Here is a 72,089-nt window from a genome sequence, read left to right as displayed (position 1 = left end):
ACTGTCAAGAAGCATTTCAGTTCTGAGCAAAGCTAAACAAATTCTGGACCACAAATCACTCCACATTCTCTACTGTTCACTGATTTCACCATATCTACAATACTGTGCAGAGGTTTGGGGCAATACTTATAAATGTACAATACAATCTCTATCCATACTACAGAAAAGAGCCATAAGAATAATTCATAATACTGGGTATAGAGACCACACAAATTCACTATTCTTAAAATCAAAAACATTAAAATTCACTGATCTGGTTCATTTCCAAACAGCAGAAATCATGTACAAAGCAAAAAACAATCTACTTCCTGGCAACATTCAAAAATTGTTTTTTTACAGAGTTGGGGGTTATAATCTGAGGGGGGAGTTCAATTTAAAACATCAGCGGGCACGAACAACATTAAAAAGTTTTTGTCTTTCAGTTTGTGGAGTGAGGTTGTGGAACAGACTGGGTGTGGGACTCAAGCAATGTCCAAGCATGATCCAGTTTAAAAAGCGGTTCAAACATATGGTTTTCACAAGGTACAGGGAGGAAGAAGGGCTTTAACAACGGGTGTTTTCATGAATTATAAATGACTTATGTATTTGTTTATTTAATCTATTCATTTTCTATTTTCTTTGTTTGTAAATATGTATTATTAGATATGTATATTTGGGGAGTTAGATTATTACTTGAGTAGTGGAGAAGGGGTAGGTTTAAATAAGCATATGCTTCATCCTACTCCTTTTCGGACATGTTGGGTTCACATTATTACTTTTTATACTGACTATTGTTATTGTTGTTTTCACTATTCTCATTGGATTTGTTTTTTGTTTTTGTTTTTTCAGTTCACTTTGTTGTGTTACCCGCACATGTTCGAAATAAACTATCTAAACTAAACTAAAAACCCCCTTGAGCTCCTCATGGTGGATCCTCAAACGGGCTAGAATCCCGAAGGTCTCCAACCCTTCTTTGAATCTGTAAAATCAATGAGATAATAGATCAGAGAAAATATAAGGTGATAGAATATCCAAGTCTGTTGCTCTGAAGCCTGTTCTACAAGGAATCCTTTCAATTAATATAAATTTAGATTATTTTGGAACACATGATAACTTTTCACTCCAACACAAAGGTCTCAGTCCATTAAATAGTCAATTCCCAGCTCCACTTACTGATTGAGAGCAGTCAAAATACGGCCCTCTGTGAGGAAGTTGAGGGCTGCCCCCAGCAGCTCATCCCTATGCGGGAGGCTCCGCACAAAGGAGAAGGAGCCCATGAGGGAGAGCTCGTCTGTGGCCTCCTCCATAGCCTCCCTGGCACCTTCCACATGTGTGGCATCTGCAATCTAATATCATACATTAGGAACAATAATCATTATTTGGGATTTCTAAGCACTTAAAAAGTGCATTGACATATGTGTATGACATAAATCATACATTGAAATTCAACATCAGTACACTATAGAGCACACCACACAGTATCTTGACGCAAAAACACTTCTCCAAAAAGTGGTTTCAATTAACATTAACCATTTACTTGCCTTTTGGAGCTTGGTCCTCAAATTGTAATCTGTCACCTCTTCCCAAGTGGCAGGAAGAGGGGACAGATTACAAACCTGTCTGTAGAGGCGCTGCGATAGGAATCTCGGAGAGACCTGCCCCTGCACCAGGCAGAGGGCAATCATCTTCCCCACCAGCCTGTACTGTCCTTTCTGCAATGCTGTGATAAGGGGAAAAGCACAAGGTTATTAAAGTTTGTTGCTCATTTTAAATGCATGTTAAAAACTAAAAACTTAAATGCATGCAACGCCCAATACCATAAATTAAATTCAAAGCTTAACAACACTGTTCAGGGCCAGGGTTTTGTTGCCCTCAGGACCTTCAAATATAAAGAAGTTCTGTATTTGGTGGATGAGGAGGGTACAGAACTCTCTGGTCGGTCCCCCCTCATCCACTGCTCCTTCTGCCACCCCATCGCCATCCACAAACACCACATCCAATCTTGTGTAGGGGTCAAAACTGGACCTGTTGAAGGCCCTAGTGGCACATTGTAACTCCTCCCCCCTTAGAGCGTTCACCCGGCTTCCCTGGCCCATCTTCAGCACAAGGTCCTGCAGTGGCAGAAGGATGTCCTTCACATCCAGAGGTCTGGAAAAATAAAGAATAACGATTCAGGTTTTAATAAAATCCATATCACCAGATATGCCTTACAGCAGTGTTTCTCAGACCACTCCTGGAGTACCACTTATCCTGTTAGTCATTTTAGCTATCCCTGATTATCAGCTGTGTAGATGCAGGGAGAGTTCGGATCGTGTCATGGTTTTTGAGTCACGGGTCGGATCATTTTCGGATCAACAACAGCAAATAAGATAACAAGACAAATGTGACTTTAAGTAGAATCTTCAAATGTGTAAAAACAAAATAAAGTGAAACATTTGGTAAAATTCCTGCTTCCTTTAAGCATAGTCAATATTATTATTATTTTTAATCTGAGGCATTATTCCTTCGTTTTAACATGGATAGTAAATAATCCCTAACCCTGGATTTAAAACTTTAAACTCAGGATATCTGCATTGCCTGGGGAGAGTTTAGAGTCACACTCTCCAAAGGCAATGCAGACATCCTCATCTTCTTTTTTTGCATCAAGTATGGTAGCGAAATACAGTTTCTGTCGGGTTTTATTTGGCATTTTGTAAATCCATTGATTTCGGTTGGAAGACTCGTCGCTCATTGCAAGGGGGATTGATTGTAGTAATTTCGCTCGGTTCTATCAGTGGAGGGCAAAACTGTGCAAGTTGCAAAATGTATAATTTGGTAGTGCTGATCCTTTTAATAAAGAAGAGCGTTACCAGATGTGTCAGTTGCTTAGCTATACCACTTTTCCTATTAAATAAACAATTTAAATTTTTTTCCCTGCTTGGATAAGCTTTGCTTAAGCAACAGGGCAAGATGCAGTTATTTTGATACTGTCACAAGTTTAAAGATAATTTCAGTTTATTCTTAAATTATGGAGGGAAAAATTGGGATTCTGACGGGGCACCAGACTCTAAGTTATTAATGGGAAACACGGTTCACTACTCACAGACTACTGGCAGATGGGATAGGGCTGGCAGGTGGAGAAGGGCTGGAAGGTTGAGAAGGGCTGGCAGGTGGAGAAGGGCTGGGAGGTGGAGAAGGGCTGGGAGGTGGAGAAGGGCTGGGAGGTGGAGAAGGGCTGGCAGGTGGAGAAGGGCTGGGAGGTGGAGAAGGGCTGGGAGGTAGAGAAGGGCTGGGCAGGGTGTGCAGGGTTTCTGGGCCGGCAGGTTGGGGTTGGCCAGCAGGTGGCAGAGGTACCTGAAAAGTAAAGACCATCAGTATTCTTTACCTATGCAGATATTCTGTACTGGCTCGGTCTAAATAAAGCCCTATTACAAAAGCTAACAACTTCAGGCCACTGGCTGGCTGAAGATGAGCCTGGGATCTTAGATGGTAACCCTGAAAAAGTAGTTTCTCAATGAACAGACGACAGACTTGGAATTAATGTTTTCAAAAAAATTCTTGCTAGTGCAAGAGTGGTTATCTTTTCCACATTTGCTCTTCCTTCTTAGACACCTACAAACCTTGAATGAGTACTCAGTCAAAGTATTCACTTATATTGTGAAAATAACCGTTTTGAAACAGTTTATAACATGAATACTGTCAACATAGACCGGTGCATTTAGATGGTGCCGGACCTCATTGGTTGAGGGAATGGCAGCCGCAGCACCCTGTAAAATAAGTTGTTAATGCCAGGTACAGTGGTCGATGTTTATTTTATTTGACCTGTTGTGCTTATTTGTTAATGTTCATCTACCTTTGGTCGGATGTACAGGTTGGACCGGCCCATCATGCCACGTCCCCGAAGGTCTCTCGGGCAGACATCGACCAGTACGACAAATCTACGGCCAATGAGCCTGCAGAGGTCGAAGGCCTCTGGTATATACGGCACTTTATCCCTGAGGGCCTGCAGGAACTCCTCGCGGGACATTGTGTCCTGCAGTACCACTGTGCAGGTGACTAAGATTTCTAAAAAAACATGAGAACAATTATTAAGTAGTAGTAGTACTATACTCAGTGGCTACTTTCTTTGGTAGAATATAATTGTACACGTGTACAATAATGAAATCATCAAACAAACATCCCCTTTTCTTTTAAGGGAAAGTCTTCTTCAACCCCTGCTCACCTTGTGTACAGCGGTACACCGCAATGTCCTGCTTAAGGACAGAGACCTTTATCATGAGCTGTGTCCTCCGTGGTCTTCTCCTCCTGCTGCTTCGTGTGGGTCCTGCCCCTTCCTCCCTTCGAAACAGTGCAAACCTAGGAAAGTGTTAATTTTAATAACAAATAATTTTTTTTGCCTCTAACTGTCCGTCCACACCAGAAGCTAATTGAGCGACCAAATCGCCGGAACTCATTCACTTTCTATGGGCAAGAGCGACCAAAGCGACCAAAGCGACCAACGCTACCAGCGGCCAAAGTTGAGCGACCAGAGCGTCAAAAAGAAGTTGAAAACTTTTTAACTTTATGCAAATGACTATTATTCGCTTCAGCGGCCAAACACTGACAGCCAATCGGAATGTAGACGCTCTTCGCTTGCGTGGATCCCAGGGAACATCGGCAGGCACTTTGGTTCCTACCTACCTTTATTCACTCACTGAACAAAATGTCGGCTGAAGTATTAATCGCGGCTGTAACTGGGCACCCGGTGTTGTACGAACCCACCCTTTTTCAGTTCAGAGATCGAAACGCCATAGTGGTTTGGATATCAAGTGATGATAAGCGGGAGTATTTATAGGCTACATCTAGAACGTTCGTATTTAAGCGGGACTCATTTTAATTTGCTCTACATGCCACCAATCTAACCAACCAATCGCGTGTAGCATGCTTTAAACAAAACCAAAAAAGTTTTTGAAATCGTCACATAAACAAACTAATCGACAAGACGAGGGATAAATGACAAGGGATATATCTCTTGTCTTTTATCCCTCTATTCCCCACTATTCACGGAGCCATGAGGTGAATAATTGTTAAAGGTCCCATGACATGAAAATCTCAATTTATGAGGTTTTCTAACATAAATATGAGTTCCCCTAGCCTGCCTATGGTCCCCCAGTTGCTAAAACTTGCGTTTGGTGTAAAACGAGCACTAGCTGTTCTGCTCGCCTTTGAAAAAACGGAGGCTCAAGCGCGCTGATTTGGAAATCTGTGCTCATGACGTCATGAGGAATCTCAGCTCCTCCCCTTACTCTGCCTGGCCCGCCCAGAGACGTTGGCCCGCCAATGAGACTCGACCGTGCGAGCGCCACATGTGTGTGTGTGTGTGTGTGTGAATACACACACTGTAACGCAAGTGTTTCTTGTCGGTTCTTTGACGTGTCTTGTATTTCCACAACGAGACTGTCGTGGGGGTTATCTAAGCCATGGTTGAGAAGGAATTGGGGGAAAGGAACTTTGGTTTGACTCGCTGAAGTACATGAACTGCGACATGCCGCCGGTTGCCGCGAGGCACCATCGCCCGGCAGCGGGCAGCCGGCCGCAGGCAGCGCGCGGTTCAGTCGACTTCAGGTTGATGTGAAAGTGGAAGAACCAGAGACGTCGCAGAACCCGACAAAGTCGTTTGTGATTCATAATATCGTCTGGAGGCGCACACAATATGTTATATGATATAGATATCTATGTATTATATGATATTATTTAGATATAGAGCTCCAGGACTGTAACGCAAGTGACTCGAGACACGAGACTCGTATTGGGGGTTATCTCAGCCAAGGTTGAGAATGAATTGGGGGGAAGGAACTTTGGCTTTGACTCCCTCAAGAACATGAACCACGACAAGGAGGAGAAAGGGATCTTTACCGGGCAGCGCTTATGCACCTCCGCCTCCGGCGGTGGTCCCTCAGCGGGGCTCAAGCGGGAGACATTCGCCGCCAACAATCCCTTTCTCCTCCATGTCGTGGTTCATGTTCTTGAGGGAGTCAAAGCCAAAGTTCCTTCCCCCCAATTCATTCTCAACCTTGGCTGAGATAACCCCCAATACGAGTCTCGTGTCTCGAGTCACTTGCGTTACAGTCCTGGAGCTCTATATCTAAATAATATCATATACATAGATATCTATATCATATAACATATTGTGTGCGCCTCCAGACGATATTATGAATCACAAACGACTTTGTCGGGTTCTGCGACGTCTCTGGTTCTTCCACTTTCACATCAACCTGAAGTCGACTGAACCGCGCGCTGCCTGCTGCCGGCTGCCCGCTGCCGGGCGATGGTGCCTCGCGGCAACCGGCGGCATGTCGCAGTTCATGTACTTCAGCGAGTCAAATCAAAGTTCCTTTCCCCCAATTCCTTCTCAACCATGGCTCAGATAACCCCCACGACAGTCTCGTTGTGGAAATACAAGACACGTCAAAGAACCGACAAGAAACACTTGCGTTACAGTGTGTGTGTTCACATTGATGTGGACGTTGAAGAACCAGGAACGTCGGAGAACCCAACGCGGTCGTTTGAGATTCATAATATCGGCTCACACAGCTTTTGGCCGTGATAATATATATTATATGATATAGATATCTGTGTAGGCTATATGATAATATTTAGATATAGAGCTCCAGGACTCCCGTGTGTTCTAGAATATTTACAGAACACGGCAAAAGGCTGTGTGCGGCTCGCCATTGCGATACATCCACTGTAAACAGAGCGCATGGTGGCTGCAAGCTGCTCAGGGCCACACCCCCACCCTCCTCCTTGACACGCCCACCGAAACAGCGCATTTGGGGGAAGCTCAATGTGCGACTGGCTCGGAGTGGCTGTAACTCTGCACCACGGCTGAATTTAGGGAACGTCTTTGAATCCTGTGTTAGTTGCCCACTAATACCTATATTAAAGAATACATAAAATAGCATGTCATGGGACCTTTAATTAAATAGTCTAGATCAGCCGTTCTCAATCTGTGGTACGCGTACCACTGGTGGTACGCGAGCGCCCTCTAGTGGTACGCGGAGTATGAACGATTTTTTGAAGCAATTTTTTGAAGATGAAGCAACCGTTAAAAAAATGTTTTGCATGTACCCATCATATGCAATGATCTTAAACCTGCATTGACTAACTGCTGTGACGATGAGTAGGGGAAGCAAAAATTTTACAAAATCGTCCTGTGACGAGACGTTGAAGTCTGCCTTCAGAGGCCAGACATTTCTGGACTTTTGGATGCAGCGACGCAGCGAATATCCTGCGCTTTCAGACAAGGCTGTGCGCTTTCTCATTCCATTTGCGACCAGGCTTCTCTTGGTCGCAAATGGTCGCAAATAAGAGCGATGACTACTGTCATGTCATCGCTCTTATTTTATCCCCAAAAACGCAGCTGATCGGACGCATCACACGATTCGGAGGCATGCTTCACATTTAAGGATTTTAGAAACTGATTCTTATTCTTTTTTTTCAAAAATGCATTCGGAAGAGAAGGGAGACTAGCGTTGCTCACGGGTTGGAATGAAAGGGAGAAAAGGGGACAGAGTTGCCTCCGGAAGCGATGTCGGAGATGCAGAGACTGCTTCACGCTACCAGTGTCTGTTTCGTACGGTGTGGAATTTGAGCTTGTGGAGGCACTATTGCGCAAGTACGCCTGCGTGCTTGCGCAATAGCATGCTGCCCGAGAATGAAGTATCGCTGTCAAATCTGTCCTTGGGAAAAGTAACGTTGCTTGCGCCGAATTGAAAAAGGAAACCGCTATAATGAAATAGCGGTAATATTTCCACATTAATTTATAAAATAACAGGGGATGGGAAGGGGAGATGGCTGTTTCAGAAGGGGGATGATTTTGATCATTTTAATTCCAAAGGGGGATGCCATCCCCCCTCATCTCGTGTGCTGGAAGCAGGTTGGATACTGAACCAAGTCTGAGGCTAAAGCTAACCTCAATCGACCCAGACATGTACCCCTCTCACTAAGCATGATAGGCCTAATTTTCAATGTGTGCCCGAGTACATTCTCCTTCAAACCTAAACATAGTTTATATTCTGACCTTATGGCACTTACTGCAGTATTTTTTAATACTGAATACATTGTTTTTCTATGATACACTTGTTCTTACTCATGATAGTTTGATTACAGTGTTTTCGCAGTACACATGATTTCTCTCTTTGCTGTGCATGATTGCTTATAACAGGATTGTTTGACTCCAGTATTTAAATATTCATGTTCAATTCTTTGAATGTTTTGATGCAGTAAAATTTACCTCACATGATTGGTTGACTGCAGTTGTTAAAATTAATATTCAGTGCTGTGAATGCTTTAATGCAGTATACTTGTTAATAACCTCACTAGATTGACTGGTATGTTATATGCCAGATGATATCCCCATTTGCTGGGTAGCCCTATTGAAGCAGTTGTTCAATTGTTAGTATTATCCCGTTGCAAGTGTTTAAATACAATACATGAGTTATAGACATGTAGCAGGATAGAGGTGCTATCCATGTTAGTCACGGTTAAGTACCACTAGTGGCCGTCATGATGTGGGTGCTACATATTGGTGGTGGTTAGTGAGGTCCCCACTTCACTTTAGGCGTCTTTGAGTGTTATTAATTATTATTATTCTTCATGTTTAACCTCTGTTTTCCTTTTATTCCTAGTCTGTTTTACATAGTTTTGAATGATGACTATATGCTCTGTAAGGTGACCTTGGGTGTCTTGAAAGGTGCATCTAAATTAAATGTATTATTATTATTTATTATTATAAAAGCAGCCATCCTCCACCTGCCTCTTTTTTTTTGCGCTCCTGTCACTTGCGCGTCACTTCCGGGCCAAAAGGTAGTCTGGTCCGATAGGGCGACTATTTGTTGCTGCTTCAGGGTTTTCGTGCGAGCTATGGTGTAAACGCTGATGACGGCCGGAGTCCTCTCTCACTCCCTCCTCCTGTGTGAACGCGAGTGTGTGTGTGTGTGTGTGTATGCCAGTGTTTGGTCGTAAACAGGACCAACTGCAATCAGCTCATTGGGGTCGCTGCTGCTTTGCCAGGCTGATCTTGCCTTCCCACGCTACTCTGCTTTGCCAGGCTGATCTTGCCTTCCCACGCTACTCTGCATTGCTGGCTGATATTGCCTTTCCACGCTACTCCGCTTCACTGCTGCTTCCGCCGCGTTGTTTACTTCACGTGCTTTGCTCCGGCTGGCACCTCGTGCCTACTGCCGCCTGTCGCTGCGGCGCACCCCCCCCCCCCCCGAGTAGTTCTACCAAGGGTGCTCATCCAGTGTGCCTTTTAACCGGGGTTTCCCCCCATCCGTGTGTGCATGAGTGTTGATGTGTGTTCTAATTATTTGAATGATTTGTTTTCTTTTGGTTTGATTACTTATCTAGTTCTGCGTTTATCAACTATTTTGTGTGTATTGTTTTTCTTTTGGTTTGATTACTGATTTAGTTCTGCGTTTATCTCAACTATTTTGTGTGTATTGTTTGTTTTCTTTTGATTTGATTACTTATTTAGTTTTGCGTTTATCTCAACTATTTTGTGTGTATTGTTTGTTTTCGTTTGGTTGCATGGTGAAGATTTTGCATTGAAAAGGAAAAGTTATTTAATAAATTGTATTTTTCTATAACATTTGAACTACGTCTCATGCCTTCTAAACGAGTGGACTTACCTGTGTGCTTTGCACTTTACATAAATTCCCTGAGGTGAAATTCCCAGGGTGGCGTTGTCGGTTCCTTTTTCTTATTTCTTAGTTAGATCTTTTAGTTTATTTTCCTTTCGCCCACCACCTTGCCACACTTGGCGTTGTCGGCAGGATCACTTTTTTTTCGAACGGCTGAGACGTGTGTTCCTTTGTATACATATTTGTTTGATTTTCTTTTTATTTTATTTTTTGTGTTGCTCGCTGTATTTGGTGCGATCTAAATTTTGTTTTTGTGCGTGCAGATTGGGGCGATCAGAGACAAAGCAGCAGTGGCCCCTCGTGGATCTTCGTGAGGGAGTTCTCCCTCACTATAGGTTTGACTTTCGTGGTGCTTTTGCATCATCGTAGCTACTAGTAGTGTAGTGAGTTTGTAGTAATCATGGAGGAGGAAACTCAGGAACTTAGAGAGCTGATTGCACAGTTAAAAGCAGATAATGAGCGGTTGCGACAGGGACAGGCTGGCTCAAGTGCTCTACCGTCTACCTCTTCAGCAGTACCTGCTGCCTCTCCTACTTCTGTTCCCTCTGTAGCAGAGAGACTAATTTTTGTGCCTAGAGATAGGAAGTGTACCATCTTTAGGGGAAGGACAGGCGTAGGATTGAGTGAGTGGGTGGAGGAGGTGCAGGCGAGTGTGAGGGCTCGACATCTGTCCCGGTCTGACCAGGCGTTTTTTTTTGTTCGACCACCTAGAGGGAGAGGCCAAGGAGGAGATAAAGTATCGCTCTGCCTCTGAGAGAGAGGACCCCGCTAGAATACTTGCCATTTTAGACGAGCTGTATGGGTGCTCAGAGTCGTATGTTGCAGTGCAGCAAGCTTTCTTTTCCAGAGGTCAACAAGAAGGAGAAACGCTTCAGGAGTTCTCCCTCGCGTTGATGAGCCTCATGGGGAAAGTGAAGCGGTGCGCCCCCGCTGACATGCCACACGCCGGGGCCCTTCTGAGAGATCAGTTTGTTGAGCACATCTTGAATAGTTCCTTGCGACGCGAGTTGAAGCAGTTGGTGCGTCGCCAACCTGATAGCACCTTGCTTGAGGTGAGGGCCGAGGCGATTCGATGGGAGCGTGAGGGTTTGCCTGGTGGTGTGAGAGGTCGCAGCCACTCGGTCCCCTTAGTGTATGGTGTCCAGTATGGTGTTCATGGTGCCCCCCAGGCTATTGCCCCACCTACCGCGGTGTCTGAGATGAGCGAGATGAGGGAGATGTTGAAGCGTCAACAAGAGCAGCTTGATCAGCTTGTGGGAAGCATTGCTCAGCTACAAAACTCCAACCAGTACCGTCGTCCACCACGGCCTGGGCCTCTAATATGCAGGCGTTGTAACCAGCCGGGACACTATGCAAATGAGTGTGATGGCGAGCGCGTTCCCTCTCGTTCACAGTTTCCCTCACGACCCCCCTTGAATGCTGATCGACAATCTCGCCCTCATTCCATGTCGGAAAACTAGTGCCCATCGAACTGCAGAGCCACAGTTCGGGTGGGGCCGCCACTGGCTCTCAAGCTGTTTCACATAACATGGATGCGTCTGGATTGATTTCGTCTTGCCCCCATTTGGATGTCGATATGGGCGGCATGAAGGTCCCTTGTCTGGTGGACACCGGCTCCATGGTGTCTACCATTTCTGAGAGCTTCTTTCGCCAACATCTTGAACCTTGGGGCCAGGAGCGCCTCCGTTCTTGTCATTGGTTGGAGCTCAGAGCTGCCAACGGTCTGACTATTCCTTACCTCGGATATTTGGAACTTGACGTGAAACTTTGTGGCAAATTGATGCCGCAATGCAGTGTTTTGGTGGTTAGGGACCCGCCTGGTGGCATGCCTTCTCGAGTGCCTGGTATCCTGGGGATGAACGTGATTCGTAAGTGCTACCAGGACCTTTTTGGCCAACATGGTGTAGCGTTGTTCTCCCAGGTCTGCATCTCTGAAGCCCCCAAGCCAGTTGTGCAGGCACTGCAACAGTGTCATCATGCAAGTGGCCTATCTCCCTCAGACACTCCAGGGGCGGTGAAGGTCAGGGGTAAGAGGAGCTGGCAGATTCCGGGTGGTGTTATGAGAATGGTGGCCGCCACATGTTCTGAGCAGTACTCAGGTTCTACGGTACTTTTTGAGCCTTTGGATGCTGGTTTGCCTGCGGGGTTGCTGGCTTCCCCTTCTTTAGTTTGCGTTATAAGGGGTACAGCCTATATACCTGTTATTAATGTTGGCTGCAACGATGTTATGTTGTACCCCCGCACTGTTGTTGGCACACTGGACTTCGTGAACGTGGTCAGCCTTCCTGCAGGAGTCACCGAGGTGCCATCAAATGTGGCCACTGTGTCTTCCCAGACAGCTTCACCCAGTGTGCAGCAACAGGTGGACGATGTGGATGTGTCGCCATTGTCGGTTGGTGAACAGGGTCAGGTGAGGTCACTACTTGGACATTACGCTTCAGTTTTCTCCACCAGTGACACCGATCTGGGTTGTACTAACCTCATCTCCCACGACATTCCTTTGATTGATGATACTCCAGTGGCGCAGCGTTATAGGCGCATTCCACCCTCAGAGTATGAGGTGGTGAAGGAACACATCAATCAACTGCTCTCATCTCAAGTAATTCGGGAGAGTAGCAGCCCCTACGCGTCCCCGATTGTGTTGGTACGGAAAAAGGGTGGCAAACTACGCATGTGCGTTGATTACCGGCAGCTTAATCGTAAGACCCGCAGAGACGCCTTCCCTCTACCACGCATAGAAGAGTCTTTGGACGCATTGTCCGGTGCTTGCTGGTTTTCAACCCTGGACTTGACCAGTGGCTATCACCAGGTGCCAGTCACTGAGACAGACCGGCCAAAGACCGCGTTTTGTACACCTTTCGGTTTATTTGAGTGGAACAGAATGCCTTTTGGGCTCTGTAATGCGCCCAGCACTTTCCAAAGGTTGATGCAACGCATCTTTGGTGACCAGCAGTGTCAGTCTTTATTGTTATATCTTGATGATATTGTTGTGTTCTCCTCCACTATTGAACAGCATCTGGAGCGACTCAAAGTGGTGCTGGAGCGGCTTCAATGCGAGGGGCTTAAAGCCAAGCTCAGCAAGTGCTCGTTCTTTCGTAAAGAGGTGCACTATTTGGGCCATGTGATATCGGCTGATGGTGTCTCCACAGATCCGGCCAAGATTGAAGTGGTTGCTAATTGGCCGTTTCCCGCTACTGCCTCGGAGCTTCGTTCTTTCCTTGGTTTCGCCAGTTATTACCGGCGGTTTGTGGAGAGATTCGCTAAACTGGCAGCTCCTCTGCATAGGGCTGTGGCTGAGTGTGGTGGCACCAAGAAGCCTGACCAGCGGTTTTCCAGGTGTTGGACTGAAGAGTGTAACAAGAACTTTGAAACACTGAAAGCGAAGCTCACCACTGCGCCCGTGTTGGCTTATGCAGACTTCACCCTTCCATTCATTCTGGAGGTCGATGCAAGCTATGGTGGCTTGGGCGCAGTCCTCTCTCAGACTCAGGCGGGCAAGGTGAGGCCGATAGCCTATGCTAGCAGGGGCCTGCGACCTACAGAGAGGAACATGGCGAACTATAGCTCTATGAAACTCGAGTTCTTGGCCCTTAAGTGGGCCATGACAGAGAAGTTCAGAGAGTACTTGTTGGGAAATAGATGTGTTGTGTATACTGAACAACCCCCTCAGTCATTTGTCTTCTGCTAAACTGGCTGCTACTGAGCAGAGGTGGGCAGCCCAGCTAGCCTCTTTCGATTTCGAGATCAAGTATCGATCAGGGAAGAGCAACACCAATGCCGATGCTCTCTCTCGTCAGCACCCATCTGGTCCCCAGGATGTAGAGGCGATGCTTCCAGGGACAGCCATACCGAAGGCTTTGCAGCAAGCGTTGGGTTTGGGAAAGGCAGAGGCCACCCAAGCTACCATCACAGCCATGCCACAGCTTACTCCGCCTGAACTTCGTCTCGCTCAACAGACTGACCCTGTGATACAGGAACTGTTGGTGTTTTGGAGGAGGAAGCAGCGTCCTAGTAGTGAGGAGCGGGCACAGCTCTCCCAAGCTACGCTAGTGTTGCTGCGGCAGTGGGATCGCCTGCTTGAGAGGGATGATGTCCTGTACCGAAAAGTGTTCCGACCTGATGGTGCTGAAGCCATGTACCAGCTGTTGTTACCCAATGTACTGAGAGACGAGGTCCTGACCCAAGTGCACCAAGAGCATGGTCACCAGGGGGTGGAGCGAACACTGGCGCTTCTCCGGTCTCGATGCTACTGGCCTGCTATGTCCTCCGATGTAGCCCGTTGGTGTCAGCAATGTGAGAGGTGTCAAGTGGCCAAGGATGTTCACCCAAGGGTGCACGGAGTCATGGGACATCTCTTGGCTTCCCGCCCCAACGAAATCCTTGCCATCGACTACACTACTCTAGAGCCGGGCCAGAATGGTCTAGAGAGCGTTTTGGTCCTTACTGATGTTTTTAGTAAGTACACCATGGCTATCCCTACTCGGGACCAGCGCGCAACCACTGTAGCAAGGGTTTTGGTGTCAGAGTGGTTTTATAAGTTTGGTGTCCCCGCTCGTTTGCATTCTGACCAGGGCCGTAACTTCGAAAGCTCGCTCATTCAACAATTGTGTAACTTGTATGGTATTGTAAAATCACGTACTACCCCGTACCACCCCGAAGGAAATGGTCAATGCGAGCGGTTTAACCGGACACTCCACAACCTGCTGCGTACTCTGCCAGTGTCTCGTAAAAGGGATTGGCATACGTGTCTTCCTCACGTCCTTTATTGTTACAACACGACTCCCCACCAATCAACGGGAGAATCTCCCTTTGCCTTGATGTTCGGGCAGGAACCAAGGCTACCACTCGATTTCTTGTTGGGTAGGGTCGAGAGCCCGGTCGGGGGGTCCATCCATGAGTGGGTGCAAGAGCATCAAGCCCGCTTGGAGGTGGCCTTTGAAGGCGCAAGGGAGCGCTTGAAACATGCTGCCGCTCGGCGAAGACGAGTCCATGATCAGCATGTAATAGATTTGCCTTTGCAGGAAGGGCAGTTGGTGTACTTGCGCGACTTCAGGGCCAGGGGGCCCCAGAAGACCCGAGATCGGTGGAGCTCGATGAAGTATCGAGTGTTGAGGATGCCTAGAGAGGGTGGCTCAGTGTATACTATTGCGCCAGTAGACGATGAGACAAAGGGCAGACAAGTCCACCGCACTATGCTGAAGGCGGTCGTAGGGGTGGACTCACCTCGTCCTGCCTCTTCCCACAACTCGTCACCCAGGGACGAACCATCTCCAGAAGAGGAGCCTCCATTTGAGTATGATTTGTTAGTCCTTGACCAACGACCTTTTGTGGCAAATTCTGCCATACCATCCGCCGGACCAATTATGTCCCAAGGGCCTTCATCAATTCCAAACCCGGGGGCATCCTCATGTTCTCCTTTGGTCACTTGCCCTGATTCCAGCAACATGGGTCCACGCCGGACCCCACGTCAAACGGCTGGTCAGCACCCGAATGTGCATCGTCTTCCGCGGCCTGCTGGAGAGGTGCAAGTGGCCAACCCTTCTGCTTCTGTGTCCAACTCAGTGTCTGCCTTGTTTAGACCCTGGAGTTAGCTTGTTGTGTTGATCGTCGGGACGACGATCCAAGAAGGTGGGGTGGAATGTAGCAGGATAGAGGTGCTATCCATGTTAGTCACGGTTAAGTACCACTAGTGGCCGTCATGATGTGGGCGGTATAAAAGCAGCCATCCTCCACCTGCCTCTTTTTTTTTGCGCTCCTGTCACTTGCGCGTCACTTCCGGGCCAAAAGGTAGTCTGGTCCGATAGGGCGACTATTTGTTGCTGCTTCAGGGTTTTCGTGCGAGCTATGGTGTAAACGCTGATGACGGCCGGAGTCCTCTCTCACTCCCTCCTCCTGTGTGAACGCGAGTGTGTGTGTGTGTGTGTGTATGCCAGTGTTTGGTCGTAAACAGGACCAACTGCAATCAGCTCATTGGGGTCGCTGCTGCTTTGCCAGGCTGATCTTGCCTTCCCACGCTACTCTGCTTTGCCAGGCTGATCTTGCCTTCCCACGCTACTCTGCATTGCTGGCTGATATTGCCTTTCCACGCTACTCCGCTTCACTGCTGCTTCCGCCGCGTTGTTTACTTCACGTGCTTTGCTCCGGCTGGCACCTCGTGCCTACTGCCGCCTGTCGCTGCGGCGCACCCCCCCCCCCCGAGTAGTTCTACCAAGGGTGCTCATCCAGTGTGCCTTTTAACCGGGGTTTCCCCCCATCCGTGTGTGCATGAGTGTTGATGTGTGTTCTAATTATTTGAATGATTTATTTTCTTTTGGTTTGATTACTTATCTAGTTCTGCGTTTATCTCAACTATTTTGTGTGTATTGTTTGTTTTCTTTTGATTTGATTACTTATTTAGTTTTGCGTTTATCTCAACTATTTTGTGTGTATTGTTTGTTTTCGTTTGGTTGCATGGTGAAGATTTTGCATTGAAAAGGAAAAGTTATTTAATAAATTGTATTTTTCTATAACATTTGAACTACGTCTCATGCCTTCTAAACGAGTGGACTTACCTGTGTGCTTTGCACTTTACATAAATTCCCTGAGGTGAAATTCCCAGGGTGGCGTTGTCGGTTCCTTTTTCTTATTTCTTAGTTAGATCTTTTAGTTTATTTTCCTTTCGCCCACCACCTTGCCACAGACAGTTGGTTGCTTCAGTCAGGTAAAGTTATGTGAATAATAAATCGTATTATTAATATTAATGCCTTCTGTGTAAACTCTATGTAGTTATAGGCCTACGCACTTTATTTTAATTCCGGTGGTACTTGGAGAGCCAAATCATTTCTAAGGTGGTACTCATGGTAAAAAGTTTGAGAACCACTGGTCTAGATAGATAGCCTAGTCAAGTCTTTATTAATACCAAACGACACAAATCGTCGGGAATCCATTTAGGTGGTTCGGCCCACAGGACAGTAGCCTACAAGACCACACAGAACAAGTCTGACTGGACATACACACAATACATCACATTAAAACTAGACACGCGTTGATAGATAGATAGACAGAAAGACCTAGATAGATAGATATGTTCCATTATTTGCCTTGCGGAGCCAACCAGTCCTGTGCACGTATGCAAATTAGCCATGTGCGCTAATGTCTATTTGTTTTGAATGCGACGAATGAGTGCAGATCATGATTTGCAGATCCAGATCAGTGAAACATATTTCAACTACTACAGCACGCAGGGTTTTTTGTTCTCGGTTGTAATTAGCCTACATTTTAGGATTTTTTTTTATATTGGGGGGAATCACTGTCCTACTTGTTGTCGAAGCACTTTATCGAACAAGCAAAACCGTCTCGGCAATATGGCCAAGGTGTATGGGAGAGTTCACTATTTGATATGGCTGTCTGTAGGGCCTACTAAACACATACGGCTCCTTTAAATGCGTCTGCATAATTGAATTGTACGTCATGAGCGACTTGAGCGACCAAAGCGAACAGAAAAATTCGCAGCGAAACTTTGTGAGCGACCAAAGCGTCTTTGACGCTTTGGTCGCTCCTGGTGTGGACGTACAGTAACAACGTTTTTGGTATCACTCCGCAAGTCCGGTAACTTGTCAATGTAATTTGCCCGGTCCACTTGACATCGGGTAGGTGCATGACAGGTACCGTAAAACGTAAATAGCCCGGGCTATTATTTGTTTTCTATCACTGAACTTTCGAACAAAACTCTCATGCAGGCTCGAACAGAGTGACACACAAACACACACACACACACACACACACACACACACACACACACACACACACACACACACACACACACACAGTTTTTCACCCACTCCGTATCCAGCTTGTTCCACGCTTAAAGCACCCAGGCTACTATGCGGCGAGCTGGGGCTCTCATGTTCTCCCCTGCGGCGTATTCCTTGTCCGCATCCCCTGCCATCCAGTTGTCATACGAATCATGCAGACTGGTTTTGAACGGCTGATTCCATGGATGTACTTTGCATGTGCCGTGTTTTCCCGGCGATGTGGCGAAGCTGTATGGTTATGCTGTTGAGAGCTTAAATAAATGCACTATATCAATTGACAATTATTGAAGTTTAACATTTTCTTCAGCAAATTTGACAACTGACACATGCAATATTGTAGCCAATAATGGACTTATTTTGCCACTGTATACACGCATACCTAAACACACACACATGCATATCAGAATCAGAATCAGAATCAGAAATACTGTGGCGAGCAGCGCGGGAAGGACGAGACGGGAGCCCAGGTTTAAATGGCGCCGCAACTCTCGTGCCTCAGTACACCGCACGACCCAGAGAGCTGCCTTTATTCAAAAACCACACATAACAGAAAACACGGCACAACTGACCAACACACACAACACTCTCACTAATGGTCCCGATCACACTACACATCACAATTAACACACAAACAATAAAGAACCCAAACCCGTTAACCCCACTTAACCTAATAACAGAACAAGTTATACAAAGACAATAAAACCCCTTTTCCCCAAACATTATGAATACCCAGACTCCCCGGGGGTAGGAGTCGCCACACAGCCCCCACCTTAGGGGTCAGACGTCCCGACGACCCCAACACCCACTGCACAGTCCCGAGTGTTCAGGGGGCCGGCGTCGCCGCCTTGGCCCCGGCCAGTAGCGGCCCCGTTGCGGTGCAGCCTTCCCCTCGGGTTGGGACGCCTGTCTCCAACAGTCAGTAGCGGTCCTGGGGTTGTGGTCGGGGACCACCTCCATCGGGGCCCCCACCAGGTTCCGCTGTAGGGGGCCTCTGGAGCGCCGTTCGGGCACCCCATCCTCCGCCGCCCTCCGACGTCTGGCCTTCCGACGGCCACGCCGGCGGCTGCGACGAGGATGAGTGGCACGCTGCCACGTCCACCCGCAGTCCTCGACCAGCCCCAGCTGCCGACACTGCGCAAGGGAAGCCTCAGCCGTCTCGGTGGGGGGAAGGGTGGCCGTCCGGATCCGGCCCTTCCGCTGCCTGGACTTGACCCCCATGTTCTTGGTGCCGGGGGGGAGGGCTGCCCCAGCCGCGTCCACGGATCCACCACCGCGACGGCGGCAGAGCTCCACCTCAGCCCGTTCGGCCTGGTCCAGAGCCGCATCGAGGGTCTGGGGTGCGGTGAGGCGGACATGCTGCCCCAGACTCTCCGGCTGCAGTCCCCGCAGGAAAGCGTGGAGCGCCAGGGCCTCCCGTGTAGCCGCGGAGAATTCCGGGTAGCTGCGTCGGGTCAAGAGCTGGACATCCGCAGCGTAGACCCCCAGGCTCTCCTCCTCCCTGCGGCGGTGAGAAGCCAGCAACTGCTTGCTCTCGTTGCTGGAGACCCGTTCACCGAACCGCCTCTCCAACGCTTGGATCAGGGCCTGAAGGTCTCGCTGGTCTGCTTGGTCCAGGTCGAGCAGCACCCGTGCTGCCGTCCCCTCCAATGCCAGGGCAAGGTGGACAACCGCCTCGTCGGCACCCCAGCCGTTGTGCCACGCTGCAAGCCGGAACTGGGCCAGGTATGGTTCCAACTGCGTTACCCCAGTGAACTTCGGCAGCCTAACCGCTGTCCTGGGGCGGTGGGCAGCTGCCGGTCCTCCGGGCCTTCCGGTCGTGTCCACAGGGGGGCGCTGCGCTCCCATAGCGCAGGGTGCGTTGTCCATGGGCTCGACCGCGAAACTCAAATCCCCCCGCGCATGCGCAGGCCACATCCCACTTCTGACACCAATGTGGCGAGCAGCGCGGGAAGGACGAGACGGGAGCCCAGGTTTAAATGGCGCCGCAACTCTCGTGCCTCAGTACACCGCACGACCCAGAGAGCTGCCTTTATTCAAAAACCACACATAACAGAAAACACGGCACAACTGACCAACACACACAACACTCTCACTAATGGTCCCGATCACACTACACATCACAATTAACACACAAACAATAAAGAACCCAAACCCGTTAACCCCACTTAACCTAATAACAGAACAAGTTATACAAAGACAATAAAACCCCTTTTCCCCAAACATTATGAATACCCAGACTCCCCGGGGGTAGGAGTCGCCACAATACTTTATTGATCCCCGGGGGGAAATTGCCGCTCCAGGCGCTCCATACAACATGCAAACACATAGACATACATAAACACAATCATCATCAGGCACTGATGATGATATTTTCTCGATAATGACCGGCGTTCTATACATTATTCCTTACATACATAATATCACGGCAAAAAGTTCTGTGTGCCTCCGGATGGCCGTAGCGCGGGGAGCTCTCGGAGGGATTGGGTTTAGCGGGGTTTATTTACCGGTGCTGCTATGGTTACCGGTCTTGTGCGTTCCAACGGTTTATTAGGTATAAAAAAAAGCTACATCGCTGTTTAACCCAATATTTCATTCACTGCCTCTTCCGGGGTCATTACAATATTATGAATAGACTGCATCGGGTTCTCCGAAGTCTCTCCCTCTTCCACAACAGGTAAAGACATGCAATGGTGGTTATGTCGGCCATGGTTGAGAATGAATTGTCAAAGTAGCACCGTTGGCGGGCAAACGTTTTCCCGGACAAGGCGACAGATTATGCAATTTAAAAGACATTTCACGTGCAGCCGCGATCTCATTTGCCATTGCACATGTGCTCACTGGAGCATTGCAATAATTTATTCCTGTAGGCTATTTGTCTGTAGCACTTTGAGATTTCTGAATGTAAAGTGCTCTACAAATTAAATATATTATTATTATTTTACTGTTGTTACCAGTTAATTCATGTAGGCCTACTGATATTTGGTTGATATGTGGAGTAAATATTTGTTCTAGCTTGCCCGACAGTTAAAGTCAATTTTTTCTCACACTAGTAATGACACGTTTACGTTTGTACCGTGAAAGCACGTCTTCATTAAACGAATGCAAGGCATTTTGGAATTGTCAACCGATCAGCTCAACTAGCGCGCGTTAACACCGATGCTATTATCAAAATGATATATACGTATATATTACCTATCCACAAGTCCGTCTGTGGCCTCCTCGGTACTGCGATCCATGGCTCGATCGAAGTTTGCGTTCACCTGTCTGCGGATTTCAGAGAGTCGCCTATGCATTTTGAACAACTCCCGCCGAGATCGCAACGTATTTATACACGTTAGTCGCCCCTAGCGGCAGTAAATTTAATTTCAACATCTTGACGTGGGTCTGGCTTGCCAGCCTATTGGCGCATTTGAATTCAAATAATATGAACTTCACGTGGGTCTGGCTTGCCAGCCTAGTGGCGAATTTGAATTCAAATAATGCATAATGTGAGGTTGTTGCCAACCATCCGCCCCCCCCCCTCAAAATAAGCTCTTCTAATTGGTCCACGAGTTGCTCCAATTTTATTTCTCGTATAGAGTGAGTTAAAGCCTTAGACATCGGACTGACAGGTGGAACGCTTCAAGAATGTCTAGAAGACAGTTCATAATGCGGTGCAAAAGCACATTTAATGACTAGACAATGTATGAGATTGCTCCAAACAGATGCTGTAGACGTCCAATCTACATTGACCAGGTAGGTTTTGGGAACTTACCAGCCAACATGTAAAGGACATTGTTCAAGAATTAAAATTTTAGCCTAAAGGCTACTCCTTCCACACTAAAGGCCGTGTTCACATCTAGCGTTTTTTTTTTTATCTGCCAGCGCTTATTTTATATTATATTCCTATGGAGCAGAGCGTTTCTGGAAAAAGTCACGACCGTTTTTTTAAACGCCTCTCCCAGCGTTTTTTTCTGCGTTGAAAAAAGTTCAACTTGGAAGAAAGCGGCCGACGTCAGTCGTCTTTTGGGCTACAAACCAATCACAAGCGGAACATTGACACTTCGTCACGAAGGAAACGTATAACTGTCAAAACAAGAAACTATGGCAGACAAATCACTCAGGAAAGTGCCGTTGGAGCGATTAATAGTTGTAATTACAGAACATGTTGAGATGTACGACATGTCTGGGCTCTAGCCTGGATACTAGTAGGCGAGTAACGTCGGGTCTAGTTGCTTTGAGAGGCGTTTAAAAAAAAAAGAAACTCGCCTTTGTACTTTTGGTTTGAGCCATATTTTTGCTTGTGAGTGAAAATGATTAGCAAGCTGATCAACGGCAACTATCAGCTGATCGCGCGCCTGTAATATAAACAGAGAGGCGTGGCGGGAGTCGTGTAACCATGACAACAACTGTTAATCAAAAACACTTCAGTGTGGAACGTGGAAACAGAACATTCCAAAAACGATATGAAAACGATAGTGTGGACGGAGATCGTTTTCATTGCGAATGTGCGTTTTTCTATTTACCCGTGTTAGTGTGGACGGGGCCTAAGTTATAAAGTAACCGTTCCTTAGATGGGTATCGTTATCCAGTCACTTCTGGCGTGGGTGGAACTTTAGGATTACAAGAATGACTGTTAACAACTTATTTTGTGACAAATAGGCAATTCTTTTCTATGTTCATTGTGTAACCGGTACCTGGTGTCTTTTAATGAACAATGTTACTAGTTTACAATCAATAATCAATATATGGGCTAGACTACCAGAAGATTCTAAGGTACGTTAAGGAGAGATATGGTAACTGTCTGCACCAGAAATGACACACTGAAACAAGAGATATATATTTATTTATTTAAGTAGGAAAAATGATAAACGGAACAATTATACCTAAATTGATTTAAAATAAAATGTGGAAAAGATTAAAATGATCACAAATACCTTTCTTATTTACACTCTTATTTTAGGTCACCAAAAGAGTCAACCCTTTCAAATAAAACTTAACCAGGTTTCAAAATACCTCTGAATACTTAAAACATCCCTAAATAACACATTTCAATTACACTAATAAAACACAGTAAAAATATTAGATCAGCCTATTTACAATATCTAAATAATTCAGTCTCTTGTCCCTACACTGCTGCAGAAACAATTAGAATTTGCCTTATTGTTCGTGGTCCAATAGGATCGCTCTGATGGGGTAGCTCGCCAGTCTGCACACCGCTGCGGGACCATAGGGAGGGCGAGCAGGATACAGACGTTCCAGGGTTCAATATCTTTTTTCGATCCACACAAAAAACCCGGCCTTGACAACAAAGCCAAAAGACTCATTAGTAGTCTGTCTATCTTATACATTTCAATTAATTTTCTATAAATATCATATTCTAGGTAACAACACAGTGTAAAACATAAATGATTGACACTTAACTCTAAATAAACCACTTCAAAAAACATTTAAATTGTATTTTCTTTCTGTAGTTAATATACTCAGCAAGCTATAGATCACTGGAAGAATTTATCATTTCAAAACTAGCACCATTTACTCACAGCTTTACATATTCCTTTTCACCATAAAGCAATTAACACAGCTAGCAACATCACTAACCCATCAACAGACCGCAACATCAACAGTGAAGAAAATGCATAACCTAACGTCCAAACTACAATCTGCCCGCAGCCCCAGCAACGGGCCTCACATCCCCTCCCCCACATCAGTCACGGCACGCCAAGTGCAGCGACACCACGCGCCCACTAGGCAGTTAGCAAGCAGCATTAGCTGCGGCCAGTTAGCGGCTTATAACGTTCTTTTCTCACCCAAAAACACAATTCAAATCCAAATGTTTACCCGAGGAGACTCACCAAGGGTTTCGATTTACTGCACAGGCTTTTCGGGACTTTTAGTGGCGGGGGAATCTCTGTTCTTTAGGTTACTATTAAAAAACGGTAGTCTATCGTCGAATCTCATCTGTGGCTCGCAGTGTTGGTCAAGTTACTTGGAAAAAGTAATTAGTTACTGATTACTGATTACTTATCCAAGAAAGTAATCCAGTTACTTTACTGATTACTTATCTTCAAAAGTAATTAGTTACTTTACTAATTACTTTACTTAGTTACTTTTCAAAAACACACTATCTACTATACACAACCTGTATGCGCTTTTTTTAAAACTTGTTTGTATTAGTCTCAATCTTTTTAACGATGCACATTGCAAAAAAAAAAAAATATTAAATGCAACAGTCTCTCATTTAAAGAAAATCGTTTTGGTGTGTATGCACACCTTCATTCGAATAGATGTAAATAAAATACAGAAATAAAATAATTAAAACCAAAGTCTCTATTAACATTTAGGCTGTTCTAATGTCATAGAGTAGGCCTATGTGTTTGAACTGTGTGTGGAAGGATGTGTTTCATAGATAAATACATAGATATTATATATAGTTATATGCTACACGTGAATCTCCTAAAATGGCGCAATTTGATTGGTTGGCTATCTCGGGATATTGGGCAATATCCCATGATTGACATCTCAAACTCTATTGTTTTCATCCCAAAATGTCAGCTGATAACAACAAATAAACCTTCGGTCTCGGGGGCTATTCCCCACTATTCACTTAGCCTTTGGCGAATAATTGTTAAATAATAGCCTCGATAGATAAATAGCCTAGTCAAGTCTTTACCAAACTACATGTCGGGAATTCATTTAGGTGATTCGGCTCACACAGTATAGCCTACTAACTGTACGTCCACACCAGGAGCGACCAAAGCGTCAAAGACGCTTTGGTCGCTGCGAATTTTCGCTGCGAATTTTTCTGTTCGCTTTGGTCGCTCAAGTCGCTCATGACGTACAATTCAATTATGCAGACGCATTTAAAGGAGCCGTATGCGTTTAGTAGGCCCTACAGACAGCCATATCAAATATTGAACTCTCCCATACACCTTGGCCATATTGCCGAGACGGTTTTGCTTGTTCGATAAAGTGCTTCGACAACAAGTAGGACAGTGATTCCCCCCAATATAAAAATCCTAAAATGTAGGCTAATTACAACCGAGAACAAAAAACCCTGCGTGCTGTAGTAGTTGAAATATGTTTCACTGATCTGGATCTGCAAATCATGATCTGCACTCATTCGTCGCATTCAAAACAAATAGACGTTAGCGCACATGGCTAATTTGCATACGTGCACAGGACTGGTTGGCTCCGCAAGGCAAATAATGGAACATATCTATCTATCTAGGTCTTTCTGTCTATCTATCTATCAATGCGTGTCTAGTTTTAATGTGATGTATTGTGTGTATGTCCAGTCAGACTTGTTCTGTGTGGTCTTGTAGGCTACTGTCCTGTGTGGAACGAACCACCTAAATGGATTCCCGACGATTTGTGTCGTTTGGTATTAATAAAGACTTGACTATCTATCTATCTAGACTATTTAATTAAAAATTATTCACCTCAGGCTCCGTGAATAGTGGGGAATAGAGGGATAAAAGACAAGAGATATATCCCTTGTCATTTATCCCTCGTCTTGTCGATTAGTTTGATTATGTGACGGTTTTGTTTAAAGCATGCTACACGCGATTGGTTGGTTAGATTGGTGGCATGTAGAGCAAATTATAATGATTCCCGCTTAAATACGAACGTTCTAGATGTAGCCTATAAATTCTCCCGCTTATCATCACTTGATATCCAAACCACTATGGCGTTTCGATCTCTGAACTGAAAAAGGGTGGGTTCGTACAACACCGGGTGCCCAGTTACAGCCGCGATTAATACTTCAGCCGACATTTTGTTCAGTGAGTGAATAAAGGTAGGTAGGAACCAAAGTGCCTGCCGATGTTCCCTGGGATCCACGCAAGCGAAGAGCGTCTACATTCCGATTGGCTGTCAGTGTTTGGTCGCTGAAGCGAATAATAGTCATTTGCATAAAGTTAAAAAGTTTTCAACTTCTTTTTGACGCTCTGGTCGCTCAACTTTGGCCGCTGGTAGCGTTGGTCGCTTTGGTCGCTTTGGTCGCTCTTGCCCATAGAAAGTGAATGACTTCCGACGATTTGGTCGCTCAATTCGCTTCTGGTGTGGACGGACAGTAAGACCACATAGAACAAGGGAGACAACAAGTCTGACTGGACATACACATAATACATCACATTAAAACTAGACCCATGCGTTGATAGATAAATAAATAGACGGATAGAAAGATAGTTAAATATGTTATATTATTTGCCTTGCGGAGCCAGCCAATCCTGTGCACGTATGCAAATTAGCCATGTGCGCCTAACACAAGAAAGACAATGTTGAGAAGTCATACTAAAAACGGATAGCAAGCGAAAGCCGAACAATACTGTCTCAATCACATACTTTTGGTCCATTCTAACTTATGGTAAGAGGCTAGCCTTTAAATCTTTGCAGTGACTGAATGTTGATGATAAAACGGATTGTTTTGCATAAGATGAGTGTGTGCGACTGCGTGTGTCCTTTTCGGCTTCGGCATACTGCATGCTTATGATCAAGGCCTTGTGGTTAGTTGTGGTCTTAGTGAAGCAGCCTAGCCTTGGAGTTTGATAAGTTGGAGTGATTGTGTAGTACGGGCGTGCGAGAGAGAGAGAGAGAGAGAGAGAGAGAGAGAGAGAGAGAGAGAGAGAGAGAGAGAGAGAGAGAGAGAGAGAGAGAGAGAGAGAGAGAGAGAGAGAGAGAGAGAGAGAGAGAGAGAGAGAGAGAGAGAGAGAGAGAGAGAGAGAGAGAGAGAGAGAGAGAGAGAGAGAGAGAGAGAGAGAGAGAGAGAGAGAGAGAGAGAGAGAGAGAGAGAGAGAGAGAGAGAGAGAGAGCACACCCGCCGTGGTGATGTTTGGCTTGTTGTGGGCTGTCTGTCGGCATTCGCCGAGTTGGACGGTGAGCTTTGTGTATCATGTGTTCAATGTACATCTGTCTGGTCATATTTGCGGTAGATTGATGGTTAAATAATGTCACACCACGATCGGTTATAGGCTACTTGCAGGCACTCATTTGCAAGTGCACTGATTGCTGTCCGATAGGCTAAGTTGGCCCATAGCTAGAATTATGCCTTCTATTTCTAGATCTTCTGACTAATTAATGTTTTTAATGTTTTTTTACATTTTTTACCGAGTCAAACTCAAAGTAATGTCTGAACTTCCATGAATTAAATGCTCCATGTTCGCTCTCTCTCCCGCACTCCATGTCTTGCACACACGTTGGTGTTGTTTACTTCTAGACGTCGCGCCGCTATAGGCTACGTCATTGTCACGAGACAGTCTCACAAAGCAAATACGGCAAAATCCCTAATTCTTTTACTGTCAATGGAAAAAATAAATCACGGTTTAGTAACGCAGTAACGCAGGATGCTTGCGGGAAAGTAAAAGTAATCGAATTACTATTTTTGTAATTGTAATCCCGCGTTACTGCCCATCACTGGTGGCTCGTCCCGAAAAGGACAAATCTGCGTAACTGCTATCTGCTGACGCTAAAAAGAGGCGGGTCTAATTTCTGATTGGCTAACTAAGCCAAACCAGTTGCCATGCGACTTTGTTGAGTTACAGGTGGTTTAACAAATCACACCATACTATTTAGATTCAATAATTTAAATGCATTCATTTGCAATATTTTCCCAATATACATCTTTATCTCATTCTGTGGCACTATTTAGAACGACAATACACAAACCATGTATTTCTTACTGGTTAGTAACAAACTTTTAAAAGGGGTTGTGATTTAAATCAAATTAAATGAAACGGTGTCATGTAACCCTGGGTTACAATTGCAAACCAAAATTCATGAAATAATTCTGCACATGCAAAACTCGCATCGTTTAGTGACAGTTGTCGCTCATAATAGCTCCATGCTGTCGCTTATCTGCACTGATCCCACCACTTTACTGTTCCCCCTAAAACGAACAAAGGGTGTTCTGAATTCCCCTATATATATATTTGCTTGCGTGTTAATTCGTTCAGGCAGATATTAATGCGCCCTTACCACTAGGTGTGGGGAAGCTTCACAGTTTCACACTTACAATTTTTTCCTAATTTCACGAAACCTTTTAAACTGTCAGGTTGGAAACCATGGAGAGGACCCTAGTGTGGTCACGGGGAAGGCTGCTTGACATCTCCTCAGCTGATCTAATAATTCGAGATGTTCGGGAAATTATAGCTGAAGTTCGGAGATCTGTGCCTACCACACCGGGACAACAAGGTATGCTTGCATGGGGCTGCTGATAGGCTTATTAATCAATGCCTAAATGACTCAGTTTATGGTTTGTTTTCTGACTATTCCGTCTTAAAAAGTTCTTAAGTCCTTTTTTAAATTTCAACTTAAAACATGTGTAGATACCCTGGTGTGTAAACATCAATCTGTTATATTTCTCAGGCTACCAGGCACCTCTCATTTGGACCGGAGGTCGTGGTCCCCCACAGTTCAAAATATCCCAGGAGCAACTGTGTTTTTTGAGGACCTGTGGTTTCACTGGGAAACAGATGGCACAGATTCTGGGTGTCTCTGTTCGTACACTGAGCTGTCGTTTAAGGTTTGTTTCAATAATGGCATTTCCCTCTTGTCTCAATTGTTGTAATCATCCTGGAGGGCTGGTTGAAGGTGCAAAAGCACATCGAAATACCGTAGGTCTAACATTACCTCTATGTGCAAATGTTATAGGCAGTTCAACCTGAAGCGCGCTGGGACATTTTCCACCTGCTCAGATGCTGCCTTGGATGACCTCATCAGGGAGACAGTGGCTGGGAATGACCGCATCAGTCCAGAGTCTGTGAGGGCGCAGCTGCGTGCGCAGCAAATTAATGTTCAGAGGAGCAGAGTCAAGCATGCTGAGGGTGAACCCTGCAGCAGCTGCAGCAAGAACAATGTCCCAGACACTGCAAAGAAGGGCATATAGGGCCCTATTTTAACGGTCTGAAACGCAAGTGGGAAGCGCAAAGCGCAAGTAGCTTTGTGGGCGGTTCTACGGCGCTATCGCTATTTTACAGGCGGATAAATGACACTTGCGTCGCGGCGCAAGTGTCAAAAGGGTTGGTCTGAAGCAGCCTAATTACCCGTAGGTGTGGTTTGGGCGTAACGTCCAACAAACCAATGAGAGTGTCAGCTCCCATCCCCTTTAAGAGCCATGAGCGCATTTGAATCGGACGAGTTGATATTTTGACAGCGCGTCTGCAGTCTCCGATGAGACAGATGCACATGAATTTCAAACTGCAAATGGCTCAGTTTATTGCCAAATAATATGGCCTAATTCACACATGGAATAAGGGGTTTTCTTCCACAACTTCAGAAATACTGAGTCTTCAAATAAATTTCGCCAAAGAAAACGTATATGATATAACATATGATATGCGGTAACTGTGGTTCTATTTAATGATATACGCAATACATTATAAACATTGTTTCTTATCAGTATTGTATGCTATCCTAATATGCATGTGTCCCCGCGGTAATAGACATTGCCATTGATTGTATTATGCGTTACGTGTTTAGTTTGCGTGTGTTTAAACAGAGCACACGCGCGCGCCCGCATTCATTCATTCTTTTTAACACTCACTCGCGGTAAAACAATGTTTTTCACGATCAAATACTCATCAATCCTAAAAGTTATGGGCATGTAGGCCTACACGATGTCTGTGTCAAGAAAATATGTTTTTGCTGTACGGTGTTTGCAGATGCATTGATTTAAAAGTACAACTTATTACCGCTGCATCAGCTGTTCTTTCCCAAATAATTTACCAAGAATGTGCGGCTAGGTAGATCAGAGAAGCAAAGTGTATGCGCGAGGTGCACAAGCAATCCGTATGCATCGCATGCGCATGTATGCATCCGCCCTTAAAATAGCATCTGAACAACGCGCCACTGACTTTAAACCAGGTATTTCCTGGTCAGTAGCGCAATGGTATTCAGCAACGGCAAAATAGCGTTTGCGCCAGAACACGCCTCCTCCTTCCGCCGAACCGCCCCTTGGGGCGCATGATCAATCCCTAATTTACCGGCGAGTGGCGCTGGTGGGAAAAGAACGCTCTGCGCCAGTTGTAAACTAGCAACGACACATGCGCCAGTGACTAAGTCACTTGCGCCGGATGCAAGATAGGGCCCATAGAGTTGCTGGCCCAAACTCCTTGTGGCACATCGATGGCAACCACAAGTTGATAAGGTAGATATTAACATTAGCATACCAGACTTTGGTGTTCGCTTTAAAGGTGTGGTTAATTTGTCTCCGTAGGCTATGTATTGTTCATCTAAATTATATTTTCACTATTTCTGTTTCAGGTGGAGGATTGTTATCCATGGGGCCATAGATGGATACAGCCGGTTGGTTGTGTTCCTCCGAGCCTCCGATAACAACCGGAGCAGCACGGTGATGGAGAGCTTCCTGAGTGCTGTGGCAAAGTATGGCGTGCCTTCGAGGGTCAGGACTGACCACGGAGGTGAGAACAACTCGGTCTGCCTCATGATGAACTTGTTCAGAGGGTCAAACAGAGGTAGTGCTCTCCGGGGGAGAAGCACCCACAACCAGCGCATCGAACGGCTCTGGGGGGATTTGTGGCGAGGAATGTCCAATGTGTATTATGAACTCTTCAACTTCCTGGGGAGCGAAGGTATCGTGGACATCGACAGATGTCCACGAGATGCACATGGCGGCACTGCACTACGTGTACCTCCCTCGGATTAACTGTGACCTTTGTGGCTTCATTGAACAGTGGAATAACCATGGACTAAGGACGGAAAGGCATGCTACTCCACTGCAGATGTTCGTCAGAGGTTGCCTGGAACGGCAGGGACAGACCACTACTGCAATGCTATCCGTATTTGGTGGAGAAGGAGGTGCTGCTGAGGAAGGAGAAGGGGAAGACCCAGCAAGAGAGGGTGGTGCTGGTGCAGGAGAGGTGCACTGGCCTGAGAGGGTCACCGTACCCTCAATTCAGTACCTCATTGGGGATGCTGTTTTGGAGCAGCTAAACAGCACATTTGACCCTCTTGCTGGTCCTAGAGGAGACCTTGGACTGGACCTCATCCGTGAGGTTGTGTCTCTTCTGGCATTACCATGAGACACTTGGAGTGCCCCCCCCCCCCCCCCCCCCGTGGAAGGTCGCTTGGAGCACCCCACACACGCACACACACACACAGGGTAGGACGCTTGGAGTGCCCCCCCCCGTGGAAGGACGCTTGGAGTGCCCCACACACACATAGGGAAGGACGCTTGGAGTGCCCCCACACACACACACACACACACAGGGAAGGACGCTTGGAGTGCCCCCACACACACACACACACACACACACACACACACAGGGAAGGACGCTTGGAGTGCCCCTACACACACACACAGGGAAGGACGCTTGGAGTGCCCCCACACACACACACACAGGGAAGGACGCTTGGAGTGCCCCCCCACACACACACACACACAGGGAAGGACGCTTGGAGTGCCCCCCCACACACACACACACACAGGGAAGGACGCTTGGAGTGCCCCCACACTCACACACACACAGGGAAGGACGCTTGGAGTGCCCCCCCACACACACACACACAGGGAAGGACGCTTGGAGTTCCCCCCCACACACACACACACACAGGGAAGGACGCTTGGAGTGCCCCACACACACACACACACACACACACACACACACACACACACACACACACACACACACACACACACACACACACCTTTTTTCCCACTCATGACATGCACCTTGACGTGGTGAGTGGGCTTTCCACCAAGCCAGCTCAAACGATTGTGTTCCAGCCTCACTATGTTAAAGGTAAAGAAAAACAAATGTCTGACTGCAACAAAGTGCTCTATCTCTGTAAAGTACAATGGGGAATTAGAAAAGTCCTACATGGTTGAACTGTATCTTCCAAATGTTACAGACAGACTTCTCAGTGACATGGCTGAATTCATTGGCTTGGCTGTGTTCTGTTCCTGTTGTGGTAATAAGAAGTAGAGCCCCCCCATCTTCATCTGCCTGGAAGCTGCCTTCTCCGGGTCAACTTCGTCCTGAATGGGTTTCCTTCCAATCGGGCTCTGCTCCTCACATTAAGCATAGCCCTGCTTTACCCAAGACGCAGATGTTTTTTTCACTGTTATCCCTCAATAAAGTTTCTTTGATGTGTTGTTAATTATGTATGACTAATGCTGCCCTACTGTGTGAAAGGTGTGAAAACTTTGGGATAGCTTATGGTCATGATGTTTACGTTGAGAAATATGTAGTAGGCCTACTGCTTAGAAAATAATTTTTATGAAGCTTGTTTATATGCTATTTCCCATGATGATAAATTAACATTTCATTGCTGTGCGTTGTGAAGATTATACAAATAAATAGTAAATGCGCTGAATCAGAATACTCATTTCCCATGATGATATATTAACATTGCATTGCTGCAAGATTTGTGAAGATTATACAAATACATTTTAAATCCGCTGAATCAGAATACTCTATCACAACTTTAGTGATGGATTGTAAATGCCCTTACCGAAGTACTGTACAATAAGTGCAATTTGGAGGTACACTTGTATTTCACTTGAGTATTTAATTAAACAGACTTATCTCCAGATGTTTGCGATAAACTGGAGGATGACGGTAGAAAACCCTGAAAAATAAATGATTGAAGAGCCCCCCATGATCCGCTCGGAAAGTCATCGTCAGGCTGATTACAGGTGTTTTTAAAATGCGTATACGGCTCTCACATGACAGCCACGCAACGGACACATCATCTTACATAATTGTATGTATTGCTGTATTAAACCAGCAAACCATCGCAAGGAAATGTAACAAAGCTGTATGTTGTGTATTCAGTCGTATTATGTGCTGTTCCTGTTACTCCACTACACCACCGGATGGCGCACTTACCTAGTGTTGTACTGAAACTGTGTAATGTGACGTTGCGTGAGTTGAAGAAGAATACAATGATACTCGTTGAATGAGTCTACCGTGCCCGTCTCGTTCTTTCTTTATTATATTAACAAGTACAGGTTAATATAGAACAAATTGGCGACGAGGATGATGAATACCGTTCCTCTACCGGCGTTATTTCTGCCGGGTGCCGGACAACCTACAATTCCGTTCGACACCTGGGCTAAGATGTTTGAGAACTATCTACTAGCCATACACGCGGAGGGGGACGACTGGCCAGACACGAGGTTACGTGCAATCCTCTTACATTGTCTGGGTACAGAGGGCCAGCGTGTGTTTTACACACTTGCAGACGCAGGTGCATCTTACAAAGAAGCAATGGATGCACTGCGTGTACACTTCGTTCCTGCAATAAACGTTGTGGTGGAACGTCACAAGTTCAGACGAAGGATTCAGAAAACGGAGGAGACCATCACGGAGTATGTTGCCGCTCTGCGCGAGCTAGCAACAACGTGCGGATTTGAAGGTAACCGAGACGAGATGATACGTGATCAGCTTATTGAGCATGCGAGCTGTGCTAAAGTGCGCGACAGACTGTTGGTGCAAAGTGATGCAAACTTGACACTGGAGAAAACGCTGAAAATCGCAGTGCAAGTGGAATCCGCAATTGGATATGCGCGAACGCTGGGTCCAGAAGCGCGGGCTCCGGTTCAAGCGGTGACGGCGACGCCTAAACGTCCATTCAAAGGCAGAGGGATGAACAACCACCAGGCGGCGCCTACAAAGAGCACACCAAGACAGTCGCGCTGTTTTAGGTGTGGGTCATCTACCTATCTTGCCAATGCTTCTGACTGCCCTGCGCTGAAAATGACCTGCCGGAAATGCAATAAAATGGGACACTTTGCAAAGGTAAGCAAGTCTTCTGAAAGACCAGCCAGAAATGTAAGTGTAGTTAGCGTGCTGGGAATTGATAAAAATAGTCCAGCTCAGAAAATAACGTGCGAAGTGACTATTAATGCAAAGTCAGCTTCTTGCCCAGTAGAACTTGTGGTAGATACAGGTGCCGCTGTGTCTATCATTCCTGAACCTGTCTACAGAGAGCATTTCAGTAATGTGCCCCTGACTGAACCAAAAGTGAAGTTAGTGTCATACACAAAGTCAGATATCCCAGTACTAGGCTGTCTATCAGCTACAGTGCAGCATGCTAATACTACAGCACCAGCTGTATTATATGTGGTGGAAAAGGCAGGTACTGCTGTCTTGGGAATGGACTTATTCAGGGCACTTGGACTTTCCATTGTGGGAAATTCTGTGCTCTCACCTGCGGCTCCAGTGTCTGAGGTCGAACCTGGGCCAGTGACCGGTGTGAAACTGGGCTTAGCTAAGGACTTTCTCCACCGGGTGAAAGTGAAGGAGGGCAACGAAGCAGTACAGCCCGTTCAACAGAAACTGCGGAGACTTCCTCTCTCCGTGAGACAAGCCGTCTCCATGGAGCTCGAGAGACTGTTACAGATGGACGTAATAGAGAGGATTGATGCATCTCCATGGGTCTCACCCATCGTGGTCACGCGACGGAAGAACGGTGCGGTGAGGCTGTGCGTGGACTTACGTGAGCCTAACAAGGCGGTAGTGATGGACAGTTACCCGCTTCCTCATATGGAGGAATTGTTCTCCGAGATGTGTGGTGCTACCGTGTTTTCTACAATAGACCTCGCCAACGCTTACCATCAGATGCTCTTGGCAGAGGAGAGCCGAGACTTAACTGCATTCATAACGCATGATGGACTGTTCCGGTTCAAACGTGTACCATGCGGACTGTGCTCAGCCCCAAGTGCGTTCTCCAAGATGATGTCGCTTGTACTGAAAGGCTGCAAAGGGGTCCAATTTTACTTGGACGATGTCATAATATACGGAAAGGTAAAGGCAGCACATGACCTCAACTTACAGGAGGTGCTCGCAGCGATCAAGCGGGCTGGCCTCCAGCTAAACGAGGAAAAATGCCAATTCAACCAATCCAGCCTGCGGTTCCTTGGGCACACGATTTCTGCCCAGGGCCTACAGCCACTCACAGAGCACGTCAAAGCCATCACAGAGGCTCCGGCGCCGACAGAGGCTACAGCACTGCGCTCATTCCTGGGGCTCACAGCGTGGTACCAGAAGTTTGTGTACAACTATGCGTCGCTCGTGGAGCCCATGCGAGCATGTCTGCGTGAGGAAAAATTCCAGTGGACTTCAGCAGCTAAGAAGAGCTTCGAGGCTGTTAAGGATTGTATTGTGAACAGTCCAGCGCTGTCTGTCTTCGATCCCAGCCTTCCCACCTTCGTGTCTACAGACACGTCAGACTATGGCTTGGGGGCGGTACTGACACAACTACACACAGATGGAACAGAGCGCACAGTTGCATGTGCCTCACGTACACTTAACCCTGCAGAACGCAAGTATTCTATCGTTGAAAAAGAGGCGTTAGCCTGTGTGTGGGCTGCCGAAAAATGGAGGACCTTCTTATGGGGTACCAGATTCACACTACGCACAGACCACCAGGCTTTGACCACACTGCTCGCAACAAAAGGTCTGGGCCGCGCCGGTATGCGCATTGCACGTTGGTCTGCGAGACTCTTGTGCTTCACGTACGACGTGGAGTACCGTCCTGGCTCACAAAATCAAGTTGCTGATTGTTTTTCCCGTCTACCCCTCCCAGCAGAAGAGGATACAGAGCCAGTAACAGAGCCAGAGCTTGTTGCTCTGTTGGACACAGAACTCAAAGCTCTCTCAGTAAACAAGTTTGTGGATGCATGTCAGGTGTGCCCTGAGCTCACAGCCCTTAGAACGCAGATACATAAGGGCTGGCCTAAGACAGCAAAAGCGCTACCGGATGAGCTCAAACCATATTTTGCCACAAGAGATGAACTCTCAACCCAAGATATGATCATCTACAGGGGCTCTCACCGACGACTTGTGCCAGTGGCCTTAAGGAAGCAGCTGGTGAGCTTGGCACATGAGACACATCAGGGGATCGTTCGCACTAAACAAATGCTGCGGGACTTATACTGGTGGCCTGGTATGGACATGTCTGTGGAGGAGGCTATCCGTGCATGTGGACCATGCCGGCTGAATGACAAAAGTGCCAAGACACATGCCGCTCCTCTCCAGCCCATCCCACTACCTGATGCTCCATGGCAGAAAGTGGGCATGGACATTGTGGGACCGTTCGAGTCAGCCAGCTGGGACTGTCGCTTTGCAGTGACGTTGGTTGACTACTACACAAAGTGGCCGGAAGTTGCTTTCACCTCTACCATCACAACGGCAGCAATCACTTCCTTTCTGTCTACCGTGTTTGCCCGGTTTGGAAACCCTACGGAACTAGTAAGCGACAACGGCACTCAGTTCACTTCCAGTGAGTTTGCTGAGTACCTTGAAGCAAGAGACATCAAACACAGGAAAGTGTCTCTCTACTATCCACAAGCAAACGGAGCTGTAGAACGCTGGAACCGCGTTCTAAAAGAGACATTGCTTTCTGCCGAACAGGAGAAAAAACCATGGAAGCCGTTTGTACAGGATTTTCTGCTCACTTACCGTGCTACCCCACATGGCACCACAGGAGTGTCACCACATGAGCTCATGTGCAACCGACCAATGCGTACCAAAGTAGACATTGGCCCTGCTCGCAAATCTGATCCACTGCCAGAGGACCAACTACACAGTCGGGTCGCTGCCAAACAGCAGGCATCAAAGACATACACTGATGTGAAAAGGGGAGCACGTGTGCCAAAGATAAAAGAGGGAAGTTTAGTCAGAGTGAAGAAACCTTTCCATGTCAAAAAGGGACTGTCTAAGTTTCAGAGACCTGTCAGAGTGATGCGCAAAGCTGGTTCTAGTGCCTTCGTACTGGAAGATGGGCGCACATGGAATGCTACCCACCTATCTCTGGTCCCTGAGAGTGAAGTAGACAGGGATTCAGACTCAGAACCAGTGGCCTGCCCTGCCCCTGATCCTGTGCCGGAGTCGGCCCAGCAACCTGAGCCGCCCAAACAAGCAGTTGACCCTGGGGTCATGGACAGACCAGTGAGAGGGAGAAAGGAGCCTGCTTGGCTTCAGGAGTATGAACACTAATTGTTCTGAGGGACTGTGAGGTAAAAGAGAATGAGTTAAAATGTAAAAAAAAAAAAAAAAACACGGCTGTGAAAACGTAAGAAAATACTGTTGTTTACTAAAAAAATATATATATTTTGTTGTTGACTAATGAATGTGAGATAGATACTGGTTATGTTGGACACTGTATTTCATTGAGAAGGCTGTTGTGATTTACATATCTGAAAATGTCATGTTAAGTTTACATTATATACGGGTTACAGGTTTCAAGAGTTTACCTTTATATGCAAAGGACAAAGTCAGAGTACAGTAAAGCTGCTGGTTATATTTTAGCAACATTTTCTAAGGTGAAGTTCTGTGTTGATGCTGATAAGATGGCACTTGAGTTATTGTACTACTTGAGTTATTGTAATACTTTAATTATGGTACTACTTGAGTTACTGCACTATTGTTGAATTATTGCACTATTATTGAATTATTGCACTACTGATGAGTTATTATATTATTGAGTTTTGAATTATTCTGCTGATGTCAGATGTGGCATTGTTCTTTTGCTTACGTTTAAGCTTCTTAAGAGAGGGGGAATATGTTGTGTATTCAGTCGTATTATGTGCTGTTCCTGTTACTCCACTACACCACCGGATGGCGCACTTACCTAGTGTTGTACTGAAACTGTGTAATGTGACGTTGCGTGAGTTGAAGAAGAATACAATGATACTCGTTGAATGAGTCTACCGTGCCCGTCTCGTTCTTTCTTTATTATATTAACAAGTACAGGTTAATATAGAACACTGTAGCTGAAAGATTCATCCACAAACATCAGAATAGAAAAACACTGGCAGGGACCATTTTAGCGCATAATGACTAGTACTACTGCTGCCTATGCTTGTGGCAGTAATGCAATTCTGCTGAATTATTTGGAGGACTTATAGCCTACTTGTAGTGAAGTATTTTTAACAGTGCGGAATCTACAGCTGGTCACTTTCACTGGCTAAGCAAAACGAATCCCGAACAGTCCGAACTCTGAATTGATCCCGAAAGCCTATGTCCTAGAATAATTCATTTGTATGGGGTGTGCTAAATCGTATGTGTACTGGCAACAGCGTTTCTTTAACAGAAAGCAAAAGGAGAATGAAAGTTTGTTTGAGTTCTCTCATGCTTTAATGGAAATGTTAGAGAAAGTAAAACAGTCAAATGAAGGTGCCGTCAGAAACCCTGATATTGTTCTGAGAGACCAGTTTTGCGAAAATGTCAGTGATCCCATGTTACGGCGGGAACTTAAGAGATTGGTACGGGGAGATAGTGTGTTGACTCTTTTAGATGTAAGGAAGGAAGCTATAAGGTGGGTGCAGGAAGGTCAGTCTCACCGAGACCGTAGTTACCGTGCCCCAGGTGCAAGCAGTGAAGCTCAGGTCGTGTCACAATGTGTTGCAGCCCCTCCGTCATTAGAATTTGTGGAACTAAAAGACTTGGTTCTTAAACAACAAGCGCAGCTGGACACGCTTGTAAGGCAGTTAGGACACCCTAATGGTAGATCGCAGGCCCCTCCACTACAACAGGATGGGCGATACAAACGCGCACCCAATGGTCAGCCCATTTGCATACGGTGTGATCAACCAGGGCACATAGCTCGCTACTGCCAGGTAGCTCCCTCCCACCACAATAATGCGTCAGCCTTGCGCTGGCCCCCTGGTGACCCCCCTACACAAGGCCCCAATAGCCATAATAGCCGATCGGGAAACTAGCAACTCCCAGTGTGCAGAGCCATACATTGGGAGGGGATGTGTCTGGCTCAAGGCATCCTCAATCTTTGGAAAAGTAAGTCAAAACCTGCCCTGTATTGTCTGTGTCTATGGGAGATGTAACTGTTCCCTGCTTGATTGACACTGGGTCGATGGTGACTACCATCACCGAGAGTTTCTTCAGAAAACATTTTCATCATCTACAAACGAGGGACTGTAGATGGCTCGGGCTTAAGGCCGCTAATGGATTAGACATCCCCTATATTGGCTACATAGAGTTGGACGTACGGGTACTGGGGCAATGCATTCCGGGAAGGGGTATCTTAATTGTTAAAGACCCAGAGAATAGCACTCTTAAAGACCGCAAGCTCTTGACCCCAGGGATACTAGGAATGAATGTAATTGGGGAGTGTTATCAGATTATTTTTAGACAACATGGGCCACAGCTCTTCCTCTCCCCTCCGGTGCAGTCGGCGGCGCCAGCAGCCCGACGCGCACTGAGACACTGTGAACAGATCCAGGCCATTGAAAATGCACCGAAGCCGTTCAAAGTGAAAGTCCATGGGAAGTTGCCAGTCTGCCTCGAGGCAGGAGCCCTAACCATGGTCCCAGTTACATGCCCCCAGCTCGAGTCTGCAGAGTTTTTGCTGGAGCCCTTGGGCTTTGACGGAGAGCAGTTGCCCGAAGGTCTACTGCTGTCCCCTACCTTGGTGCCGGCAAAAAGGGGATTCCTATATGCACCGGTAGTTAATGTCGGGAGCACAAAAGTGTGGCTGTCCCCACGGCGCCCCATTGGCACTGTACAAGTTGTGGCTGCGGCTGCGACAGAAACCGCTGCCTCCATATCAGTCAATCCATCATGGGAAGAGTGTCAGGCCTATGTTTCCACACAGGAGGTGGCTGAGTGCTCTAGTGGTCCCGAGCCCATGATGCCAGCCTTCCAGGGGTTGTCTCAGCAACAAGCTGCTGAGGCCAGGGCTCTTTTTGCCCAGTACAGCGACATCTTTTCCCGAGGGGATGGAGATCTAGGATGCACGTCTTTAATCAGCCACGAGATTCTCCTGCTCGATGATGCTCCGGTTCGGCAACCATACCGAAGAATCCCACCCTCTCAGTATGAAACCGTAAAGGCACACATTCAACAGCTCTTGGATAGCCAAATCATCAGAGAAAGTAGCAGCCCCTACTCTTCTCCTATAGTCCTGGTGACCAAGAAGGATGGGAGTTTGCGCCTTTGCGTATATTATCGCCAACTAAATGCAAAAACCCGCCGTGACGCTTACCCCCTTCCTCGTATAGAAGAGTCTCTAGATGCCCTTTCAGGAGCGAAATGGTTTTCTACCTTGGACCTTGCGAGTGGCTATAATCAGGTCCCAATGGTGGAACGGTATATACCGAAGACTGCCTTCTGTATGCCTTTTGGCCTGTTCGAGTTCAATAGAATGGCCTTTGGCCTGTGTAACGCACCCGGAACATTCCAGCGCTTGATGGAACGCATGTTTGGGGATTGCAGATACCAGTCCGTCCTACTGTACCTGGATGATATTATCGTCTTTTCCACCACCGTCCTTCAGCACCTGGAGAGGCTAGGAGAAGTGTTTTCCCGCCTGCAAAAGCAGGGACTGAAAGTAAAAGTATCAAAATGCAGCTTCTTCCAGCATCAGGTCAGCTACTTGGGGCATGTAGTCTCCAGGGAAGGAGTTTCCACGGATCCTGCCAAAATAGAGGTAGTCAGTGAGTGGAGGCGCCCTGGACACCTAGCCGAGTTACGATCGTTTCTCGGCTTTGCTAGCTACTATAGGCGCTTTGTGGAAGGCTTTTCAAAGCTGGCAGCCCCACTCCACCATCTGGTGGGGAGACTCAATGGACCCCGCAAGAAGGGTAAGACACCCCCTGTTCCTCTGGCCTCGACCTGGGACGAAGAGTGTGAACATGCGTTCTTGTCCTTGAAGGAGCGACTCACCTCTGCTCCAGTTCTGGCATATGCCGACTTTTCAAAGCCCTTCATCTTGGAGGTGGATGCCAGCCACGGGGGTCTTGGTGCAATCCTCTCGCAAGAACACCAAGGGAAGGTACGACCTGTCGCATATGCCAGTCGGGGACTCAGGGCGGCTGAAAGAAACATGGAAAACTACAGCTCCATGAAGCTTGAACTGCTTGCAGTAAAGTGGGCAGTAACGGAAAAGTTCCGTGAATATTTGCTGGGGAACCATTTCACGATCCTCACTGACAATAACCCACTGAGCCACCTGCACACGGCAAAGCTGGGAGCCACGGAGCAACGGTGGGCCTCTCAACTGGCGTCGTTCAATTTTACCCTCCGATACCGGCCGGGTAAGAACAATCAGAATGCCGATGCCCTCTCTCGGCAGTATTTGGAGCGCTTCACCTTTGGGACCGAGGTCCCTGCATTGGGCGCATTGACCAGTCTTGTTCCAATGCCTGCCATAGAGGGCCTGTGCAGGGAGGTGGTAGCCCTACCTGGACGTACACCTCAAGACCTCAGCGTGCTCCAGGGAGCTGACCCGGTCATCGGGCCCTTGAGGAAGTACTACCGAGAGGGGCGACGGCCAAGCGCAGCGGAACGCGAAGTGTTACCGCAGGGAAGCAGAGTTTTGCTTAGGCAATGGGACCGTCTAATCAACGAGGAAGGAGTTCTGTACCGCCTAATCCACACACCAGGAGGTGGCCCCAAGACTCTCCAACTATTGCTGCCCCACTGCCTGCAAACAGAAGTCCTACGTAGTGTCCACGACGAGCAAGGACACCAAGGCACAGAACGAACACTCCAGCTACTCCGAAGCCGATGTTTTTGGCCTGGTATGGCTAAAAATGTTGAACAGTGGTGTCAGGGGTGCCAGCGATGCGTGCTGGGGAAGGCCGTTCAACCTAAAGTCCGTACGCATTGGAGCTCAATGCAAGCCACTCGACCAAATGAAATTCTGGCCCTTGACTTCACTCAGCTGGAGCCGGCCAGCAATGGACGAGAGAATGTCCTGATCCTTACAGACATCTTCACAAAGTATTCGCAGGCTATCCCTACTAAAGATCAGAAAGCTCCCACAGTGGCCAAGGCCTTGGTGGAGCAATGGTTCCATAGATTTGGTCCTCCAGCCCGTATACACTCCGACCGGGGGCGAAACTTTGAGAGCCTCCTTATCCAGCAACTGTGTCAGATGTACGGGATACAAAAGAGCCGCACAACTCCATACCACCCGCAAGGGAACGCCCAGTGTGAGCGGTTCAACCGCACACTCCACGACTTGCTGCGCACACTACCCCAGGTAGAGAAGCGTCGGTGGCCACACCATCTGCCACAGCTCACCTTCTCCTATAACACTACCCCACACCAGACTACGGGTTATACACCATATTTTCTGATGTTTGGCTGTCATCCAAGATTGCCAGTTGATTTTTTGCTTGGCTCCAGGGAGGCTGCCCCAGATACCCATACCCTTGAAGAATGGGTTGAAAGGCACCAGGAAAGCGTCAAAATTACTAAGGAACACGTCAGGCAAAGTTCAGAAGAACTGGCCCTCCGACGGAACCAGAACCATAATGATCAGGTGAATGATGCTGGCTTCCAAGAAGGAGATTTTATCTATTTGCGGAGCCATCCACCGGGGAGAAATAAAATCCAGGACCACTGGAATCCTGTAGCCTACAGAGTCGTGCGTGGCCCTTCTGGTACCGGAGCGGTATACACAGTAACCCCGGCAGCTGAGGGTGGAAAGGAACTTTGGCTTTGACTCGCTGAAGTACATGAACTGCGACATGCTGCCGGCTGCCTGGCAGCGGGCAGCCGGTGTTACACCGAATTCTGCGACCCTCCGAAATGTGTGACCCCGGGGGGCGCTGTTGCACATTTTCTGCAACATGCACGTGTGCATCATAACAAAAACATAAATAAAACATAAGATTTCCGGTGGGTCTTTCTTTTCTTGATACTAACATTAATTCTAAACAGCATTTTTCACAGCAGCCTATAATAGGAAATGCTCAAAGGTAAATCAGCATAATTTAACACTGACTGTAGCTTTTTATGGGTAAAGAAGCCACGGTGAAGGACCGTACTAAACGCCCTATCCATTGTATGGGTCTGTAAAATGCTAATCAAATCAATCAAATTTATTTATTAAGCACCTTTAATAAAAAGGCAAATGGTTGGGGGGAGATCTTTTGTTTTATGTATGTTTTTGTCATGCCTGTCTACGCTTCAAACTCGTGCATATTGCAGAAAATATGCAACAGCGCCCCCTGGGGTCACACTTTTCGGTGGGTCGCAGAATTCTGTAGGGCTAGCGCCGAGTTCCCCCCTGCCGGAGCTGCTCGTCCTCTGGTCCACGAAATCTTAGCGATGGTCTGATTGGAGGGGAGTTGGGAAGTGGGAAGTAATATTCAAATGTGCCCCCTTCCTACGTAGGAGTGTTACGTATTATAAAGGTATCATATTATGCTATTTTCAAAAACAAGTAAACATACACAGCAAAACTGCGAGTGTTAACCAACATGGTGCAGTGTTATTTTAACACTGAATTGATCACAATCTACACCAGGGGCCCGTTTCAGAAAGCAGGTTCAACAAACTCTAAGTTAAAACCTTAACTCTAGGTTGACAAACTCTGAGCTGTAAAACTCTGAATTTTCGGTTTCAGAACAGTTGATAACGCTTGGTTCAATCAACTCTGAGTCAAGTATTTTTTCTTTATTTTTTTTTTTTAACAATTCTGCAATTACAATAAACAAAACAATTATGCAATACAATCTCCGAGAGCAGTACAGTATTTTACATACAATAAACATACACATACATACTAAATACATTAATTATCCTAACAATTATATCAATAAATATATAAAATAAATAAAAGATGGATGAAAAAATACATTAATAAACATTTGTGAAAATATAAAGAATAATTCTAGCTAAAAAGTTATGAATTCATTAGAAGTATACATTTGACCTGTTGTCAAGGAGACTCATGAAATAAATTTAGATAACAATCAATAAATCTAATGCTTTTTTTATTTTTTAACAGGGAAAGGGACTTAAAAAGTGATTTAAACTCTACAAAAAACCCCTGGAAAGAGGGATGAGATTCTAAGAATTTTTGTTTGTGAATAAAGAACTTCCCAAGTAAAATAAAAAGATTAACCATATAAATAAGGGACTTATCTTTACCATCGTCAAAGTAACATATCACATCTTTAAGAATAAAGTCATGAATGACCATGGGTGGATGGAAAATGAACGAACTTAAATCAGACCAACATTTCTTGGCAAATTCACATTAAAAAAAAAGATGGGCAAATGTTTCATCAGCGAGTCCACAAAAGGAGCAGGAGCTATCAACATCCATACATTTTGATATTATAGAATTGACTGGATAGATTTTATGTACAATTTTAAAATGAATTGCTTTTACCTTGTTGGAAACACAAAATTGATGAGGTAAAAGCCATGTCTTTTTCCAATTTATGTTTTCCAAATGCAAATTCCAGTAGAATATTCCTCTTGGAATAATTTTGTTTTTACTTTGCAATATTTGACAAATTCATCTATTATTACATTTTTTATCTTTTAATTCCATGCCTCTCATCTCATCTCATTTTCTTCCGCTTATCCGGGGTCGGGTCGCGGGGGGAGCAGCTCAAGCAGGGGGCCCCAGACTTCCCTTTCCCGGGCCACATTGACCAACTCTGACGGGGGGATCCCGAGGCGTTCCCAGTAGGGATGTGTCGGTCGCGACTGATTCGTTACAACGAACGAATCCCGAACGTGAACGACAAGAACTGGTTCCCCAAAACAAGAAGAACTGGTTCTTTGATTCTTTTTTTTTTAACATAAACCAAACATATGGTCACGTAAATAAAATATAAAAACGAACAGAGCTCCGTCTCCCCGCAACTTCCATTGATTGAGTCTACAACTTTCTCAAAGATTCAACCAATGAGAGGTAGCAATGGTGTTGGAATGGCACCTGGGTAAACCAATGACAAGGCGGTACCGTCGAATATGCGCGCTTTCTCTGTCTGACGTATCTTGGGTCATACCATTCGACTCATATATCCCCCTACATTTTTTCAAAAATAGACTTGACCTCCATCTGTTTATTGGATAAACGCATTTCCCAATCCCAGGAGTCTTTGCTCCATTCTACGTCAATTTAAGAACAAACAAAGAAATTAACCTGCATTTCGTATTTTTTATTTATGACCATGCAAGTTCTGTAATGCCTGAACAATGAAGAATTAAATGTAAAGTAAAATAAAATTATAAATGTAAAACCATGAATGAAATATAGAGAGTAAGCAAGTGGTATAAATATTGGTGGGACGTTCAACATACTAAACTGCAGGCATCTCCAAACGGCGGACTGCGGTGTTGATGGTCCTATCCGGACCCACGACCAATTAATAAATTGTAAAAAAGATTTTTTTTTTTTTTTTTTTTTTTTTTAAGATGTAATCTGACGTAACGAACGAATCAAAACGAACGAATCAAATAAACAAATCGTTATAGTGAACTGAACTGAAAGAACTAGTTCCCGGAAAAGAATCATTTTGCCCATCCCTAGTTCCCAGGCCAGTGTTGAGATATAATCTCTCCACCTAGTCCTGGGTCTTCCCCGAGGTCTCGTCCCCACTGGACGTGCCTGAAACACCTCCCAATGAAGGCGCCCAGTGGGCATCCGTACCAGATGCCCGAACCACCTCAGCTGACTCCTTTCTAAGTAAAGGAGCAGCGGCTCTAATCCGAGTTCCTCACGGATGGCTGAGCTTCTCACCCTATCCCTAAGGGAGACACCAACCACCCTTCTGAGAAAACTCATCTCGGCCGCTTGTACCCGCGATCTCGTCTTTTCGGTCATCACCCAGCCCTCATGACCATAGGTGAGGATAGGAACGAAGATCGACCGGTAGATCGAGAGCTTTGCCTTGCGGCTCAGCTCTCTTTTCGTTACAACGGTGCGGTAAAGCGAACGCAATACCGCCCCCGCTGCTCCGATTCTCCGGCCAATCTCACGTTCCATAGTACCCTCACTCGCGAAACAGACCCCGAGGTACTTGAACTCCTTCACTTGGGCTAAGGACTCATTTCCTACCCGGAGTAAGCAATCCATCGGTTTCCTGCTAAGAGTCATGGCCTCAGATTTAGCGGTGCTGATCCTCATCCCAGCCGCTTCACACTCGGCCGCCAGCCGATCCAGTGAGTGCTGAAGGTCACAGGCCGATGATCCCATGAGGACCACATCATCTGCAAAAAGCAGTGACGAGATCCTCAGACCACCGAACTGCAACCCCTCCCCACCACGACTACGCCTCGATATCCTGTCCATGTATATCACAAACAGGATTGGTGACAAGGCGCAGCCCTGGCGGAGCCCAGCACCCACCGAGAACGAAACTGACTGGCTGCCGAGGACGCGAACACAGCTCTCGCTTTGGGAGTACGGGGATTGGATGGCCCTGAGGATAGACCCCCTTATCCCATACTCCCGCAGCACCTCCCACAGTTTCTCCCGGGGGACCCGGTCATACGCCTTCTCCAGATCCACAAAACACATGTAGACCGGATGGGCATACTCCCAGGCCCCCTCCAGGATCCTTGCGAGAGTGAAGAGCTGGTCCGTAGTAAATGTAAATGGACTGCATTTATATAGCGCTTTTCTGACCATCGGCCACCCAAAGCGCTTTACAATGTTGCCTCACATTCACCATTCACGCACACATTCACACACCAACGGCGGAGTCAACCATGCAAGGCGACAGCCAGCTCGTCGGGAGCTAACAGTCAGGGTTAGGTGCCTTGCTCAAGGACACCTCGACACTCAGCTAGGAGGAGCCGGGGATTGAACCAGCAACCTTCAGGTTACCAGCCAACCCGCTCTACCTCCTGAGCTACTGCCTCCCATGTAGTTCCACGTCCGGGGCGAAAACCGCATTGTTCCTCTTCAATCTGAGGTTTGACGATCGGCCGAACCCTCCTTTCCAGCACCTTGGAGTAGACTTTACCAGGGAGGCTGAGAAGTGTGATACCCCGGTAATTGGCACACACTCTCTGGTCCCCCTTTTTGAACAGGGGAACCACCACCCCAGTTTGCCACTCCTTTGGCACTGTACCCGACTCCCACGCGATGTTGAATAGGCGTGTCAACCATGACAGCCCCTCAACACCCAGAGCCTTTAGCATTTCTGGCTGGATCTCATCAATCCCTGGGGCTTTGCCACTGCGGAGATGTTTGACTACCTCAGTGAACTCCACCAGGGAAATTGACGACGAAACACCATCAACCTCGAGCTCTGCCTCCAACATAGAGGGCGTGTTATTCGGATTCAGGAGTTCCTCAAAGTGTTCCTTCCAACGTCCGACGACCTCCTCAGTTGAGGTCAACAGAGTCCCATCCTTACTGTACACAGCTTGGACGGTTCCCCGTTTCCCCCTCCTGAGGTGCCGGATAGTCTTCCAGAAACACTTTGGTGCCGACCGAAAGTCCTTCTCCATGGCCTCTCCGAACTTCTCCCACACCCGCTGCTTAGCCTCCGACACGGCAGCAGCTGCAGCCCTTCGGGCCTGTCGGTACCCTGCAACCGAGTCAGGAGTCCTCCAGGATATCATATCCCGTGCGTATTGGAAGTTAATGTTTTTAAAAATATTTATACATAACATTCTCTGAAAATTGCTCTTTGAAATTAAAATGCAGGATTTTATCAGTTTAAAAAAGTATATCGGCAAAAAATCCAGTTTTAAAGTGACTATTTTGAGCAAGGCTTCAAAAACCGTTCTTTTTTTATGTGATACGTCAAACGCGTCATATTACGTAGGAATTGGTAGACGCGGTCGCTGTTGCTGCCTCAGCTCTATGCGTAGTTGTGAGTAGTTACCGCGGTGAGGGGTCTTGTATTTCCCCCCCCTGTGGTTTTTGGGTTTTTCTAATCAACGAGATGAGGTTTTGTATCTGTGGGGGTTGTTCCAACTCCGACCTCCTGTCCGACCATCTCCGATTTCACAGTTTCCCCGATCGGAGAAAGGATGGAGCAGGCTTTCGAGCCTGCAAACCCTCACGTTAGTTGTACTCACTCGTTCTCCAGTAGGGGCATACACACAACCTCTTTGACGCCAGGGTTGTTGGCCTTTTCACTGGAGCAGCGCTGAAGGTCCCAGGTGGCCAGGCGCACCGCGGCCCGGCCGTCCCGCGGGCCCGGGGCCGGTGCCACGCGGGGCCGCAGGGACACCATCTGCGTGGGTCCTCCCGGCGGGAGGTCGAGGTCGTCGCTCCGGAGGCTGAATGAGGTTGGGCTCGGATGGGACCGACCCGTGTAAATGGTCTGCATTTATATATAGCGTAGGTCAGCCTGCTGTTGGTATTGGTGGACGGAGTTCTTGAGCGCTCCACAAACACCTGGAAACGGATCTTGTCCAGTAGGGAGCAGTTTATGTGATCGACCCGAACCAGGTCCTCGATGCTCTTGAACGGACCGTGTTGGGTCCGATAGGCGACAATGTTCCGGGCGATTTTCTCCGTGATGCCGCGGATGCTCATGAGCTGCGGCGGGGTGGCGGTGTTGATGTTCATGCCGCTGCAGGAGGACATATGCTCCGGGTCTCTCCGCAGGGAGGACGGGGAGTGCTGCGACGAACTGGTCCTACTCGACACGCAGATCTCCACTTTAATAATCTCCAGTTTGGTGGCGCCTATCCCACTCACCAGCGCTAGGTCCTCCACCTTCTTGAAGCCCCCGATGCAGTCCCGGTACTCCACGATGCTCCGCGCCACGGGGCGGTTGACCCCGGGCAGGGTCATGAGCTCTTCCTCCGTGGCCGTGTTGATGTTCAGCCGCTCCTGGTTCACCATAATTCTCCTGACACCACAACTCTATCTCCCTCCTATTGCCATGGTGTCTCCCCCTTTTAGGTGGTTGCTGTTCTCCCTCACGGCTAGCTGGCTCAAAATTGTACGGAAGTGGTCCGAAACTGTTATCCATTGTTGTTATGTTGCCTATGTAGTCTATGATGATTAGAACGTCCGTCTACCAATTCCTACGTCACGCTCGAAAACGAGCGTTTGAGATGCGGAAGTAAAATTGTATCACAAAAACGGCTCAAGATGCCACTTGTAGTGTAGATTTATTAATAAAAACCAAATAATCGTGTGTTCGAATTTTTTTCCTATATGATTCTTCACTGCAGTATCTAACTTCCAATAAGGTTTGGCTGGACCGTTAAGGCACACGGAGCCGCGATCAACGGACATCTCTAACTGACCAACCCGGTATCGCGCGATTGCGTGCTCCTGCGCACGAACGTTGATCTGTTGGGGCGTGTTCCAGAGCACGATGGTCTGACTTTTTGCGTGTTGCGCAGAGCGAAATGTGGACCAATGCATTCTGAATGGGAGTATTCTAAGACAATTAACTAAACGGTACGAGAGAGAGAGAAAGAGAGAGAGGGAGGGACAGAGAGAGAGCGAGAGAGGCTTCAGAAAGGGTGTGCGCAGATAGTACAGTGCACCCTAGTTATGTTTATGCCAAAACCACAAATGCTATATGCATATATATATATATACCCGCTTTTCCCAAAAAGGGTCACTGTTGCCATGGCGCCGACGCGAGTAGGACGCTTATCCAGTAGCTCCGTGCGTGTTGCGTTGTTTTTAGTAATTTAAGTAATTTAAGTGTGTTTTTGTAAACTTTTAACTCTTTTATAAACTATTTATATGTGTAGATCTATATATATATATATTATATGGATAGGGAGAAACTGCTTTCACTCCAAACAATGGGACGTAACGGCTTTTTCCGTCGGTAGTGTCACCGCCGTTTGTCTGGCGCTGGAACAGCAGATGATACGAAGGATGGACGGAGAGTCAGTCAACCTATTGAAACCCAATACTGGGATGGCAATTTATACCCTTTATGGGGATCCGCAATTTAAATACAAGGATAGATCGTAATAATATAATCAGCACAAATCTATATATATATATATATATATAGTGATATATATCAAATTGTGTGAGTGTTTAAATATGGTCGCTAGTGTTTACATGTGGTCGATAGTGTTTAAATATGGTCGATAGTGTTTAAATGTGGTCGATAGTGTTTAAATGTGGGCGATAGGGTTTAAATGTGGTCGATAGTGTTTAAATGTGGGCGATAGGGTTTAAATGTGGTCGATAGTGTTTGAATGTGGTCGATAGCGTGTAAATATGGTTGATAGGGTTTAAATATGGTCGATAGTGTTTGAATGTGGTCGATAGTGTTTAAATGTGGTCGATAGTGTTTAAATATGGTTGATAGTGTTTAAATATGGTCTATAGTGTTTAAATGTGGGCGATAGTGTTTAAATGTGGTCGATAGTGTTTGAATGTGGTCGATAGTGTTTAAATATGGTTGATAGGGTTTAAATGTGGTCGATAGGGTTTAAATGTGGTCGATAGGGTTTGAATGTGGTCGATAGTGTATAAATATGGTCGATAGTGTTTAAATGTGGTCGATAGGGTTTAAATATGGTCGATAGTTTAAATGTGGTCGATAGTGTTTGAATATGGTCGATAGGGTTTAAATGTGGTCGATAGGGTTTAAATGTGGTCGAGAGGGGTTTACATGTTTATATGTGGTTGATAGGGTTTACATGTTTAAATGTGGTCGATAGTGTTTGAGTGTGGTCGCTAGTGTTTACATGTGGTCGATAGTGTTTAAATGTGGTCGATAGTGTGTAGGTGTGGGCGAGAGTGTTTAAATGTGGTCGATGGTGTTTGGATGTGGTCGATAGTGTTTAAATGTGGTCGATAGGGTTTACATGTTTAAATGTGGTCGATAGTGTTTAATTGTGGTCGATAGGGTTTACATGTTTAAATGTGGTCGATAGTGTTTATATATGGTCGATAGGGTTTACATGTGGTCGATAGGGATTACATGTGGTCCATAGTGTTTAAATGTGGTCCATAGTGTTTAAATGTGGGCGATAGTGTATACATGTGGTCGATAGGGTTTACATGTGGTCCATAGTGTTTAAATATGGTCGATAGTGTTTAAATGTGGTCGATAGTGTTTACATGTGGTCGATATTGTTTAAATGTGATCGACAGTGTTTAAATATGGTCGATAGTGTTTAAATATGTTCTTTTCCCTCACTCTCCACCTCATCCCTAACTCTCCACCTCAAGCTGGTGTGTAGTGAGCGTTCTGGCACCGATTGGCTGCCGTGCATCACCCAAGTGGGTGCTACATATTGGTGGTGGTTAGTGAGGTCCCCCCTTCACTTTAGGCGTCTTTGAGTGTTATTAATTATTATTATTCTTCATGTTTAACCTCTGTTTTCCTTTTATTCCTAGTCTGTTTTACATAGTTTTGAATGATGACTATATGCTCTGTAAGGTGACCTTGGGTGTCTTGAAAGGCGCCTCTAAATTAAATGTATTATTATTATTATTATCCCGGAAGGCCTCCTTCTTCAATCGGACGGCTTCCCTGACCACCGGTGTCCACCACGGTGTCCGAGGGTTACCGCCCCTTGAGGAGCCTAAGACCCTGAGGCCACAGCTAGCCACCGCAGCTTCAGCAATGGAGGCTTTGAACACCGCCCACTCCGGCTCAATGCCCCCAACCTCCACAGGAATGCTAGAAAAACTCCGCCGGAGGTGTGAGTTGAAGATACCTAGGACGGGGGCCTCCTCCAGACGTTCCCAGTTCACCCGCACTACGCGTTTGGGCTTACCAGGTCTATCCGGAAATTTCCCCCATTCCCTGATCCAACTCACAACCAGATGGTGGTCGGTTGACAGTTCCGCCCCTCTCTTTACCCGAGTGTCCAAAACATGCGGCCTCAGATCAGATGACACGATCACAAAATGTATCATTGATCTTCGGCCTAGGGTACTCTGGTACCAGGTACACTTATGAGCACCCTTATGTTTGAACATGGTGTTTGTTATGGATAATCCATGACTAGCACAGAAGTCCAATAACAAACGACCGCTCGGGTTTAGATCAGGGAGGCCGTTCCTCCCCACCACGCCTCTCCAGGTGTCTCCATCGTTGCCCACGTGGGCGTTGAAGTCACCCAGCAGAACTACGGAGTCCCCTACTGGAGCCCCATACAGGACTCCATTCAGGGTCTCCAAGAAGGCCGAGTACTCTGAGCTGCTGTTTGGTGCATACGCACAAACAACAGTCAGAGTTTTCCCCCCTACAACCCTTAGGCGCAGGGAGGCGACCCTCTCGTCTACCGGGGTAAACTCCAACACCGCGGCGCTCAGCCGGGGATTTATGAGTATCCCCACACCCGCCCGGCGCCTCACGCCCTTGGCAACTCCGGAGAAGAATAGAGTCCAACCCTTATCCAGGAGTACGGTACCAGAGCTGAGACTGTGCGTGGAGGTAAGCCCCACCAGATCTAACTGATAGCGCTCCACCTCCCTCACAAGCTCCGGTTCCTTTCCCCACAGCGAGGTGACGTTCCACGTCCCCAGAGCCAGCTTCTGCCGCCCGGGTCTGGTCCGTCGAGACCCCTGACCTTCACTGCCACCCATGTGGCTGCGCACCCGACCCCAACGGGTCTTCCCACAGGTGGTGGGCCCATGAGATGAAGAGAGGGGGGGTGCCACGTAGTTTGTTCGGGCTGTGCCCGACCGGGCTCCGTGGCAAACCCGGCCACCAGGCGCTCGCCATCGAGCCCTCCGTCTGGGCCTAGCTCCAGACGGGGGCCCCGGGCTTACTCCGGGCCGGGTCACATCTCCTCTATTTCCGTTATTCATTGAGGATTTTTGAACCATTCTTAGTCTGGCCCCTCGCCTGAGACCACTCTGCCATGAGAGACCCTACCAGGAGCACAAGGCTCCAGACAACACAGCCCTCAGGTTCACAGGGACACGCAAACCTCTCCACCACGATAAGGTGACGGTTCCAGGAGAGGTAATTCCATGCCATTCAAAGACAATGTCGGTATATCATAGGAAGTAGCCTATGTACTTCATTAAAACAAACATGACTCTTAATCAGATGTGACAAACCTGAAGGAATAGCCTTAGTTACAGCATTGAATTCCTTGAAGGGAATACGAAAACTGTGCTTTGTTATAAAGTTCTCATACAACATTATTGAGCCATGTTCATCAAATAAAGACAAAATATTTACAATATTTCTTTCAAACCATTTTGGATAAAAGAGGGTAGTATTTTTAATAGATATAATATTATTTTTCCATAGGAAAGTTCTGTGAGGAGAAAAGTTGTGGGTGTAGCATAACTTCCAGGCAAGAAGAGACTGCTGATGAAACTTAGACAATGCAACAGGAAGTCTGTTTGGTGCGTAATTACATATCAAAACAAAAGAGACCACCAATTTTATCAAAAATGTGGTTAGGGATGAAAAACCATTAAGAATTTGGGTTAGCTAAGCATCTTTTAAGCCAGTTAACTTTAAAAGTATTAACAGTATCGATGAAATTTAAAACTTCAAGACCTCCGTCCGCTCTACTGTTATATAATACAGTTTTTTTTAAGTTTGTGGGGTTTATTTTTCCAAATAAAATCAAGGAATAACTTATTAATGACATTGGCTGTGGGGTCATTAACAAAAAGAGAAAGTGACGGATAAACAAAACGAGACAGCCCCTCAGCTTTAGATAATAGTACTGTACCATACAATGTTAAGTCCCTTTGAAGCCAGAGATTGAATATATTTCTAGTTTTCTTAATTCTCTCGTTAAAGTTCAAATGTTGTCTAACTAAAAGATTTCTTGTCATATGAATACCTAAATATTTCACTACATTCTTTATAGGAACGTTGTCTATTGATGTTTCAACAAGTCCGCAAAAATTTACGACCGTATAGGTCGTTTGTACTGCCACGGATTACGACCCACTGGAGCGTATCAAAAACGAGCGCCTCTACAGGTCGCGGGAGGTATGTATGCCACATTTATGTTTTTGGTCTGTGCATTTAGGGTTTTAGCCATTTTATTGAGGTGTAAATGATTTAAGATCAAAACTCAAATCAACGGTTGGAAAAAATAACTCTTTTTTTTTGCTAAATCTATTCATTTGATGAGTAGGCTATAAGGATACAACCCGGAATAAGGACAACGCCCATACACTTTATTATACTTACATTACATACCCGGTATCACGCCAAGGCGTAAAATAGATACGTCTGTCCACATCGCAAGGCGTGTTCAGGGTCACGCTTTGCCTGACCAAAGCGTCACCCTGAACACGCGTCCTTCTCCATTCGAAATGAATGGGGGAATAGCACCAACAGCGATACGTTCTCCTAGCATTTGGTGAAATTGTTACGTAGCCATATTAATCGTTATTATCTGAATGGGAAATGCAATATTTTAGGACAGATACACCATTAAACGTGTTTCTAATGACATTTCTAGCGAGAAATGTACATTTTCCTTGCATAATCTTCAGTCAGTGAATCAGTGTTAATTTTGTCAGCTATTTTAGATTTAGTCTTAGTCTTTTGACGAAAATGCTTAGTATATTTAGTCACATTTTAGTCATTGTTTTCCTTTTTTAGTTTTAGTCTAGTTTTAGTCGACGAAAAGTCCTTACATTTTAGTCAACTTTTAGTCAAAATGTTTTCTCTTTTTAAACTAGTTCAATTAGGCTAACCCTATATAGGCTATATGGTCACCTATAGTATCTTGGGTATAAAGGCTGGGACGAATTTCAAAGTCCACCTTATTTTGAAGTATAGACCGTGGCGATTCCCATTGAAACGAATGGCGCAGTGATTTTCTTCAAAACGAGAGCCGGTAAATTGTGAAAAATGAATTAAACTAATCAGACAACGCGGTTATATGCTATAGACCCTAGTATCTGTGGAATAAAAGCTGGGAAGAATTACGAATCATGTACAATGCATAACGTTAGCTCATTGCCGAGTGGACCATACCTCCCGTTGCCAAGTCGTAGCTTAGTCCTATTTACTGGAGGAGTGAACAGTTGCATAAGAACCTTACGGGAGTGTACTGATTGGAAAATATCGTGCATTTTGAATGTCCAAATAGCACACCAATAACATTTTCGTCCTGTCTCGTCTCGTCAACGAAAACAAAATGACATTTCGTCATCGTTTTTATTATCACAGATCTATTTTTAGCTCGTCAACATCTCGTCTTAGTCACGGAAAAAAGGTCGTTGACGAACATTTTTCGTCATATTTTTCGTTAACGAAATTAACACTGCAGTGAATGTGTATGTTACGGTTGCGGGTGCAGGCAGGCAGGTAGGACCGAGATGCAGACGGTTTAGGGAAAACTGCACTTTATTTCCGCCAAAAGGCTAAGGCAAGGAACCAGGGAACTAAGGTGACAACAGGGAACAGGGAACACGCAGGACGAACAACCACAATGACAGCACGAGGAACAAAGGAAAGACAAGGGCTAAGTAACAAACGCAACGAGGAACAGCTGAGACACATTAGGGGAGGGAGCAGTAACCAACACAGGAGGGAAACACACCAAAACACGACAGACCATGACAGTACCCCCCCCTTAAGGGTCGACTCCCAGGCGACCCACGACAAGCAAAAAAAACGAAGAAAGTCAAACCCAAATCGGGTGGGTGGAGGGGCGCCAGGAGGGGGGAATCAAAAAAAAAAAAATGGACTGGGGCAGAGCGGAGGGGTGTCGGGCGGGCGGCCAGAAAACTGCCCCAGGGCATGGCAGGGAGCCTCAGGCGGACGGCCTGGGGGGCAAGCAGAGGCAGAGTGAAGGCGGGACCCTTCAGGAGGCCGGCGGGAAGGACGATAGTAGTAGATCATATATGCTCTATGGGTCAATTCCTATCTGAACTCACTTCCGGTTGGGGAGGGGTGGGGGTGGAGGGGTCATCCCTATTCACAAGGTCACTTCCGGGTTATGGTTTATGACGCGTCATAAACATAGTTTAAAAAGGGGGCGACGCCTGCTGTAGGGTCCCCGCATTCATCAAGTTGTCTGCAGTGTTCTTTTCATTCAACATGGACTGCTCATCAGAAGAAACCCACAGATCAGATAGTGCTATGTGGTTGTATAGGGACCCTCGTACCCCGTCACCACTGTCTTCTCCCGCCATGGACGACTCTGCGCCGAGCAATGAGGACATTGAAAACCAGATGCCTGATGGTATGTCCGACTTTAGTACGCCTGTGTCTAACAATGTCAATAGTTGTGGAGATGCGGTACTGCTTAATGCTCCACTCAAAAGAGCGAGGCCTGTTTTAGGCTTGAGAGACCGGAGTGCCGGGGATTCATTCACCCACGTTGGCGAATACGGCTTGGAGTATGTAATATCATGGGTCGATGGCTGTGTTATTTTGAATGTTAAAGATTGTGCTACAGAGTGGCGGTTGAACGTTCACGAGTGGAATTTTTTCTTGGAGAATTTATGCCCCATGCTAGACGGTGTCCGGGGTACATGGCATGCGGGAACCCATGTATTCCAATGGACCTTTCAGTATGAATCGAGGATTCATCGCATGGATGCAAACTATCATACGAAGAGACCACAGGAGTTCATCGGTAGCTCTCCTCTACGCACCAGTGTTTTAGAAGCTGCTGATTATTTTGATAATGTCTTTTTCATGCAGTGGGCTGATTTGTCTGCACTACGTGGAATTTTTGCAGAGATTGATTCTATGGCTAAGACGAATGAAGACCCATGGAGCACAACTGATGATGAATACCGAATGCGCCTGTTTGAGTCGTCTGGGTTTGATGAGGGGGTACATGGTGTGTTTGAGTATGTTTAGGGTTATGCTAGCATTAGAAAATGTCAGCAATGTATAAGAAGGTGGGGGTACATGCTAGTAGTATTAAGGGTGTTTTATTTTCCTTTTTAAATGTGTTTTTGATAGGCTATACCTTATATTAATATGTGTGTGTTGTGTGTATTTTTTTTTTTTTCATATTCTAATGGTATATTTTTGATACGCTATGCAGCACAGGTCAATGATGAACATGTGCAAAGTGGGGGTGTGGCTATGGAGACTGCTGATTTAAAGGCTGTACAACCCGGACCCCACTGGCTTCAAGAGTATGCCATCTATCTGGCCGGATTGAATCTGTCCTTCCTACACATCGGAGAGGACAGTGAGCTGGAGGTGGACACTGCTATGAGAGATGACGGATGGCCTGTATCAATACAGATCCGTTTAAACCCTGCATCTGCGTGTTCTGCGATTTACCACGGGGCTCTGTGTGGTAGCCATCATCAGCCATCAGAAGCAAGCGGCCTGCTGGGGATGCCAATGTGATTGCCCAAGTCAACGACGCCATTCATGCCTGCAGGGAGCGACACATCATCACTACCATGACATTTGTGTTATGCTGGACAGACACCCCTTCCTGTTACTTTTAGAAACTGTTTTAAAGAAGACTACAGGATTGACTGTGTCCCCAGGAAAAATCTATGGTGTGGTCGAATCTTATCTATGTGATTTAATATGCAATACCTATGATACCGAAAAACTGGATTTAATGACCACCGAAGGTGTGTCAGATGAACATCTGCTTCTGATATATGAAGCCATACAAATGTGGCGTCCTACATTGTCATTAGGCAAACCAAAGCCTGTTGTCGGGTGGCGTTTATAATGGGGGTGTTGTTTTCTTATGCGTATGATGCGGATAGCAAGTATGTATCAGATAGACTATCCGCATTGATGTATGCTGCCATAGAAAATGATACGTATGTCCAACATAATGCTTATATCAAATGCACGTATAAGGGTTGGAATAATCTGGTCATGAAATTCTTGTATGATAAACCTACTGATCAAATGTTAGCTGAAATATTTACCCATTTCCCCGATGGTGACTGTTTTACCGTCGGACATGTCATGTGTATATGTGCTTTTGTATCGGATGTCTTGAAGTTGAATAATGCCTCAAACGCCGAGGGTATTAGAACTGCTAGAATGATGGCTTGTAAAATGGTGCAGAAAAATAAAACTGCCTGTAAACTTTATCTGAGAATTGTTTTGAGCGGACAGACATTTTAAATAAAAGGATGGATAACTCTGATCAGTGTTTCAGTATTCGTTTTTTGTCACAGGCATACGACATGGATAAACGGCTGCATAAGACTTATTATGATCCCTCCGGACCAGGGGGTTACGGCGGCATCAATAAACTAAGAACGGCCCTCGAGCATAGTGAGGGTGCAGTACCTCCACTAAAATATATCAAGAAATGGCTGCTGAAGCAGGATCCCTACACCCTGCATGTACCTGCACCGATACATTTCCGCAGAAATAGGGTATTGGTTAGTGGGATAGATAGACAGTTCCAGGCTGATTTAGTGGATATGTCAGAGTATGCATCCGAAAATGATGGTGTGCATTTTCTGTTGACGTGCATCGATGTATTCTCAAAACATGCATGGGTTCGTCCGTTACCATCCAAGAGGACTATCGATGTCGCTAAAGCTTTTGATGATATTCTTGGTGAAGGGCGTACCCCCGATAAACTGCAGACTGACGCTGGCAAAGAATTTTATAACAAGATCTTTCAGCGTTTGATGGAGCGGTACAATGTCAAACATTTCTCTACATCTAACGAGACCAAGGCCAGTATAGTGGAACGCTTCAACAGGACTCTGAAAACCCGCATGTGGAGATATTTAACAGCTGCCAACTCCAAACGATATGTGGATAAACTACAGGATATGGTCCATGCTTATAACCATTCATACCATAGATCGATAAAAATGACCCCGGTCAGCGTTGATAAAGATAATGAGAAAACAGTGTTTAATACGCTATACAAAACCACTCAAGAGCCAATGGTGGTGTTTAGATACGATGTTGGTGACACGGTTAGAATTTCAAAAGTCAGAGCTACATTTCGAAAGGGGTATGAGCAGACATTTACAGATGAATATTTTGTAATATCGCAGCGCATAGCAAGATGTCCTCCAGTCTATAAGCTGCAAGACTATGCAGGTGCCCCTGTCCATGGAACATTTTATGAGAAAGAGCTACAAAAAGTTATAGTGTCTAAAAACAAGGTGTATAAAATAGAAAAGATTATAGATAGAAAAAGGGAGGGGTCTAAGAATCTGCTATATGTCAAATGGCTGGGTTGGCCGGAGGCATTCAATTCATGGATAGCTGAAAAGACACTAGTCGATGCATAAAGAGACATACAAGAGACATACAATCCATTATAACCAGAGTGTACGATGGATAAGGAGGTGTCTGGGGGTTTCTATGTGACTCTAGCGAGTAATGCATCGGCAGGGATCTACCCACAAAATAAGATATGGAATTTTAGAACTAAATTAGCAAAATCTATACACACCAAGCAGCCCTATGAAGTAGGCCTAATTGAAGCTCAGTACCCATGCAGCTGGCACAGTTTTCCTACCGAGGACGCTACGATGACCGTTCACGATGGTAAAACGGGTCATAGGACATCATGTCTATTAGTTGGTGGGCTTTATGAGAGTATCGGATCGTTATTACTACAAATCAACAAGACTTGGGCCAAACATGATCCTGGCGGTAGAGTTATACTACATCATGAAGGTATTAGAAACCGCGTTTATGCAGAAGGAGACGACCACATATCTATTTAGAGGAAAACTGGCTGCTATGCTGGGTTTCGATGCAGGGGTCAAGCTATCAGCCCATAAATCGTATGCAGCATACGCCCCCCATCCCACCGATATTCACGGTGGGTGTTACAACATGTTCATATATAGCGACATTGTCGACCATCAGCTGGTCGGAGATAGTTATGTCCCCCTGCTAAGGAGTATTAATATAACCGACACCAGCAGGAGACACTGCATTCACATGTTCGACAAGCCGCATTACGTACACGTAGCCCGAGACCCTCTTGGAGATATTGAAATCGATCTAAAGTCTGACCAGAATACAAATATAAAATTCACATATGGTAAAGTGATACTCAAGCTGCATTTTAGACCTGTAAAACAGTAGAATTCATAGCACCATCTATAGGGATGAGGGGGTATACACCGCCTTACGACGAGAACAAATATGTTCAGTATTATTTAAACCAAGCAGGGAGTGGGCTACCTGGCTATGAGGGTAGCAGCACACAATATGGAGCCGGCATCGGAGGGATGTTCCGTAGCCTCTTTAGAATGGCTATTCCGTTATTTAGGCGCGGGGTTAGCATAGCAAAGCCTCATCTGAAGACTGCTGCTAAACATATTATAGGCGACGTTATGACCAACATAGCCCATGCTGCATCTACGCCCAAACAGCAGGGGTCAGGCATGAGGGTATATGCCAGAAGAGCAACAAAGTATCCTCCTATAGGTTGTGGGCATACCCGTGCACCGGCACGACGTCGTAAACAGAATAAAAGATTGGCATCTATCAAAAAGAGACCCAAACCTAAAAGGATCAGGAAGGTGGCAACCCGTCGTTTTAGAGGGGCAGCTAACGATATATTCATCTAGTATAGCAGGAGGGCTGAATAACAATGGCGTTGCTACATAACATGTCAGACGAATGCATTAAGAGCGAACTGGATCTCTTCTCCCTGCCGATGACGCAGACTTCGATAGAAAAAAGTACATATATTGAAATACCCCCGCTATCGGCGCTAACAGATGGTGGACCCATAGAGTTCTTTGTATCGGCCAGTAGCAAAGACTATATAGATCTAAACAATACGTATTTACACCTGAGGATCAAGATAACTAATCCTGATGGAACAGACTTGGCTCCGGCGGCACCCGTGGGACTGATTAACTATCCAGGATGCACGTTATTCTCCCAAGTAGATATTACTCTGGGTGATAGGCTTATCACCCAGTCGTCAAACACCTATCCGTACAGAGGCAGAATAGAAACAGAGGCTAAACTATGGAAACGGAACATTAGACACCCAATTTGGCTGTGGTCTATTCCAGAAAGACACACACGGACATATGGACGAGATTCTTCCTGGAGGCCTCAATCTAGGCTTAACGACAAGGAGTGAATATACGGGGCGAAGTCGTATAGTGGAGCTGATATCCCCTATACACGTCGATATGTTTTTTCAGGAGAAACTGTTGATTAACGGAGTTGATCTCCGCATGAGATTCATTAGAGCAAAAAATGATTTCTGTCTCATGTCCGATGGTGCTGTGGAATACCGTATCTCTATAGTGTCTGCAAATGTTTTCATTAAAAAGGTATCGTAGCACCAGGCGTCAAGCTGGCACATGCCCGTGCGTTAAACCAAGCCAACGTTAAATACCCTGTTGATAGGGTATGTCTAAAGAATGTATCCATCGCTGCGGGCAGCCGTATATGCACACAGGATAATCTATTTCTAGGCCAAATACCCAAGATGGTTATTATAGGTTTTGTGAATAACGAAGCATTCACAGGGAGCTATGCCAGGAATCCTTTCAGATTCCAGCATTTCGGCATTGAGTTCTTATCCCTATATTGCGACGGTCAAGCATATCCCTCTAAACCCTTTCAGCCTGACTTTAGAAATGGCCTCTATACAAATATATCTATCACAAAAACACATGAAGAACTGCTGCAGCTTAATCTTTTCGGAAACCTGGCTGGATAAAAAGACCCCGGACTCGGCTATTGAGCTAGATGGCCGCACTGCCTATCGAGCAGACAGAACAGCTGACTCGGGTAAGAAGCTAGGAGGAGGTCTGTGTATCTATACCAATGACTCGTGGTGTACCAATGTCACAGTTGTTAGCAAACATTGTTGCCCTGACGTGGAATTTTTGTTGCTCCAATGCAGACCGTTTTACTTACCAAGAGAATTCTCTTCTGTTTACATCTGTGCTGTTTACATTCCACCCGACGCCAATGCTAAACTGGCACTAGTAAGGCTACAGGACATTGTAAACAATAGCCTGCTGGCACATCCCGACAGTATCTTTATTGCAGCGGGGGATTTTAATCATGCTGACTTAAAGTCTGTACTTCATTCTTTCCACCGTAATGTAAAATGCGCTACCAGAGGGAGCAACACACTTGATCAGGTTTATACCAACATAGCCCATGCATACAGAACCCAGGCGTACCCCCACCTAGGTCTCTCTGATCATGTTTCGCTCCTCCTGCACCCCTGGCACTCACCCAAAATCAGAGCCAGTAGGCCCGAAGTCAGGTCTGTCAGGATTTGGCCTGAGGACGCCATCCCTAGGCTCCAGGACTGCTTCAGCTCCACAGACTGGGACATTTTCAGTGGACTGGGTGTGTTGACACGTAGGTCTCTGAATAATTATCTTGTCTCAGTCCTTGACTACATCAAATTTTGTGTGGATATTGTTACATCCTGGAAACAATTCTGTGTCTTCCCAAACGTTAAACCCTGGATGACACCTAAAGTAAAATCCTTACTACGAGCCAGGAATGCAGCATACAGAACCGGTGACACCAATGCATACTGCACGGCAAGATCCGACCTGAAGAAAGGCATCAGTTCTGCCAAGCAAGCATACATGACCCGCATTGAAGCTCAGTTCAACAGCGCCTCATGCCCCCGGCAGGTGTGGGAGGGCGTTAGGGCAATAACGGACTACAAGGGAAGAACATCCCCCCCTGTCAACAGCAGCGCCCCCCTAGCGGAGGAGTTAAACATCTTTTACGCACGTTTTGACAGGAACAACAAGGACCCGGTGTCGCCCCCTCTCCCCTCTGACGGCTCCACCCTAGTCCTGAGCACTCATGAGGTCAGACTCATCCTACGCAACATCAACATCAGGAAGGCAGCAGGCCCAGATGGAGTCCAGGGACGGGTGCTCAAGGACTGTGCGGCTGAACTAGCTCCAGTTCTCACCACCATCTTTAACCTGTCTCTGGCCTCATCCTGGGTCCCAGGATGTCTCAAGGCAGCAACAATAGTCCCGGTTCCCAAGAAACCAAATGTTGCAGGTCTGAACAACTACAGACCTGTGGCACTCACCCCTATCGTCGCAAAATGCTTTGAGAAACTAGTCATGAAACACATTAAAGCCTCCATACCGCCATCATTAGATCAGAATCAGTTTGCTTACCGGAAGAACAGGTCAACAGAGGATGCCATTGCCATTGTGTTACACACTCTACTAGAACATCTTGAGCACAGTAACACATATGGGCGACTCCTTTTTGTTGACTTTAGTTCAGCTTTCAACACTATCCTGCCTAACAAGCTACACAGCAAACTACACAAACTTGGCCTGAACACCACTTTATGCAATTGGATTTTGGACTTTCTAACACACCGTACACAACATGTCAGGATTGGCAAGCATGTCTCCCCCACCCTGCCCATGAACACCGGGGCCCCCCAGGGTTGCGTGCTCAGCCCACTTCTCTACACACTTTTCACTCACGACTGCTGCTCCTCTTCTCCATCTAACCTCATAGTGAAATTTGCTGACGACACAACAGTACTTGGCCTCATCACAGGAAATGATGAGACCTCATACAGGAGGGAGGCCGAGAGACTGGTAGAGTGGTGCGGTGATCACAACCTGGTTCTCAACACCACCAAGACCAAGGAAGTGATCATCGATTTCCGCAGGGCCAGACACCTCAGCCACTCTCCACTCCTAATCGGAGGGGAGGAGGTAGAGAGGGTGTCCAACTTCAAGTTTCTGGGTGTGACTGTGGCCGACGATCTGTCCTGGAGGACCAACATCACCTCTGCCGTGGGTAAGGCACAACAACGCCTCTTCTACCTTCGGAAACTAAAAAGGGCTAAACTTCCACAGGGACTGATGGTCAACTTCTATCACTGCGCAGTAGAGAGTGTACTCACCTACGGACTCCTGGTGTGGTTCTCCAGCTGCACCAGGGCCGAAAAGGAGGCCCTCCACAGAGTGGTCAAGGCTGCGGGGAGGATCATTGGGAAGAGCCTCCCAGAGATCTCCACAGTCTTCACCTCCCGCTGCCTACGCCGGGTGAACAACATCCTAAAGGACCAGGTCCACCCAGCGCACCATCTCTTCCAGCGACTGCCCTCCGGACGGAGATACCGTTCCATCCGCTCCAGGTCCAGCAGATTGACCAATAGCCTCTATCCAAAGGCTGTCAGACTGCTGAACGAACAACCTGCCCCCCGCACCCCCCACCCCACCCCCTCGGTCATATAACTCATATAACACTATTTTCCATCTATTGCAGGACTGCAGCCCCCCAACCCCCCTCACTCTCACACATCACAACTATGGACTGGACTTGGCTGCATTCTTATTCAAGTTATTATTGTTATTTATTTATTTACTTATCTATTTATCTTTTTTTATTTTTATTTTTTTATTTATTAATATATTTATATTTATATACTATGCCAGTGGTGATGCTCTAAACTTAATTTCGTTGATTAACTCTGTTAAACAAGGACAATAAAGAATCTGAATCTGAACTGGGGGTCATGATCACCAGGTCATCAGCATACATTATACACGAGAATATTTCCAGCTCATTCAGGCTACAGGTCGACAGCTCAAAGATAGAGAAATAGCCATTAATCATAAGGAATTCGGGGACGGGTATGCATTATTTTGTTTCAACCTTGAGGCAGATGAGGGCTGTGGACAACATGTATCGCTAGTCAGAACAGGGAATGTGAGGCTAGAGGCACGATTCAGAGCAGCATTGGCTACAACAGTCAATTTGATATGTTATGCAGTTTATGATTCTGTTATAGAAATATCAAATAGACGGCAGGTGCTGTTGGACTATTACTGAAAAAGGTGGTGCGATATGAATACTATAGACTATAGAGCTAACAGCCGTGTGTCAGAAAATGGCACACAAGGCATATTTTCTTGGTGCGTTACCGTGTAATCACCTACCCCGGGAAATTCATCAGAGGCCTGCAATGATGGTGGTCAACACCGAACCTTCACATATGTCCGGTGCGCATTGGCTAGCTATTTATATCACGGATCAGAGACAGGGCTACTTTTTCGACTCCTACGGCAACCCTCCCTCATACTCTGAGTTTCCTGAGACCATACAGCGTTTTCTCGATCAGCACTGTATAGATGTTGTTCATTCTACACAACAGGTCCAGGATCCGTCAAGTACAGCATGCGGGCATCATTGTGTTTTTTTCTTGTTTAATATGCAAAAAGGGGTATCCTATCAAAAGTTTTTGAAAATGTATGGGGGTAATTTACCCCGTAATGATGAAAAGGTTTATGACTTTGTTAACCGTGTACAACCTAATGTCTGTAATGAACATGATATGATGTGTGTGCAGTCATGTGTATGCGGATGTAACATGTAACATGTGTTGTTGTTGTTGTTGCTATGGTTGTTTTCTGTATTGATAATAAAAATACAATAATTTGATTACGTTTTAGTCGTACTGTTTTCTTTTATTTTTACGGATAACACATACATTTAGATACATAATTTAAAATGGTAACCACTCGGCCATATGCATTCCAGGGGAAGTAATAGATGACAATGGCTGCTTGCGTTTCCTCCTTTTACCAGATGAGACAGGCATAGCTGCCGCCGCATTGTCGTCCGTAGTGACGGGACTATGCTTATACATGTCTACAGTTTGTCTGAGCTGTTTATTAGGGATAGCCGATAGTGGTATATTATTACTGGCTAAAGATTTCAGAAATACATTCCATCCCTGTGGTCTGACAGATTCGACAACATGGTAAGGGGCGGTAACATTCTTTAACAGATCAAACATATGGGACCCCTTAATAGTTTCGCCTTGTAATATGATCTCCCCCTTGTCCGTCCATGAAACATTTTTAGATTTCTTTAAAGAGTCCAGGATATGTCTGGTATTGCTCTTGCTTCTGACGGGTATATGTTTCATTATATCCTTATAAATATGATCGCCGGTGCCATCATCGTCATCAACACCATGCGGTGCCGCCATAGGTGTATGAACTGGGTCCCCCTCAGCAAGTGACAGAGTTAATTCTCCATGCTCGCGCTGCCCTTGCTTTACCATGGATAGATAACGCTGCAGGACCGCTCCGTACCTGGCAGCTTTTTCATATAGGTCTGTATCGGGAGTGTTCAACACCATCGCAATGGCCTTATCCAGCTCATTTTCAGCAGTCTGTCTAACAGAATCCCTGGGTTGGGTATGCTTTAAGGCATCGAGTTGATGTTGAGGAACTAGATACATCTTGTGCGTATGATCCATTATAATCACCCTCCTCTTGAGAACAGGCTTGTAAACAACGGTATGGCCACAGACAGCAGGGGAGGAAGAAATCCACCAGTCTGATTGATTAGTCTTTTCTTTCTAGATATTAGTACATTTTTATTGGCGAGTATTCTGAGGTCCTTCTTTCGTCTACGCAATTTCGTATGCTGGCGTGGAGTCAGAGGTATTTTGCCTTGTAAAATGTTCAAGGCTATTTCACACAGCGAGTTGATAAAGTCGGCGTTGGCTGTCCTGAGGATAACTTTACGATGGGCCGGAGGGGCGTTATATAGTTGCTTAAGACGCTCACGATTTCTACTTATACGTGTGGACATGGTCTTTTGGGCTAATCACTTTGGCTCTCTGAGTGTATACAACATGCCGGTCTGACAATATATCTGTTCTAAGTCTCATGTTGTCTGGGGTCATGGCTTTAAAGTCTACAAGCAGATAGCCGTAAGGCATGTCGGTAGCATCGTTAAAGGCTTCTAGAAAATATTTTGTCTTGCATGGAAACATCTGTTTGGCTATCAACATAATCTGATATTTGTCACGAGGGTTCTTAAACAAAACCATGTAATTGGTATTTAGACTAATTGTACGGCTGGTTTTACCCTGCATAAATAAATTCTGGACCAGATACATGCAACTGAGATTACGATGGTGTACATATTTGGTAAAAACGTACTGAACCTCTATATTATTGCATGCATCGTTCATCAAGTCGTCAATAATGAGCAGATTTCTAGTATGGACTGGCAAGATTGCATCATCACATAGAGATTTGGGGATCCCTTCTACAAAGTGAATGTTCCTTATTTTAAGCAAATCATCATATATGGGCTGCCAGCATGAATAAACATATACTATATTTTCAATCTTTTCTGAGAATAACCGATCCATATTTTCAATGACTGTTTTGACAAAGTAGGTTTTGCCGCTGTTTGAAGGTCCCGATACTACCATGCTGAACGGGTGTTGAAGTCTAGGGTCGAACGTAGTGTGTACAGCAGCCATCTCTGCGGTCTGTGTGCATCCCCTCTGATGGACGGATGTATTGTGACCATAGAACCGTGAAACATTTGACAGTTAACATTCTTTATTAACACCGACATGATTATTAGCACAGTCATTCATCATTAATACATGATGCATAAAAAAGTATATACAGATACAATATGAATACCCCCCCCCCCAAAATACAGAAATGATTAAAATAAAAAAGATGAAAGAAGAGAACATGGATCATTTGAAAACAATAATAAACAAAATAGTTAATAACATGATTATAGTATAGTATGATTTGATTTTCTTAACATACCCCCTCAAAAAATATAAAATGAATAAAAACATGGATCATTTGAAAACGATATGTAAAAAGAAGAAGAAAAACATGGATCATGTGAAAAAGTGAAAAACAATAAACAAAATGGTTAATAACCGTAAGGAAGCGTGGTGTAGTCGGGGAAGACCCTGTGTTTGTTGTAAACCACCCTAAGCTGTTTAACTACAGTAGCGTTTTTAAGCAGAAACTTAGTCTTATCTCGCTGGATGGTATCTACTGTGGTGGTGACGTCGAGGGGTTGACATCCCGCGCCCTTGCGAGAAGTGCATCTACGTGTTTCCATTGTACAAGGGCCACATCATCAGAGATAAAGCAAAAGTGACTAATGTGATAGCTATCGCTAAACATGAGCTGAGTGAACCTTTCAGGTTTAGAAATGAGCTCACAAGTGGGTAGGTCTGGGCGTAGTGAAAAGCGACCCCACAGACTGTTTAGAATCAACTTGTTGCAATTACGCATGGCCTTGTTCACACACATGTTGTCGTGATCCAGCTGTATGCCTTCCTTTGCCAGATAGTTTTGCACATACACCTGCTGTTTCTCCGCAGTATCCACTGTGCTGGGGTATCCTGAAGCCTCCTGTTTACGCTTGAGAAACGTTTTGACATACCCTTTAAACAGAGTCTTTGACAGTTCGGGAGTTTGACAGCAGATGGTAGGTGCACAGAAATGTCCTGGGAACTGCGGGGTCAAGTCATGTTGACCTCCACCTTTCAGGCTTGGGTCATCTTGGCTAACAAGGTTAATCCCTGCGGACCTCAGACCGGGGCACGGTTGATAACACGCTGAGACGAAGATTGACTAGGCGGAAACCCCATTGGGTCAAAGGGAACCTCCATTGTAACGAAGAAATTCCTGTATGCGTATAAAGTAAGGCTGGGACCAAAGTTCAAGCAGTGACTCTGCAGACCCACTCAGGCTGTTGTCGTTGTTGTTTTTCTGAACGATAAAGTCTTTTGTCAATTCTTGCTCCGGACCCCTCGTTTTCATTTTACTCTCTCTCTCTTAAATTAGTCTAAGTGTTTAAAATCTCGATTAATCTCCGATATATTGGCGTCGCGACCAGGACTGGACAGAGACAGCCCAACTGCTGGGCTGCAAGGCGGGGCGCGGACGAATCACACAACCAAGCGCACAAAATTATTCTCGGTAAATTGGCTTACCACTAATTTAATGGTTGGTTGATCTGTTTTTGCCCCGTCTGAACGCTTGGTGAACGGGTAAAGTGTCTCTTCAGTCAAACGAACCTAAAGAGAGAGAGAGAGAGAAACGGGAGCTCCGGAAGAGATTGACGTGCGCGCATAACGTGCACATAACGCGTTCTGTGGTTCTAAATAACCAAGACGTTTTGTGGCTCCCTATTTTGACACAAGTTGTTATTATTGGTGTTTTGGTGTTTTGTTTAAATTGGCCTTCTGTAAAGTCCTGTGGCTGTCTTCTGAAGGAAGGAAGGACAGTGCAGTGTTTTGTTTAAATTGGCTTTCTGTAAAGTCCTGTGGCTGTCTTCTGGAAGAAGGAAGGACAGTGCAGGTCCGCAGGTCGGTTGAAGTAGGCCTACCTGTTGGATGAAAGCTGGGTTGGAATTCATTGCCGTTGATGAATTCATTTTTATTTGAGAAGGGCTTCCGTGGGATAGACGGGTGATTTTTAGACTCTTTGCTTGGACCAGTTCGACTGCAGAAAAGGGGGATTGCTAATTCCGGTCTTGGTATCTTGAGAAAACGGGCTTCTCGCACTTTTGAATAGATAAGTTTCTTGGTTGGAGTACCGCATGAGTTGGTATTTTGAGGAGTTTCTTGTTTGTTCGTGATCTGGTCGAGTGTGTATGTGATTAGCCATTATTTTGAAGGAATAGACTAGTTGTGCGAAGCATCGTTTGTATGAGTTCAATTAAACTGCAGATATTGGATCTGGAGGTGGGGCCAGTCTTTAATTCTGATCTTGGTGCTTTGTGGCAATCATTCTTGTTTGAAGTTCTGATTGATTCATTATACATCCGACCGTTCATGTGATTAACCAAAAGGCCAGTTTCTACACTCGGTCAACCTTTTATTTGTAATTAATTACAAACAATTCGGACATTTTTTAATATAAGATAAAGAAATTGTATGAACCGGCTTATTGTCTGTATTTAAGTCGTGTTAGGATTAAGTCTCTTGTTCGCGAGTGAGGGTACTATGGAGCGTGAGATTGGCCGGAGAATCGGAGCAGCGGGGGCGGTATTGCGTTCGCTTTACCGCACCGTTGTAACGAAAAGAGAGCTGAGCCGCAAGGCAAAGCTCTCGATCTACCGGTCGATCTTCGTTCCTATCCTCACCTATGGTCATGAGGGCTGGGTGATGACCGAAAGGACGAGATCGCGGGTACAAGCGGCCGAGATGAGTTTTCTCAGAAGGGTGGCTGGCGTCTCCCTTAGGGATAGGGTGAGAAGCTCAGCCATCCGTGAGGAACTCGGATTAGAGCCGCTGCTCCTTTAGTTAGAAAGGAGTCAGCTGAGGTGGTTCGGGCATCTGGTAAGGATGCCCACTGGGCGCCTTCCTTGGGAGGTGTTTCAGGCACGTCCAGTGGGGAGGAGACCTCGGGGAAGACCCAGGACTAGGTGGAGAGATTATATCTCAACACTGGCCTGGGAACGCCTCGGGATCCCCCCGTCAGAGCTGGTCAATGTGGCCCGGGAAAGGGAAGTCTGGGGCCCCCTGCTTGAGCTGCTCCCCCCGCGACCCGACCCCGGATAAGCGGATGACGATGAGGATGAGGAGGATTAAGTTACCTCGGAGGTTTTTACGACGCGGTTCATTTTTTTGTTGTTGATTCTGTCATAAATAAATTAGGCGGACAGAGAATAGCTAATTTGTTTAAAGTAGTTGATAATCATAAATAAATTAGACGGATAGAGAATAGTTAATTTGTTGAAGTAATGAATAAATGTGTAAATCTTCTTTGATTTAAACATAAATCGCGCTGACCCTAACTGCACGTGCACGAGCAAACACACAGGGGACGAACAGGAGCCTGCAAGGCAGGGTTGAGAATTGATAGCAGTGAAGGGTGGGGGCCACATTCCAATCTTCGGGAGGGAGACGAGCGCTTGGGAAGAGTTCACATTTGTAGCTTAGAGATAGTAAAGTATAGAAAATAACTAGTAGAATAAACTCAAATAAATTGTATTAATAAATATTGTACTTCAATAGATAAGTAATAAAGTAATAATTAAAAATGGCACCAACAGCGGTAGAAGTCTTGAGTAGAGACAATCCACTCCTCAGAAATTAGATAAAACGAATTTCTGAGAAGTGGGAGAAGCGGACAGTTAAATCAGGTACAATTTGGCCCGCGGGAGGGACTTTTGATCCAACAATGTGTAGAGACATGGAAGTAGTAATAAGGAACTACAAACCTAACAGAAGTGGTAAAAAGGCCTTGGAGAAGAGAGACAGGGAGAAGTTAGTGCTAGCTTTGTTCGAAGAGGAGGGAGAGAGGTGGCGCGCATTACAACGGGTGGCCAGAAAAATAATCACAAAGAAAGAAGAGGCTCAACCTTTGCCTCTGAAGCTTGAGCCACCGCCGTACAAAGAAACTAAGATGTATCCACTGTTAAAGGGCAACTTAGAAGTTAAAGGGGAAGTCACACTAGATGAAGGAGATAATAAATGTAACACACAGGGGAGGAGGGGCGCACCCATACACATGGACTGTTATGAGGGGATTAGGAAACCGAGGGAAGAGTGTAGCAATGCTGAAATTACTTCCAGTGAGATTGAAAGTGGGAATGAAGAAGAGGAGAAGGATGGCATTGAACATGAACACATTACTAAGAATGCTAAAAGGAAATTAAAGAAGCGGAACGAAAGAAAGGAGGAGTGGTCTAGTGGGACACAAGGGGCAGAGGAGCCTGGCTGCAGTACATCAGTACTAAGCCTCACACCACTCGAGTTAGATGAGAAACTAAGGAAATCACAAAGAGGAAAAAAGGCACCCGACACCGTCCCAGGAATTTTTCCTATTTTAGTCAAAGGACAACAGGTCCACTATCAACCGTGGGGTTCACAGGACTTGGAAGGAGTTATTTCTAAACTCCCTAACATTCATAACAGGGCGTCTAAATGGATTAGAACATTTGAGGAACTCACAGTGGGAAAGCTAATGGCAGTGGGGGACCTGAAAGCTCTGTTGGCAAGAGTATTGGGGTTATCTAAAATGGAGTCTGTACTGAGGAATGGAGGGTTGGACATAATGGATGGAATGTATGATGGGACTACACTTGATCGCTACAGAGTGGCGATGTGGAACACACTCAGAACGGAGTTCCCTACCCATATCGATCATAAAAACATGAGAGGCCTCCCCATCAATGACACAGAGAATCCTGCATCCTACCTCCAGGCCCAAGTGGACAGATGGCGCTTGGAGACGAATGAGGATCCTGAGATCCATCCTGTATTTTCGGTCATGTTCAGAAACTCTGTGATAGAGATTCTACCTAGCTCAATCAAAGTTAAGCTAGAAGATGTGGTTGGACTGGTTACAAATAAAACTCATAGAGACTTCTGCGATCATGTGGTTCATGCAGTGGACAAATATCGGCAAAATGAACACAAGATACAGGAACAAAGCAAAGAGGTGCAGAGGAAGCTATCTCAGCTTCAGTTGGAAGAACTCACAAATAGAGAAGGAGAAGAAAAAACAGGCGGTTGTTTCCGAGTCTGTTGATACAATACTGCAAGCCGTCCAGCAGGGCGCACCACAAACCCAACCTCCTCAACAGGCATTCTCCCCCCCAGTACAACAGCTTCAGAGCCAATGGTCACCCACTCCACCTGCCATAAATATACACACACATAACAATGGGAACAAGCAGAATCACAACAAGGGGCCTCAGGGGCAGTATAAGAATAATCAGCAACAGGGGTCCCAAGGGCAGAATAAAAATAATCAACAGCAAGGATTCCAAGGACAATGCAGAGGTCCTTTAATATGTTATGGGTGCAACCAGGAAGGACATATGAAGAGAAATTGTTTGACTAACCCTCTTCCATCCCAGCAAGGACAGGGCAACGGCTATCAGGGGAGGCAAGATCAAGGGAGCTACAACCAGAGACAGCAGGGTCCCTTCATGGGTCAGGGATACTAGGGGTGCCCAGAGAATCCACAGGGGGAGGGTCAGCTTGTAGCAATCACAAAACAAGCTGATGAGGAACCAATACTGCAGGTTCTGATAAATGATAGAGGCACGCCAATGATGGCTGATACTGGAGCCACTTACACTTGCGTAGGTTCAAAATATGCCTCTCACCTCCCCATGGCAGGACAATTCGCCAAAACTGTAGGATTCTCGGGACACACGCAGTTAATACCTATGACAGCTCCAGTAATGCTAAAACTGTACGGACGTACAGCTAAGCTACCCATCTTGGTATCAGACACTACACCGGTTAATTTGATTGGAAGAGATGCATTGTGTAAATTAGGATTGCAGATATTATGTACACCACAGGGCATAATGATTGAAACCGCAGGAACAGCATCTCAAATG

At 46.1% G+C, this 72,089-nt stretch overlaps 2 protein-coding genes and 2 long non-coding RNA genes across 5 annotated transcripts; 3 read left to right on the top strand and 1 right to left on the bottom strand.

The window, feature by feature from the left end:
- Positions 1-17,982: 17,982 nt before the first annotated feature.
- On the bottom strand, positions 17,983-42,689 carry LOC132451080 (uncharacterized). The gene is made up of 2 exons (XM_060043358.1): positions 42,653-42,689; positions 17,983-19,504 (listed from the first exon to the last, which is right to left on the bottom strand). The coding sequence occupies exon 2, from the start codon at positions 19,349-19,351 to the stop codon at positions 18,215-18,217; it is 1,137 nt and encodes a 378-aa protein (XP_059899341.1). The 5' UTR covers positions 19,352-19,504; positions 42,653-42,689; the 3' UTR covers positions 17,983-18,214.
- A 12,315-nt stretch (positions 42,690-55,004) lies between these two features.
- Positions 55,005-57,120, top strand: LOC132451232 (uncharacterized). 2 transcript variants are annotated; one of them, XR_009524003.1, is made up of 2 exons: positions 55,005-55,221; positions 56,038-57,120. It is a non-coding gene; the product is annotated as an uncharacterized LOC132451232 (long non-coding RNA). The 2 variants fall into 2 exon arrangements; XR_009524004.1 differs by lacking the exon at positions 55,005-55,221 and adding an exon at positions 55,620-55,827.
- A 3,475-nt stretch (positions 57,121-60,595) lies between these two features.
- LOC132451266 (uncharacterized) lies at positions 60,596-63,145 on the top strand. The gene is made up of 2 exons (XM_060043633.1): positions 60,596-62,735; positions 62,869-63,145. The coding sequence occupies exons 1-2, from the start codon at positions 60,599-60,601 to the stop codon at positions 62,985-62,987; spliced, it is 2,256 nt and encodes a 751-aa protein (XP_059899616.1). The 5' UTR covers positions 60,596-60,598; the 3' UTR covers positions 62,988-63,145.
- Positions 63,146-65,865: 2,720 nt separating this feature from the next.
- On the top strand, positions 65,866-66,591 carry LOC132451267 (uncharacterized). The gene is made up of 2 exons (XR_009524022.1): positions 65,866-66,372; positions 66,417-66,591. It is a non-coding gene; the product is annotated as an uncharacterized LOC132451267 (long non-coding RNA).
- Positions 66,592-72,089: the final 5,498 nt, after the last annotated feature.

This window comes from Gadus macrocephalus, chromosome 22, assembly GCF_031168955.1.
Source record: "Gadus macrocephalus chromosome 22, ASM3116895v1".
NCBI classification, from domain to species: domain Eukaryota; kingdom Metazoa; phylum Chordata; class Actinopteri; order Gadiformes; family Gadidae; genus Gadus; species Gadus macrocephalus.
Note: the sequence above shows the minus strand (reverse complement) of the source record. Positions and strands in the feature narration are given on the sequence as shown.

Bases quoted from the DNA above. Each gene is read 5' to 3' on its own strand.
- LOC132451266 (XM_060043633.1), top strand. From the start codon at position 60,599: ATGAAGAACTGCTGCAGCTTAATCTTTTCGGAAACCTGGCTGGATAAA. The intron at 62,736-62,868 runs GTAAGGCACAAC...GTGGTTCTCCAG, and splicing joins CAACATCACCTCTGCCGTGG to CTGCACCAGGGCCGAAAAGG.
- LOC132451080 (XM_060043358.1), bottom strand. From the start codon at position 19,351: ATGTGGCCTGCGCATGCGCGGGGGGATTTGAGTTTCGCGGTCGAGCCC.